This window comes from Aulonocara sp. 'chitande type north' Nkhata Bay, linkage group LG15 (genome assembly GCF_057382095.1).
Source record: "Aulonocara sp. 'chitande type north' Nkhata Bay isolate Kocher_YH1m ecotype deep benthic linkage group LG15, A_spYH_male_GT1.1, whole genome shotgun sequence".
In the NCBI taxonomy this organism is placed as follows: Eukaryota; Metazoa; Chordata; class Actinopteri; order Cichliformes; family Cichlidae; genus Aulonocara; species Aulonocara sp. 'chitande type north' Nkhata Bay.
Genome location: NC_141358.1, coordinates 10381491 through 10432967, shown reverse-complemented (window position 1 = coordinate 10432967; position 51477 = coordinate 10381491). Strand labels below are relative to the sequence as shown.

General features: G+C 38.7%; 1 protein-coding gene across 1 annotated transcript; it reads left to right on the top strand.

The window, feature by feature from the left end:
• The first annotated feature begins 10578 nt into the window (after positions 1–10578).
• Positions 10579–40982, top strand: LOC147312559 (potassium channel subfamily K member 2-like). Its single transcript, XM_086264024.1, has 7 exons — positions 10579–10912; positions 14315–14628; positions 22071–22188; positions 28649–28809; positions 30453–30648; positions 32733–32875; positions 36717–40982. Coding segments are annotated over exons 1-7 (1290 nt in total). The 5' UTR covers positions 10579–10911; the 3' UTR covers positions 37074–40982.
• The last annotated feature ends 10495 nt before the right edge of the window (positions 40983–51477 follow it).

Genomic DNA, 51477 nt, shown 5'->3' with positions numbered 1-51477 from the left:
GGGCGAGTAGTGAATCTGATAAAGGTTAGAATACACCTTAGAAAACAAACATAGGAAGCTGTAATAGAGACTAAAGTCGTGCATCTAAGTGCTTGAAAACCTCCCCGCCAAATAGGTCTTCTCTCCCCGAGGAGAAGTTCCCCTTTTTCGTGACAGAATGCTCCACCAATCCCATAATAATCTTGAATCCTGCAGAAGGAAGAAAAGGCTGACAAGAGAGTCACAGTTAAGTCGAGGACACACCTACGCGGTCTATTATCTATGAGTAATATTGTGAAGGTACCCTTTGTGATATTTCTCTGGAAAAAAGAACATCTAATTCTGCCATGTGCAGTTGTTATGTATGTTTGGCACATCCCATTCTGAACAAGCAGCGTTCAATAGCTTACACAACTTCAGCCCCACCACCTGCAGCTCCCTGTGAGCACCTTTGTGTTTCTTGTTTGTTTCAATCATTTATTTATGAGTTATTTATGATATTTATGAGTTTATTTTTGTTTTTTTCCTATTTTTCAATGGATGTTGGCGTCCCTGTGTATCTAATTGTGGTTTTCACTTCCTGCCTTTGCCCCCCAACATCACCAATGATTCATTTTCTTTAATTTGCATATCTCGCCTTTCTGTCTTTGTTGTATTATATATGCATTTCCCCAGTGTTCTTTGTAGCCCTTTAGTTTTTTTTGTATCAGTGCTTCTTGATCCTATCCTGACAGTTTCACATGGGATTTCTGTTACCAGTAACTTCATTTAAATATCTGTTGTGTTAGTGTATCAAGCCTGACGCCAGTGTCTGCGACTAGGTCCACTTTTTGTCCAAAAAGGAGAAGTGGCTGACAGAGATACAGCCTAATAACTGCCATCTGCATCTCATTAAATATAATATGGCTTTTCCAGCTTTTTATTATTATTACACACCATCTCAGTAAAGACACCAAACAGAGCATCAGAATGGAGAAGAACAGGGATTTAAGTGACTCTGAACATGACATGGTAGTTGCATGACAGGCTGATTTGAGTATTTCAGTAACTGCTGATCTACTGGGATTTTCCCCACACATTCATCTACAGAGAATGGGCCAAAAAAGAGAAAATCTCCAGTGAGGGTAGTACTCTGAGTGAAAGTGCCTTGTTGGTGCCAGAGGTTGGGGGAGAATGGCAAGATTGCTTCAAGCTGATGTGAGGGTAACTGTAACTTGATGGGACAATGGGACAAGCTTGGAGTGATGACTCAATTTCTGAAATATCTGCTATAATCGTAGGGTCGGAATTTGGTGCAAATAACATGAAAACATACATTCTATACTTCTTTGTATCACCAGTTCAGACTGGTGGTGGTGTAATGGTGTGGATAATATTTTCTTGGCACACTTCAGTTCCCTTTGTCCCACGTGAGCATTGTTTAAACACCATAGACTACCTGAATATTGTTGCTGACCACCATGTACCCATCTTCTGATGGCTGATTTTAGCAGGATAACTAAGTAAAACTAAGCTAAGCAAAGTCTCAATTTATTATGAACCATTTTCATATTTTTATTAAATAGAGTTATTGCAGGTTGGGGCATAAATGCGTTCAAGACTGTAGTAAATTAATCGTGCCCTGTGTGAATAATGTGATGGGCGTTAGAAGGCATGATGAATAAAGTGTCAAATCCAAGATTTTCAGAGTTGGCTTTGTATATGGAAGAAGATGTAACAAGGCAGGTATTGTCACACCTGCTGATTTTATATGCAGCGTTCATGATCACAGATGCAAGCTTAGTCAGCGATGCCCTTGTCTGCCACCACATTAATCTGAATTAACTCCCTCTTGCTGAGGTGTACAGGTGTGAAAGAGCAGTGTGGAAAAGATCACACTGAGGGAGGGGGGGTGGGGGGGGACTATAAGATAACAGGAAGGATATGTGAGGGTGAAAAATCTAACGTATGAAGGGATTATCTGACATCCATAACTTTTCCATTACAATGTTTTTTTCATTAAATATTTTAAGGTTTAAACATTTGTGAATAAAATATGAGTTCATGAGTGTTGTGGAAATTTTGACACAAGCAGGTTGTCGTTATTTAGCCCTTTCAAAGGGGGTCAAACAATACAGAGTACAGCAGCAGTCTGCATGTTTCCTGATCCTCCAGTCCTCCTCTCCTCCCCTGTGTCTTTCTGTGTTCGTGCTAATCACACCTTCTGTTACAGCTGTTCCTCCTTCTTTGCTTCCCGCTACAGCATACCTGTGATAATTAACTCACCGGTTGACAATTCTGTGATCAGCTGTTGCTAACTACTTAAGGAGAAGGAAGCCCGTCAGCTAATGCTGAATTGTTAAGCTGGAAACAGTCTGTGTTGCTGGCGCTTCTTACTAGATGCTTTGTGGTATTTTGCTCCTGTTTCTTACCTGTTTTTTTTTCTCGTCTGCACAGGACTCCTGCTTCTCCATCTGACGCGACTTACTGAGAGACAGAGAGAATATTTTCCTGTAGGAATCAACTCTGTGGGTTTACCTGTGGGAGCCAAGAAATCCTCTGACTACTATTGCTTGCCTTTGCATTACTGTTGAACAGCCACTGTAAATAACCGCACTGAACTTATCATCCTGAGTCCGCATCGTGTCCTGCAGAACTCTCGAGTTATGATAGCATGACATTTGACATAGAAGAAAATCAAGCATAGAACCATTGGACAGAGCTGGGGTAATGAGACACCGTTTAACACAATCATTACAATAAAGAGACAACAGACACAAAAAACTGGTACAGGACATAAAAAACAAAGACGACTGGTATAGGCCTGATTACTAATACTTCTCAAGATGTATGAGAAAAGGAAACCCAAAGGAACCAAGAAGTAAACAAAACAATAAAGAAGAAAACAGAAACACAGAGAGACTTTTACTGCTACAATTACTACTATTAATAATAGTAATAGTAAGAATAAGAATAATAGACAATTAACAAAACCGGAGACTAAACAACATTACAAAAGTCAGCCTGAGTATTAGAATCATAAGGGAAACAGGAATTAAAAACTTTAAGTAGTAGAACAATAGAAAAAAATCTAATATACAAATATATTAACTAAAGATTTCTAATTCAAAAACCAGTCCCAGAGACCATACTGAATATAAGTGAGGTCTGTGGCATTGATGATCGGGTAGTTTGTCCTATGTGGGATAGTGCGGATCGATACTGAAATATCGATTCCTCCGATACCAGTCATTTATGTTCTAGAATCGATTCTCACATTAAAATATCGATATTTTAGTAATTTAGGGTAAATTTGTAGTTTATCATTAACAAGAACACAGTGGAAAGAAACTATATCATTCGGATTGTCTACATTGGAAGGAACTACTTCCTCTTCCGCCTTTCATAGTCATGTGCGAAATATGGCTGTATAAATGTGTCGCAGCCCCTTGGCGTGCGCACTCACAACAATGACTGAGCGTAATTGGAGTCATGTGCGGACGTATTTTACATCCACAAACAGTCGAGACGTGGTTTGCAATACATGTGGCAAGAAAGTGAGGTGTTGTGGCAACACCACAAATTTGTCAAACACCTCAGAGTAAATCATATCAGAGAATCGACGAGCGTATATTGAGGCGAACTGAAGAGGAGGAGTGGACATGAACAGGTGCTGCTAGGGCGAGACAGACGTCTCTCACGGAGTCCTTTAGTGCTGCAGGCAGGCAAGGTGTTCAAATAGCGCACAACTTCAGGTTTTTTATTTCTATATAATGAACTCTGCATTATGAAGTGATAAGAACAAGTAATCTGATGTCCTGTAATCATTATGATGCTATAATTTGAGATACAATAAAAGATATTACACTGAAATGCTGCTCTAAACTGCATTGTGTGTTATAAATGATGTTCTTTGTGACTTTGGTCCCCTGTGTAACAAGCTTCTCCCATGTATTTTTTGGAATATCCACCACCTTTCTCATGATGATCATTATCCCATGATTTTCATGGAGCTCCTGGCCATGGGTGATTGATGGTCACCTTATTACAAAGGTTCATGCTGATGATCTTGTAGCCCATGCCAGCACTGTGCAGGTCTACAGTCTTGTCCTGAATGTCCTTTGACAACTCTTTTATCTTGCTCTCAGTGGTGGAGATGTTGGAATAGGACAAAGTGACACTGTGGACATGATAAATTTAAGTTACTTCAATTAAGTTTAATTCAATTTGATTTATATAATGCCAAATCACAACAACAGTTTCCTCTAGGTACTTTATATACTATGTATAAGATAAAGACCCTACAATAATACAGAGAAAACCAAACAATTAAACAACCCCCTTGAGGAAGGACTTTGGTGACAGTGGGAAGGAAAACTCCCTTTTAACAAGAGGGTCTGCTTTTCAGGAGTATCTGTAATTGATTAATCCATTGTTGATTCTTGGTTTTTGTTTGATATCCTGTCTCTCTACATTAAAATTAAACCACAATGAAAATTAGAGACTTTATTTCTTTGTAAGTGAATAAATATACAAATTCAGCAGGGGGTCAAATAAGTATTTCTCCTAATATGGGCGTATTATGTGCATGCATCTGTGTGCACCTGCAGGTGTTTTGCGTGAGCAGGCGCTTTTGGACAAGTTCATTTCGCTCAGTTGTTCATGGTGATTGATTTTTGCAGGGCTCAGTTGACTGAGCAGGAAATGAAAGACTCCAGTCGACGGATAATGCAGCCTTTTTCCTTTTGAGCTTAATTATCCATCAAGAACCAGTGACTAGAACAACTCGACCCTACAATGAACATGAAGCACAGGGTTAACTAGACAGATGCTTGAGAGCAACATCAGTTATAAAGATTGTTTCCACACAAATGCTAATCGTGTGTCAAACTATGCATTATTGGCTATCCCCTGAACACAGTGAGAGTAACTGATACAAAAACAATGTGCAAAAAGGCTGCAATTAACTGGACTTCACTGAATCCCAGAGAGCAAGGCTGTTAAAGCATTGTCCCATGCAAGATGTATAATTCTCCTTTTTATAAGTTGTTTCAAACAGACTTTCTAAAATGTGTGCTGTCTTCATAGTAGGGGAGACCGGGGATAGTTGTAACGTGGGTCAGTTGTAACACTTCCAATTTCTCCAATCAGGGCTAAGTTTCAAATGATGTGACTCATCCTGTGCATGCCCAATTCAGTTCTGCTATCACATGTGAAAAATCAGCACATTTTGTCAAACACAGACAATTTAACACGAAAAAAAGTAATTTGTATGCCAAAAAGTAAGTTTTTCTACTTTATTTCAATTTCTAATAGCATTATCTGCTTTGCAGTTAAACTCATCAAACTTGAATTATGTTATTTGTATGTCTATGGGGATATATTCTGTGTAGGTCTTTAGTGCTAATGTTTTAGCCGTTGGCTGTAATGTAAGCTAGTTCATGGCTATAGGAGTCTGGGTCAGTTGTAACAGCAACAGTCTGGGTTAGTTGTAACAATAATGCAGATGTTACAACTTACCACACTATTACTTTAACTTATATTAAACAAGTTGGGGCAACGACATCAGCAGAGAGAGGTTCACTGGTCACATTTGTATATGCGGTTAATGCCATTGGCAACACAATTCCTCCACTGTTTGTGTTCCCACACATACATTATGCAGACCTCTGTGTCAGAGATGGACCAGTAGGAAGCACTGGTAGTGGAAATAAGTCAGGATGGGTGCAAGAAACAGATTTCCTCATCTTTCTGAAGCACTTTGCAAACCACATCAAGGTAAACCCTGAAAAAAATAATGGAATTGCGATGCTGGTGAACAACTACATTTTTTCAGCTTCATTGTTATGTTTAAAATTGGTGCAAGAGCTGTAGGTTATAATGCCCACTGAGCCAATGAGGCCAAACTCAAGGAAGACCAACCAAAATTAATGAAATATTCATTTGCAGAAAATTCCATAATTTGTCTTTTTTGGGGGGTTGGAATATGCTCAAAAGTTAGATTTCTGCATTCTGTCACACACACACACACAGCTACATAAATGGCTCTAAGTACAGTCATGTGTTGAATAAACAAAGATTACATGTTAATATTTTGTTAGTACCCTTATTTCATTGTGTTACATTTTACCCCAGGATATGTTACAACTAACCCAGACTATGGGGTTAATTGTAACATTTCACTCTTTGTGTTTGAGACCATACCATGCAATGGGTAACTGTGCTGCAGAGAAAATAGCTGCACTATTTAATAGCAGAGACATGTAAATACTTTGCATTACATTTTGAATCCACTACCTTTAAAAGAGCTCCAATTTACAGACAGAAATGTCAAAAATGTTACAACTATCCCTGGTCTCCCCTAATTCGTTTTTAATGATTTTTTTTTTCAATAGATTCAGTTTACTTTCAGAACTTGTTTGTGTTGGGCTTTCATTAAACCTACCTAAAAGAAACATCAGTATTTCATTAATACAAAATGACAATTTCTGTGGATACTGACATTGTTGTATATATTTTGTAAAATAATGAAGATCAGAAAATTGAAGATCGATCTAAATCTGATCTTTCTTGTTTTTTAATTCAAAAGGCTTGTGCTCCTAAAAACTGCTGATAGCTCTCTGCAGGATTTAGAAACTGCAACCTCATTAGAAAAGATTCAGGTGTGTATTCAGCAGGATTGGGGGCAGAGATGCAATTAATTTGTTCAGCACTAAACCCTCTGAGCTTTTACAATGCAAGTTTGCAATGAAGACTATATTATACAGATTTAATCACATGAAAGTATAAGCATTTCTGTTTGCTGATGTTGCTAATTATCTGTTTCCAGAGCTTTTTTTTTTTAAACATTACTGCAGTCACATTTTTGACCAAGGCAATATTTCTGCATGTCCTTGCATCTCTAAGCATGTGGGAATAACAGCGAGAGTTGAAGCATTTAGAAACAGATCCTCAACCATCTGTTCCTAAGATACACTTTTTGCATCTCTACCAAATATGAAAAATATGCCCTCAATAATACACCCCATAATGTTGATGCACAGTACACTCAAATTACCAGATGCAAAACATGCTATCGGGTTCATTATAATATAGGTAATAGAAATACAATGTGCAAAAAATACATTTGAAATGTAAATCTTTAAACCTTTGTGATTAAATTTTAATCAACAGAAATTTTATGTAAGCAACTATTACGTAAGAACCTTTTGTAACGGGTCATGGGTGAACTCTCAAGTGGCTTACTACAACAGCATCATTTCGCTGCACTATTAGGAGAAATTACTGTGGTAATATGGCCCATTAGTGCAACAATGTCACCCATAATAGGATTACTATCCTGATTGCTGTCTGTAACAAAAGCCATATGTTCCAGTTACAGGTGCTGTCCAGCTTGAGCGAAACAGTCTGCAAATTACGATGAATTAGGAACCATGTGCTCATATTTCATGGGGGGACTCATAATGAGATGAAAAAAAAACCTCTTCGTGTCCAGAAATATCTAAACAGCTCTACTTCAAATTCCCAAATGATCCTCCTGACTAAATACCATTACTGCAAAGTTTAAAACTTAGGCAACACTGGTAGTGAACACTCACAGACATTTTATTAGGTATACCTTGCTTGTACCGGGCTGGTCCCCCTTTTGCATTCTTTAATTCAACAAAGTGCTGAAAACCTCAGAGATTTTGCTACTATAGATACTGATACGAAACTATTCCCCGCACTTCCATCAATCGTGAGCTGTTGCTGCAAGGCAGAATGGATCTCTGCTTTTATGTTGTTCGTGGCAAATTCTGAGCATTATCAGAATGTCGCGACAGAAATCAACATTTATTGGACCAGGCGATATTTTTTCAATCTTCTGTTACTCATTTTGGATTAGCCTGTGTGAATTGCAGAAACAGTTTCCTGTTCTTACCTAACAGGAGTGGCATTCATGGTCTTCTGCTTCTGTAGCCAATCTGCTTCGAGGTGGGACATATTTTGCTTTCAGAAATGTTCGTCTACCTTTTCTATAATGAGAGATTTTTCTAGTAACTGTTGCCTTTCTATCAGTTTGAAGCAGTCTGCCCATTCTCCTCTGACCTCTGGCATCAACAAGGCACAGAAAACTGATGCTCACTGGATATTTTCTCATTTTTGGGCTGTCCTCTGTAAACCCTAGAGATTGATGTGTGGGAAAATCCCAGCACATTCTGAAATACTCAGACAAACTCATTTGGCATCAACAACCATCCCACGTTCAAGTCACTTAAATCACCTTTCTTCTCTATTCTGATGCCGAGTTTGAACTTGACCAAGTCTACATGCGATTGGCTCATTTGTATTAATGATAAGTTGAATGGTGTACCTAATAAAGTGTGTTAATGTCACATAAAGCTGAAGCACATCACTACATATGGTCTCTTACCTCATTCATTTAACTTGGACGTAACCTTTAAATTTCTTCAGGTTTGCAAGTAATCAGAATGGCAAAACCATGAAGAAACAAATGTTATGTTTCAGCAGCTTTATACACTAAGCAGTGGTGAGATGGTCAAAAAGGCTTGCTGCTTTTACACTAAGAGCAACAAAAAAGATGACTATAGCCGAGGGTAAAACAGCTTTAAAGCAAAGTCAGAAAGATTTACAGCCACTCATAACCTACAGTGGTTTTGTAGTTTCTGTTGACAGAACATTGCAGCATTAACTGCTGAAAGACTTTGCAGCGGGTGTTATAGCAGCAGAGCGAGCATTATATTATATGCATGTATTCCACTTGAGTGCAAATAAATTCTGCTCTGCTGCTTGTTGAACTGATGTCTGGCTTGGCTGAGGACACAAGCTGAACCAAAAAATTCAGCCTCTGACTGATACCAGCTCACAACAGCATGTTGACAACTAAGAAATAATTTGTACTGACTCATAGTCTCTCATTTATTATGGTTCAGACAATCAATGGCAGTTCTCTTTGGGTAAACTGGAGTTAATATTTGATGAGTAAATGCAATCCCTTGAGCCTTTCAATACACATTGCTGATATGACCGCATGTGAGACACAAAAGCCACAATGTAAGTCTCTCATATTTTATCCAGGAATGGGTTTTTCTTCTGTTGAATGATAAATGAATGGAGAAATTAATGAAAGTGTCACACATGTACAGTACCTCTGCGATTAATGCTCTGAAATGATTAATCGCAGATTACTTGGATCCTGACAGTGTGACCAGCATCCATCATAAACAATGAAACCACGACTTACCTAGAAGTCGTGTCCTGGAGGACCTAAAAAAAAAAAAACCCTCCCAGATTCTCTGAGCATGTGAGTGCAGATTGGATGCTTGAGTGAATTAAAGTAATTTAGAGAAGGAGAAATGAACAGATGGCCAGAAAAAGATTATAATGGAAAAGGAAAGGATGGAACAAATGGTTGAAAATCTATGAAAGAACACGCGGTTATTAAGAGCAATCTAAAGCATTTTTAAAGTGCGGTTACAGACTACATGTTTACAATTCTTTTCATTTAGCGTTTTCCCTTCTTTAAATGAAAATTTTGTCCTCTTTAACCTCAACTACTGTCCCAACAAAACATCAAAAAAAATGCACAAAATAGAAAAAAAGTAGAAATCAATCATGTATGATATCATTATGACTTGTATAATTTATGCATTGGTTAGAAAATGAAATAAACATTTAAAAAAAAAGGAGAAAATCAAATATCTGTTAAAGGGATCACGTTTTTCTTTCAAAGACGCCTTCCTGATTAATGAATCAATCTAATGCCAGCAGTACATCAGTATCAAAGCATGAAAGAAAAACAGAACTACTCCAATTCAATTAGCTGCAGCTGATCATGCATGTAATCAATACTGTGGTCTCATCTGCACACACACAAACACACACACAAGGGCAGGTAAAGGAGCTGATCAGCAACTGACCATCAAATTACTGAGAATCCTTGTCAGTGTTGGTTTTCATGTGGAGGTCACGTCTGCATGCCAAGGTAAAGATAACAAGCAACACAGGGGACATAAACCTTACAGACAGTCTCACAAATTCAAATTAATTTAATTAAAGCCAGGCTTCAAAGCGTGGAGCTGCAACCTGGCTTTTTCCTGGAGGTGAGATATGGCCCGTTGACTGGGATGTTGCCAGTTTAGTCCAGTAAGAAGACAGCTCTATTTATTTATTTATTTATTATTATTATTATTATTATTATTATTATTATTATTATTATTATTATTATTTTAACACCAAAATGGTATTTAAAATGGCCTATTTTGGTAAAATTCATGCTTTTTAAGGTGAGTATTCTGTAGTATTCTATATGCTCTTCAGCTCACCATCTACCAAGACGTGGATGTCAGACAGGTCTGCTTTCTGGTTCTGAAGCTGAATTGTACATTTGGATGATGCTGGAAGGAAGAAACTGGTGATCCTTTATAATATATGAACATATAGAGGGTTTTTTTAATGGAGTGGAGGTTTTAAGGAATCCACATCTCCCTTAGGAGGAAGTTTCTCTCTCTCTCTCTCCATCTCTCTCTCTCTCTCTCAAAAAGAGAGCACACGGTCACTGTGAGCGCAGCCGGAATGCGCCACAGCGCATCCAGCAGTGTCACACTGATGAAGCGCGTCTACTGACCCTGACAGCCCAAACCTTCCCTCCGTAAAAGCACGAAATGCCTGCAAACACCTGGCTGGATTTCGCGGAGGCGGTCTGTTCTCCGTGTTCCTTTTAGGCTCTGTCTCAGCGTTGCTTTTGCTAGGAACGCGACGTCCTGGATGCGTTATCTCCAGTGACGCTGATGTGAAGCGCAGTTCGCTGAAGCCATGTGAAGAGCGGACATGTCTCTTGTCGGGAGCACCGGAGGCAAAACGCGAGTCCAGTAGAGGAACAGTGCTCGCACTTTATTGGAGAGCAAAAAAGATCCATCCATGAGGAGACGAAGAGAGAAGAGATGGTAGAGAAGTAAGTACGCAGACAAGTTGGAAATATAAGCCTAGCAAATGACGATTAGCTGCTTTTATTCTTCGTGACTTATAACCTGTTATCAAGTTTGCACTTTAGAGAAGATGTTAAGGGGGGAAGCAACCGTTCAGTAGGTAATCGGTTCACTGATAATTGATTGAAGGTTAATACCAGGGATATTTGAACTATTCGTATTATTGTTTTGAACTTGATGACACTTTTACTTAATTATAGACAAGAAAGCGACATTTTTAATTAGGTAGACCCATTAAAAATGGACTAATATAATAAAAGTGCTTACCGCAGTTGCGTGTATGTGCAAATAACCATAAAACCTAAAACAGTCCTTTTGGTTTTCACTGGATTGTTTTTGAGCGAGTGATCCTCTCCATGAGTTGTTTACTATAAAATTATGTCCAGGACCTCTCGGGGTGGTTATGTAATTGCATCTACTGTAGCAAGCTGTTTAGGAAACGGGTTTGTGACAAAGAGTTATAAATTTGTAATGAGCGTCCATTCAGTTGCTTTGCACATTTATACTATGGGACAGCAGCCAAAATAAATAAATACATGCATACATACACGTATTTAAAAAATATATAAAGATATAGTATTTTAACTCATGGAGTGCAAAGGGTTGCATTCTTCTTTCTTCATTCTTCTTCACATGTTTTGCATGCACAGATTGATTGATTAACAGATCGATTGAAGTGATATTTGGGAGTTTTATATCAGTCTCACATGTATATTTATTGGACATAATTCGGAAGAGGATCGAGAGATAATGATGCCGGTTGTAAAATTAGGGCTGATGCATTGTGTTTTTTTTTTTTCCTTCAGTGTGAACACAATGTGAATGAAAAGTGTCCAACCTCATGCTGATCGCTGGGGTTGAGGTGGCGCTGTTTCTTAAGAAAAACATTATAAATGTAATTAGACAAACCAAGTAAAAAAAAACATTATTACTTATAACAGCATTAAAAAAAAACTGCCATTCCTACTGGACTTCCATTTTTAAGATTTAATGATCAGCTTTTCTGCCAGGTTACTGACATTTTAAGAAGGTGATGGCATTAAAATACTGCAACAGAAAGTTTCACTATAATATCTAATATTAACGTTTCTGAAATATCTTTTTTCTTTTTTAGCAGCCAAAAAACAAAAAATTGTTAGCTATATGCCACAAAATTCAGAAATTGTCTGCACAGAGGTCATCTTAGGTGATTCCAGTGATTCAATATAAAATACAAAAAAAAAAAAATGCTGTATATACAGTTTTTGTTCTGTTTTACATATATATAGTCAGTCCTCATGTATTTACACTGTGCATATAGTAACTTATTATCCATCCCTTATCTATTCCACTATGTATTACATCTTTGCACCATTGCATCTTAAACATGCTTTAATTGTTTTTGTCTGTCTCATTGTGTCTGTGTCATGCTGATGTCATGTAGTCAGTATTGTCTGTTACATGCAATGAAAGCAAAGAAAAAAACGGAGCCTAATTCCTTGTATGTGTACAAAGCAGATTCTGATTCTTATTATTCACCAGATATAGATATTTGACATTAATCAATCAGTCAATTTAAGATTGTTTTTCAGAACTGTGCAGCTTCCCTGGTAAAGTCTAATCTTTCTCTTTCTTCAGTGTAACCAGTAATTTGAACCTTGTTGTAAAGTTGTTCTATTTCCAATCATGATGTCTCTTCATTGTAAACTTTAAAAGTGATCAGCTATCTCCTCGAGTGTGCTTGACTTGGTTACTTCTGCAGTTCACACCTTTTTGGCTCAGTCAGCCAGTGCATTCATTCTTTTTAAGAATTAACCAAATTGTTGATTCAACTGCTCCTTTGTTTTTTCAGTCTAATGATGTCCTCACTTGCACTGACATCTATTTGGGCATCATATTCAGAATTGAAACGAAGGCTACCAGAGCTTTTATTGGCCTAATTTGTCATGAAACAACTAATTAACAGCCCTCACCTGCTCATGAAACCGTCTGTCAGTCAATTGTCCAATTAATTTTGAGTATCTAGAAATGGAGATCGTGTATAATAACGTCTGATTCCAAAACAAAAAATGTGTAAAAACCTTGAAACAAGGCTGAGCCCAGACTCTGTTTTATTTTAAATCCTTTGTTTATGTGAAGAGGAAAAAATTTAACTGTCAAAAACTTAAGGACCCAACTGTATACATTGAGAGATAAAACATTACAATTCAACCCTGCTCTTTTCTTTAACACATTAGTCCAGATTTTCTTAAATATACATGTGAAAGAACCTTTTTCCACATCTGCTCCATGCTTGCCGGTCTTCTGGACCCGACAGGATCCTGGTAGTTGGTCAGAAACTTTCCATTTCCTTAAGGAAATGAACTCCTCCCTGTGCTTGAGGAATTTAGAGTAATGTAGGGGGAAGGATAATAAAATCCTGGGATGGTTATAAACCACTTCGTGACTGGAAGAGAAGGTGTTGAAATGCCTCTTCGACCCATTACACAATTATAAAGTGTTCTTGAGACTATCTCGCTTGCCCTGACACAAGTTTCTCAGAGAGGTCACAAAGAAATGGTAACTGCCGCTCAGTGTTGTGTAGTATATATCAATTTTGAGTTCAAGACAAGTTAAAAGTTTTATGCCTTTTAGGATATATATTTGATCCACAATAGGCAGTTTAAACAGAGTATGGGTTGTGGTTGAGTTTGAAGTTGAAAGCAGCTCTTTGAAGTAAATTTATGAGTCAGAAATGCCTGTAAACCATTTAAACAACAATGTTTTGAAGTGTCAGGTATTTAAAAATATGAAACTGAAAATCATTTGTACTTGTTTACATTTTAAAGACAGATAATTAACAAAAGCAGTTATAAATAACAGTCTGCAATAGTGTTCCGGGACAGCCAGTCCTGGAACATTTTATGAGTTTAAAGGGTGGTAAGATTTCTAATTATCTCACAAACTTTTTCCTTTATGTGATGAAGAAGCAAACAGTAATTTAAACAGTTAGTTAAATGACAGAATCAATAACTGGCAATTATTTTGTTGACTAAACCATCTTTTTAGGCAGAAATATCACAGCTCCTTTGGTCCAAGCTTCTTCAGTGAGAGCTCCTTTTTTGTTTGACACATTTGTTAAAGGTTTATTATTACATTTAGCCCTGTTTAGTTGGAATGAATAAAACATATTATGATACTGCACTGTCTGGATGGTGACCATGGGAAATAGTTACTCTCAACCCTATTATATTATATTATGCAAATCTCATATGGCGCATATTGTTTCCTGTTTATGTCTGTGATAAAAAATAGCACAACCAAGTCTAATCATAGGAAAGGTGAATGATGTGATAAATGAGGAAACATGTAAAGACACTGATCCACGTAAATCATTTGTGTCCTTGCAGTGGCTGCACCTGACCTTCTTGACCCAAAGGCTGCCGCCCACAACTCCAAGCCTCGCCTGTCGTTTTCAACCAAACCAGTGGTGCTGAACACCCCAGAGGACGAGTGCGACACTCGGACTACGGTCATGAGGTGGAAGACCGTATCAGCTATCTTTTTCCTGGTGGTGTTGTACCTTATCATTGGGGCAACAGTGTTCAGAGCGCTTGAACAGCCTCACGAGAGCTCCCAGAAACTGGCCATTCTTACTCAAAAGCTGGACTTCTTGGTTGCGCATGCATGTGTAAACTCCTCGGAGTTGGAAGAGCTGGTCCGGGTAGGTGGAAGCTTTAGTGCCATAATAATAATCCTAATTTATTCTGTTGTGCAGGTCTTAATGTGTAGCAAAACACAAAATTTGTCTGCAGATTTTTAAAACTCAGGGAGAACACTGAGCACTGTGCAGTTTGTACCTGGCAGCTTAATGTTGTTTAAGCACCCCTGAAACCCTACCCTGCCTCTAACATTATGCCTTGCAGAAAAGTATAATAACTGTAAATAGTTTTTACCCCACAGCTGTAAAAGTCTGATGGAGTATTGTCGTCACCCTGCCGGGGAACGACCAGGGGGTGTCAACACCCAAGTTTGCAAATGTGATAACTCAAGAACAAGGCGACGTAGGATTTTGACATTCATACCATAGTTACAGCTAAGAATCTCAGAAGAGTTTGAATCTCTTGTTATATCCATCACCATCTTTGTTCCAATGCAGGACTCTCTGACTGCCATGTGTCTCTGTCATAATGTCTTTGTTTTAAAGCTAAATAATACCATTCTTTAAAGATAAGCAAATTTGGGGTTCTTTTGTACCTTTTCTTATCCATGAAATGCATTTTTCAACAGTGATTTGTGAGGGTTTTAGAAGCCTTAGACAATTGATACAGGGTTACAAATCATGAAATGCATCTGTTTTGCTAAATGGAACTTTAAAACAAAGTTTCATTCTAGGGAATTCCATATCACAGCATATCTTTACTTACTTTTTATCTGCAGTTTCATTTGAAGCAACAGAATCGAACCATGCAGGGAACTTTTTATTTTCTTGAGCTCACCATATGCCAAGCACCGGAAAATTACTACTTGAGGCTGAGACTAGCGCGGGAGTACCTTAAGAGAGGCACGTTTAAATGTTTTTTGAGCTGTAAACTAAATGACATGGAACCCATCATTGCTGGAGGCTGATGCTAATTTTGACATTTCTATTAAAGCTATTACAAATTAGCATGGGATGAACAAAAGGGCTCAACAGCCCATCTACTGTTTAATCACCCCAAATCTTGAATGCTAGTGCTGATGTAAATCTAACCATTTTGAACTGCTCTGCAAAATAAAATATACAGAAAACGAATATAAACTATGAATTGCAGCAAAATAAAGCACAATACTGCCAAATTACCCATCTGGGTCCTCAGGTTTGTGTTATGTTTGCCCTTTGGGTATTCAATGTTTGCTGAAAAGAAAGTCAAAGATGTAACTACAAATCAAGCCATGAAGTCTCAAGTTGAACTAGTAAATCTCACTAAATGAATCCAATCCGTCAACTTGTAACTGCACATCAGTCACTAAAAATAAAAATGCACTAAAAAAAGATATATTGACGGTGCAGCCGTTTAACTCGTGAAGTCACGACTGTTTCTCTATGGATTAGTTTATCTAGCAGGCAAACTTGTCAGGGTTGATTAAAAGCATTTCCTCTTGGGGAATCTTGTTGGAGCATTGCACTTGTGGATGATGATTACTTTTCTAATGTGCCAAAGCTGAAAGGTCTTAAATCTCAAGGGAAAAATGATTTTCTACCTTTTCTAAATTTGGCCGCTAGCTGCAATTTCTCATTAAGAGTCTGCCACTTGGAGCCAAGAAAAACACCTTCAACTATCAAAATGTGCAAGACCAACGTTATGTAGTAACATGAAAAATTAAAAAGGTAATATATTAAAAACCAATATATGTATTTTTTTTCACATAGTATGGTAGGATGCCCTAAAACATTGCAACAATGACCAAATGCAAACAAGTAATGAGCCAGCAAAGTAATGAAGGTCTACAGAGAACATAAAGCAAGTTTATTATACAATTTCCAATCTATGATTTCTTTTCATAGTATTCATTTTATTTATTTTTTGTCTGTTTGCTTTAACCAAATCATCGTGTCACAAGTCAAATTAAGCTACTGGCATAAACATACAGTTTAATGGCAAGGATGATTTCATTGTGAGTGGAGCAAACATTTTTAAAATTTTGTGGCATTAAAGTAATAAAAGTATTGGCATACGCTGTTTATAGTACATGTGTGCTCTAACATAATTAAAACCAATTTCACGCTGAAAGGATTTATTACTGCCTGTATTGAAAAATGTGTCGTGGCCACAGTTGTAACAGATGGCGGTTATTTATCTTTAAATTGCCGAGTTAATGTTTAATGGTGATGGTGGTGCTTTCAGAGCCGAGATCATCCGTCTTTCACATTGTTAGAGTGAAACCTGAGGCTCTGGACAATGGAAATCATCCTTCCAGCTCTCTCTTTCGGTCCCACTACCTGTTACATGACGTCCAACAATAGGGCTACGACTATACAGTGAAGCTTATTTACGGTTAAGACATACTTAAAAGCACATCATCAGGAAAACATATGGAAAGCCAGCAGTAGCAACAGTTGATTCTGCATCATCGTCATCTAAAAGTAGGAACCCACGTAACAACTTACATGACAAAAAGCAACTTTTTTTGACAATATGCACTGAGATTGGATCAGTCTGTAACAAAGTAGGAGTTTTTTTGACAGATCATCAGCTGTAAAACTGATAAACAGGATGAGGATGTTTTTTGCTATACAAGTATGTCTCTTGTCCTGCGTGTCCCTTTTTCTGCAGACTGTCCTCTGTCTTTAGATGCATCTGAGCTCTATGGGTTTCCTGGACTTCTGGAGCAAATTGGAACTAATTACTTGCTCAAGAACTTAACCTAAAAATCCAGGGCGAGTTGTCTCTGGAAGCATTTAGAATCACTTTAATGTTTGGTATTTTGAGGCTAATTGTAAGGCAGATAGCAGTGTTGATATAAATCTTTTATTGTGTTTTCACGAGACTAGAGTCCAGCCAAACTCTAGTCTCGGGCAGAGGTGGGCAGAGTAGCTGCAGTGAGTACACCAGCCTTTCAAGCAACTATTACTCTTCTGATCATTTATTGATAGGCAGCTTCAACTGAGGTCCCCCCTCCCCCTCCCTCACACACACACACTTTTACTTAATGATGTATACAAACACACACACATGCACACACCTTTGCAGGTTCCTGCTGATAAAACACTACTCAGCAGAGGATTGAGGAGAGATGTGCTCTCAAAGGGAGTAATTAAAAAAAGTGAGTGATGTTAAAAGCTCCAACTCTTTCTCTCCGGTCTATTTGCCTCAGCTTTGAGACGTCCACTGCGGTCTTCATGTCATCCTTTCTTATCTTTTATTAGTTTGCATATAGCTGAGTGCCAAAGCGGTGAATTAATAAGCTCACTTGGCTGGGACACAAAAGGGGGCTGACTGAGCCAGGGCTTTCTGATCTAATGATTTGCTAAATTGTGTTTTTAAAGCCACTGTGAATGTAGTGGAATTAACTTTGACCTCCTCCTCCTCCTTCGGTTTATTTGGGAATTATGAGGTTTAGACAAAAACATGATTAAAAGCTAATCTTGGTACATGTATTAAGTCTCATAATACAGCTGTCCTCCAGTGGGCTCTACCAACTCTATTATAGCAGCTAATGAGTGGAGAAAACTGTAAATCAATTAATTCTATGCTTTTGTGCTTTTCCTAATTGTCGTCATTTGAGCTCGTTCTAGTGACTGATGAGCAACATACGGTGTCTTGTACACTTACTATATTATAGCAACGTAACTCCAAACCTGAGGTCTATTCATATTAAATCCAGCTGATGGAAATAATTAAAAAATTCTAACTCTTTTTGGTTCTCTTTTTGGTTCTTTTTAATTCTTATTCTTATTTTTATATTTTTATGACAGTATGTTTGCACTGAAGCACCGCAGCAATTTCCTAATGTTGTAAACCTGCTCAACATTTGGCAATAAAACCCTTTCTGATTCTGATTCTGATTCAATTCTTACATTTATTAAAAGAAAAGCCACTCAAGAATTAGATCCTTTTTAGATCTTTTTTCTTGGCCTCAAACTGAACAGAATGCATAATCACAGGGGAGTAAAAGCTTTAGTCCAGCGAAGTATTCCTCTGCAAGTTAATGGCATCAGATCTGTAGTAGAGTATCTGCTCCCCTGTCGTTTCAAAGTGTTTCTCTTTCATTTTGTCTCAGTAATAATTCTAGCGAGTCTCTTTAGTTGCCACTTGGGCCAAAAATGCTTTTTTCTTACTGCAGTAAATTAAACTGTTCCCCTGTTGACCTGAGTCTCTCTCTCTCTTTTTTTTTTAAACCTGGTGGGATCAAGTTAATCCAGCATTCAGAGGAAATGACAGTTCACTAGCCTTGATCTTTTATCTTTCTTGTTTTATCTTGATGCTGTAATCCTTGATACCAAACAGCCAATACGATCCTTCCTCTCCATCTCCTAGTAGCAGAGAGAGGCCGGGGTTTGTTTGATTAATTATATTAGCTGAGTCTGCTGTACTCATCGATGTCTTATTTGGCTCAGGTTTACTCAAGCTGGAATCTCTGTCCATGGATCTGAAACATCAGTAATCCAAATGAATGCGTCATGATGAATCTGTGACAGTTTCCATGGTGCTGTATGCGGTAGACTGATTTTTTAATTGTGCCCTTTTTCTCTCTTATTACACCTTAGATCTAAAATCAGAGTTCTCAGAGTGTGTCCTTGGGTAACTTTTTGTGCAGTCCATGAGGAGGAAAAAATTAGTAGACTAAACAAGGAAATTTTCATAATATTCATAACAAGGAATTCAAACATTTTATTCACATACACATTTTTCTCTAGCGACCAGTGGTTACCTGGGCAACTCTCAGCTTTACAGCTTTACCTACATACTGTAATATCTGTGCAGGTTATACACTAGTGATTAGAGATCGATATAGGTTAAGTAGGTCAGTTGAACTAGTCAACTCCCCCAAAAAAGAAAAGAAAAACAGTTAGAAACAGGTAGCAGGAAGAGCAGGAAGATCACAGACACAGACTGTTGTGTGCTATTGTACAGTACTGTTGTAGTATTGTTATTATATTCCATTAACACACTTTAACCTCCTAAGATCCAGAAGACAAAATGTTCTTTTTCAAAATTGTAATTTTTTTACGTTTTATGTTCTGCTTCTGTCCCTTGAAGTGGACATCAGGTCTTGTTTGATCACAGAGTGATATGATGGCTGAGTTGAGCAGAAACATTTATGGATATATAAAGACAGATAGAACTATAGAGGTGGAGTCAGGAGCTGTCAGCTGTCATTTTGGAAGGGGCAAAATGATGACCCCCAAAGTTGATCACGGATAAGACGTATTGCATAAGCAGGGGCTCTGAAGTTTTGGGATGTGGTTTGGAATTATTAGGCTTGTTGCATTCTATTTGGAAGTAAATTTTTAAGTTCAAGTTTTAATGCTTCCTTTGGAAATGACCATTTCCACCTTGTTTGTGTGCTGATTTTTTTCTAAAACCTTATTGTCTGTTTTCTGTTTGATGGAACCAGAGGACCACCCATTTGGTGGTTTTGGGCCGTGTCGTCCTGTTTTCATGTTTCATGCTAAAAACTATTTCAGCATGGTATTTATGCTATTTTCACTTTTGTAAGTGCTGACATTTTTTTCTTCTCAAACCCGGTTGCCTGTTTTCTGTTTGATGTTATCAGAGGACCACCTGTTTGGTGGTTGTGTGCAGCGGCGTCCTATTTTCATGCTTCATCGTGAAAAAATATTTCAGTCCAATTTTAGGATGGTTGAAATTAACCTGATAAAGACAGGAGACGTACAGTTTAATGCACTTAGCATGTATTTTATTAATTACATAAATCAGCAGGATAAAAGGAGAAATCAAACTCTTAGCTGGTGTGTGTCTGTGAATTACACACGTTTATACAAATAGATTTATTTGTTAGGTTTAGGAAAAGATCATTTTATGGCTAAAAATAGATATTTAACATGCTGACAAAGAAGATGAACAAATTTTAACAAGCTGTTTTCATAAACTGTTATAAAACTGGATGTGACATCACACACTGGTCTTAAACTCATTGTCACTGTGGAAATTTGGAGTCCGATATTCCCTTCAGTTTGCAAGCTGCATACGTAGCTAACTGCTGAATCCTAATTAGTGCTTAGTAACAGACTTATAAAATACTGGAATTTCACTCACTAAAACTAAAGAAGAAACTCGTGCTGCGCAGCAAACTATATCATTTGTCAGGTCATTGCAATTAAATGCTCCCAAAGGCAGAGACACTACAAATGGTTGGATCTAGCAGCATGGAGGTAAGGGCCTAGCAGACGTGACTACAGCTTCCTGTTGGGCACATGTCAAAGTAGCAGCACCTATAATTCAGCTGTTAAGAAAATGTATCTCGTCTAGAGTTGTTGTGAAGTGGCGAAACTGTCAATAGAGGGCAAAACCATTTTTGTACCAGTCTGTAAACATTTTACTGCAGTAAAGTCATTTTGTTATAAAAGTAACATATGCAGATTGATTCGCTTATGAAGTTGCCACTGAAAGAAATAACATTTTTGGCACTTTTGGCACTTCATTTTTTTTTTTTAAATACCACTTAAAAGTATTCTTGATGCCAAGCTATGAATAGCCATCAGGAGACCAGTCACTTATTAGGCCGTATTATGGTGTCTTAGGCGGACATCTATCACAGTAGCTGAATTCTGCAATCTCCCTGAATTCAATTTTTCCCTCCTTCTGGAACACATCAGACATTTTAATGCATTAGCTTTCCAAGGCATAATCTATCATAAAGAAAGGCGATAATGCCACAGCTGTCTGCGTCTGGCTATATTTATCCAGTATGCAGTTTGCCAGCAGGGTGAACTCACTGTAATCAAATGCCCAGTGTTAAGTATAGACTGAGCAGACTCTATGCAAATAGGTGAGAAAAGAAGCAAGTCTACATGTTGCATGAGAATTTCAATAAGGAGAGATCATTTAGAAGAACTGAACATGATTTGTTGAGAGAGTAAAATTAAATAATGTATTTGCCGATTAAACTCTGATGACCCTTCATGGCAGAGCAGAATCCCAGCATTGATTTAGGACAGGATCCCTAGATGGTGGTGAAGATGTAGATTGAGGCTTGGTGGATAGAGCTCTGTTGGGTGTGGTGGGGATGGGGAGGAGATGAGCTGCACGAATGAGACTCTGAAAGAGAGAATGACAGAGTACTCAGATTTAACAACACAGAATGGAGGCAGATTGGCTCAAAGGAGGCAGGCAAGAAGATGATAGGACTGTAATGTCAGTCAGTACTGACTCAGACAGCGTGGGAAACTGGTAGTGATGTAAAGAACAGACTAGTAGCCGAACGTCCAGGAAAGAAGGCAGACGATTACATTATTATTCAACTTACACATAAACTTCATTTTGATGTATAGAAAAAAATGTAAAAGCGATTTTTCAAAACATCATGAACTTGTGCGCAGGTCATTCCACATCTTTTGCTTGTGACATGTAAACTTTGGCATGGAAAATAGCGGCACATATTTACTGTATTATTTATTTCATGCTAAGGCTGTTTTTTTTTTTCTTCTTTCTTCTGCAGCAAGTGGTTATAGCAATTCGAGAAGGTGTGAACCCTTCGGGAAATTCATCCAATCAGACGAGCCTCTGGGACATGAGTTCCTCCTTTTTCTTCGCTGGGACTGTTATCACCACCATCGGTAAGCAGAGAAATTTCTCGTTCGGTTGTGAAATAAAATGGAAATGCAAATAAATTGTAAGAACAATGTGGAAGCATTTTGGATACAAGTGGATACACTTCAGTCCCACTACCAAAAAGTGTGAGCCAGTGCCTGAACAGGCCTTAAATAGTTGTTTTAGTTGAATACTTGACCTGATCCAGTTTGGTCTATAGCAGCCTCTCACTTGAGATTATCCCAGTAAATAATTTTGTACCTCATTTGCAAATTGCGCCCTCAATGTTAGCTACTGTGCTCTTTATACATAACAGAACTTAAATGTCCAGCTTAAATATGTAGTAATGTAATTTGGCTTCGTACAAGCAAAAAAACAGCCTGAAACTCAAACACACTTCCCTTTTTTCCATCATTTACACCATTTGCTCTCTCTCTGTCACCTCCAGCTGTAAGAGCTTGCTAATCAGAAAAAAGGAATGGCACGCACACAAACACCCACACAACCGGTTTGACAGCTCATCTGGCTCTTCCAATTGGACCATGACAGTTCGCCGTGTCTGTTCAGTGGGCTGTTGGGCTCCATTTCACATCTGTTGCACCTTTTCGGAGCACACCCTCCTTTAAAAACACCCTAAGTGTGATCTTGATAAATATTTTAGCGTCAGACTTTGTTTGCTAACACTAAGACTTCTCCTGCAACCTCTTTCCAGATTTCTAGATTTTGGTGCACTGCGCCAGGCTTGTGCTTGCAGTTCCGCTCATGAAAAATTCCCCTCCACACACACACACGATGGGTATAACATATCTGTGTGGTGGGCTGTTGAGCTTCATTTCATATTTCCTGGATTCTGTCACAGCTCATCCTTGTGATAAAATGTTGCTAATGCATTGCATTACCATAAATGGATTTTGCCTTCTGGCTTTAAAATATGCTTCCCCTCGAATTTATTGCGAAAAAGCAAAGACTGCACTGTGGGTTTTTCGTCTGCTCACCTGAGACTGAGTATGTTGACTCTCTCTTTTATACTCCTGTGCTCCAGTGATTTACAGATGTCGAGTTTTCTCAGTACAAGCAGGTTTACTAGATGTTCTATGCAATGTGAGTGCAGTAAGTGATGCAGAGAAGTGAAAGAGCTCTGCTTTAGTTTAAAAACTAATTAAAAAAGCATGAAGCATCCAAAACTGTCTGAAATTAAGAATTGAAATCTTTTTTGGTAGTAAACTGTGCTTGAAATTAGATTTTGCCACAGAAGTCTCGATCCCGGGTGGTGATTTTGTTTGTAGTATCTCTGATGGTTGTTCGTGCAAACAACATATAATTGCTGCTCTCTCTGTTGGCAATCATTTTAATTTTGCCTTACTGGAACAAAATGTTCTGTGGCCTTTGTGCTGCTATGCAAAGACATCTTGCTTTAGAGAAGCCATTATGTCATTTCTTGTCAGCGCACAGCCTGTAAAGAATCTATTAAGAGTCCAGACAGGAAAACATTTCTGAAGCCATATCAAACATTACATTTCATACACACATACTCCTTTGTTTATGTGATCTTTAATTGGATGCCCATTATTGAAACATAGCATACCCCCCTTCATCGTTGCCCTTTATCGAGGTAATGAACTGGAATAACTTTGTGGGTTCGGTTGCCTCTCCTGGCTCCTTCCTACCCTCTCCTGGGAGCAAAAGAACAGTAATCATTGATCTCACAGCATTTCTCCCCCATGGGATTTCTTTGTTAAGACTGGTATACTTGGAAATTCACATTTCTACTGTATTTACACCAACAGATCTCAAATGATTCATTATTTATAGACTGTAGAAATTTTTTTTATTATTCTCTCATACAACTTTGCTCCTTTTGGACTCTGTTGGAAGTTTGTTTTTACAAGAACATGTTGCGACACGTTGTGCAATGGTTTTCCATAAAAAGGTATATTTTTTATATATTTTTGATACCACCTCAAACCCACTGTACCAACATCTGATTCAAGGAAAGAGAAAGAGCAACCAAACCCGGAGCCTGTGTCTTTTTGAAGTCACTCTGTTAAATGTTGTGCAGCTGGTTTTCTCTCCCGGTGTCACTTAATGAGTTTAGAAGGAAGTCATTAAGCTTTTACTGTCCACTGCAATTGTCATCGCTCCTACGAGAGATTGAACAAGACCTGACGTGTTACTATATGCAATCATCACATAATCCACTCAACTGTGTCGGGAAAGAGGTGATCCAGGGCTCCTCCTTCTAAAATCTTAAGGTTAATGTACTGTTCATGAGGCAATGCTCTGAAACTAACTCAAGAATACCTTTCATGGTTTTTGAAGTCTGATATATTGCAAGTCCTGTAGGACAACAGCATCTCGGTAGAGCAGAAGGCAGATAATGTATTTTAAATGCATGACTTCTTATGTTTTTAGATATTTTTAAGAAAATATGTGATGGTTTAAAATTGGCTGTGTTTGCCCAGGGCTGTCACACTATCAGACTACCACATCACAGTTACAGTCACACAGTAAATCAGTATATTAACAATGCTGATATCTGCATAAAAGTGTGAAGCCAGTCATTATTTCATTATATTTTGCTTCCAAGGACCCAGACTTAAAAAACATTTCAAAGTGGTCTTGAGTGGTCAATTTCAATCCAGTACTTGTATGCGACAACCACAGAATAGTGATTAGCAAAAAGCAATGAGCTGAACACTTGGTATGTCTCAGCATGGTGTAGCCTTAAATTTTTGAGGTAACCGGATAAGTGGAGGACAGAAGAAGAAGTGCTAGGACTAAAAAAATATCTACAGATGGACAGTATCTGAAAATCATGTCCTTTAAAAATCAGGAAAAATAAAAATCCAACAAGGACCTAGCATAGGACCTGTTCGGGGAAACCTCGTGAGAAATGGTCTCAGTGGAAACAGGTTTGCCAAATTACTAGAGCTAGATTGAAAATAAGTGGCAACGAGTAAAACTTTTGTTTCAAATCATTGTCACTATCCACAGAGGTGGTCAGGAGAGAGGCACACCAATGAGTGTGTGTACAGCCATCTTAAACACATGGTGGAGGTGCTGTCATGGTTTGGAGCTCAGTCAGTGGTTTTGGAGCTCTTGGAGATCAAAACTGATGGAATTAAAAACACTGTCAGATTTTGATCCATATGGAAGTCGCCTGATTAGATTCATCTGAGTTTTTCAGCTTTCCTGCCAGTGCAGTAAAAGCATATCTGGTTAGAAAAACATACAATGGACATGATCAGTCATGGATTGGCCTCCCCAAAGCCCCAAACTCAGCATTACTGAAGTAGTGTGGGATCATCTTGCTAGAGAATGAATCAAAAGGCATCCAAAACTAGCTTTGAATGCTTTTTTTTTAAATAAGAACTATTCCTGAAGATTACTTAAAGAAAAAATGCAAAAGCTTACCTGAGAGAGTTCTAGTTGTGTTGAAGGATAAAGGTGGTCATACCAAATATTGACTCTTAAGGTGTTAGAATTGTATAAGCTCTGTTTTTGCCTCATACTCTATACTTATACTGTGTTTCCATGTATGTTTGCACGTTTCAATGACAAAACTAAAAAGAAACATTTTTTTATTTATATCTGTCATGATTTTAATCAATATGTAGTCATCATGACACTCCTATTAACTATTTATTATTTGATTATTTATGCATAACGAGGTAACAACATCGCTTAATGAATAGACAGATGAATGAATACCACAGATGTCTTCTGCCACATGTGACTAATACCCTTACCGTACTAAGCTTTTATGTCTGCTATTGAAATAAAACAAAAGATGAGCTTAGAATATAAACTAGAATTAATTCAGGAAGAAATGAATTAAGTACAGGTTCAAATTAGAGCGCTCCTGCTTCTCATTTGTTTTGCAATGTCACCCGCAGGTTAAAAAACCTAATCCGACATCCTGTCTCCCATTGTACTGATCTTAAAATTACTGAGCCATGATTGACAATTGTTCTCACATTAGGTGTCACCCTGCTCCAATGTGATCATGGAAAGTTGTTAGAAGACACCCTGCAGCTCCTTTCCTGAGACAGATGACTACATTAATTAAGAAAAGTGGATGTAGTTCATTATGCAGATGCCTTATTAAACGTTAAATAATGAAATTGATATTGCATTTTGATGGGTGTGTGGGGTCAGGAGTACGAGAGGCGCAGATTTTGTTTTTAAACACGATCTTGACTGATTTTCTAGCTGCAGCTAAATATGAGTTTGGGGATTAAAACAAAGGCGTTAAACCTGTAATAGACTCATATTTTTGTTTCTCAGGTTTCAGAGGTACAGCTCAATGTTCATCGCTTCATTTTCCCCCCATTTTTCATTCATGTTAGAGTTGGCTGAGAATAGAGGGTGAGAATAATAAGCTTTTTTCCGAGTCAGAGACGTTACGCAGCTTCTACTGAAATTTCTCACAGCTATTCTTTTGTGCCTCTCAGCAATCATATCATAGCACAGTCAGACTTCGTGAAAATTTTCTTGTCTGGCAGGTTTTGTTTTGTTGCAGCCTGTAATGAATGAAGTTCTGAAATTCTGTTTTTTTTTCACGTGAATATTTTCTCTGCTTATTTATCCATTTCTATTTGTGTTATTTCAGTAATTGCAATATATGTGGTACAGTATAACAATGTCTAAGGCAGGACAGACAGGAAAAAAAGCACAATGTATCGCCAACTATAGCTCTTGTATAAAAAAAGAACAGACATACAGCACGTGCAACACAACAATTATAAAATACACAGATACATAAATCAGCAATCTTCTTGTAGTATGAGTGTGAGACAGAGAGAGCATGCCCAAAGGCAGGCAGAGATGGAACCAGAGTCCCAGAGGACCAAAGACAAAAGGGAATCAACCCTGATAGAGGCCTGTCACTCTGGTACAATTCAAGAATAGGGTCCCAGGTTTCCAGGCACTCAAGAACCTGGTGAGCAAATGCTGCCCCGAACCAGTGGCAAACTGGTACTGCAAAGACCCTCAATGTCTAACTTACAGATAAAATGAGGGTCAGTGAAGGGGTGAATAGGGCCACTGCAGCAGCCCCACGAAACAGCCTCTGGGTACTGCACTGCCCCCCATGGCCTATGTGTGTGGTTATATGTCGTGAACCATAATTATTAGAGTTACTACTCAAAAGGGGGGTTGGGGTGAACTACATCAGCCATCCGCAACCCCCGGGCCACGGACTGGTACGTCGTTTGGTACCAGGCCGCGAGAGTTGAGGCTTGGGTGTGACATTTATGGTTTTCAGGGTTTTATCGGTTTTTATTGTTATTTTTTTGATCGTTTTATTGTTAACTAGGTTTCCATGGGTCTTTTCCCGTTTGTTCTGAATAAATCTTCTTTTTGTGGTACCGTTACTGGTTTTATTTTGTTGTAATTATCAGCGACACCTTAAAGGTCAGTCCGTGGCGCAAAAAGGGTTGGGGACCACTGAACTATATGATTCACCCCTCTCCCCAAGACCCTAAGGGAATGAGTGATGTGATGTATGGAGCTGGGACATGGAAGACCAAGTAAGAAAAGAGAGAACCAGCAAAGACTGGTTCAGTAGGCAGCCCCATTCCCAACACCCTGCCAGAGGGCGGTAAGAAGTCAGACGTCAGGCACACAATGACAATGACAACGGTCCTGAACACCGCCATGTCTAGGGCAGCACCCAGCACCACCACCACAAAGAGTAGACTGGAGTGTGCAGATGAGTCCTGAGGCTTGGAGCTCATCTGCACATTGCGTCACAATAGGGATGAGACAAAATGGTCTGGACAAGCTCCCTGAGACAAGATGCCCTAACCCACCCAATTGGCCTACAGGCACCCACGAGCCCTGGAGGCACAGACCGGACATTCTAACATGGGTCAGCCCACCTTACACATCAAGGTGGCCGGTGGGGGGGGGGAGACCATCCCCACATAAGGAGGAATCCAGCCAGTGACCAGGCAACGATTTGGTTGCGTTGCTTGTCGTGTAGTACTGCTTCTCTGCTCATTTGCTTGCATATTTCTCTGACCCTCAGGGTTTTGGGTTTGGATTTTGGACTTTGCTCATCTTCTGTTTAGGACTTAAATCTGAGTTTTTGATCTAAATAAACAGTGCCTTCTGTTTAATCTAACCAATGTCTGTTTTCTGCATTTGGATCCTTCACTCTTCATGTTCCTTTTCATTACAGAAGAAAAACCAAACACTCGTTCACACGATTTTTCATGATTTAAACTGACAAGCGTGATATAGCAAAAGTAGAGAGCAATACGATTTTTAAAAATGTGCAATTTCATGAATGAAAGCTCAGAGAAAAATAAAACAGATTCAACTATGAATCAACAATCGCCTTTAATTTTTATGTTAGAAAGTATGCAAATTGTACATTAAAACTATGTTCTGCTCCAGAGGATAGAATAATTTGGAAACATAACATCACTGAAACTGTCAAGATCCACTCAACATTCACTGTGTGTGTGTCATTTCTCTCAGGATTTGGGAATATCTCTCCTCACACAGAAGGTGGGCGGATCTTCTGTATAATCTATGCCCTGCTGGGGATTCCCCTATTTGGATTCTTACTGGCTGGTGTCGGGGACCAGTTGGGAACTATTTTTGGGAAGGGCATTGCCAAAGTAGAGAAGATGATCGTGGTAAGATATGTTCTCTATCCATCAGTGACATTATACATGAATAAAGTTGTAAAAAGTGAAATTTATTGCGAATTTAGATTAAAAATGAATACAAATCTGTTGATAAGGTAGATAGGCACTGACTTTTATTACCTTGAAGAGTGTAGCATCTGGTAGATTCCTAGAAGAAAGACAAAAAAAGATGAGGGCCTAATTATCAGATGTTTTTCATTTCCTGATGTACTTTGTTTATCTGTAAAAGTCAGCTGAACTCATACGTCCCCTCAAAAAGTAGTTTAAGAGTCTCCTGTTTCAGTATAAAAGCACTGACAAAAGCATTTTGTCAGGGTACTGATTTTGATGTATAGCTGGCTCTGTCCCTCCCCGGGGAGGAAAAGACAGGTTGGAAGGTCATGGAGACAATGGAAAAAGATGGACTGCCACCTGCTGAACTCACTGCCGTGCAGTGAAGGTGCTGAAAACCATCAGCTTCACTGGTCCCCATGGAAATACAGTGATGCAGTTTTAATTTGTTTCTATAACATTCACTGTAGATTACCTTTCAACTGTGCATTGTTGTACTATGCTTTTTTGAGAGCGATGCGGACATAAGACATCACAGACAGAGTGATCTGAGGGCTGTCTGCTCTTTATACTTTACCTCTGAGGTGCTGTGCTTTGGTCTTACATAACTGCAGAGGAAAAGGGCATGATACCAAGAGACCCAGCTGAAAGCAGTCACCATGAGTGCAAGGGCAGCACAAAAAAGGACGAACTCTGGGGATAATGAAGAAATGAAATGTGCATGCTGTTGTTGAAGCAGTGCAAGTGCTGACTCTAATGTATCAATTAGCATACAGTAGCTGCTACTAAAAATGTAGTAAATCTGTTATTAGAGCATTTCCAAGGGATGTCAAGTCATGGGTGGGCGTTCCATCTGAGAGTGGAAATGATGTCGCATGAACTTCACAGCTTGAGATGTTAGAAAACATACAATTTATTCCTAGGAAGAGGTCAAAGAAAGTGACTCATTACAATATTCAGATCCATCCATCCATCCATCCATTCGCTTCCGCTTATCCTTTTCAGGGTCGCGGGGGGCGCTGGAGCCTATCCCAGCTGTCATAGGGCGAGAGGCGGGGTACACCCTGGACAGGTCGCCAGTCTGTCGCAGGGCCAACACACAGGGACAGACAACCATTCACACTCACATTCACACCTAATGGCAATTTGGATTTTCCAATTAACCTATCCCCACAGATCCAAATAAATAAATAAATAAAAGCATGGGTTGTTGTTGTTGGTGTTTTTTTCTGTTATTACATTATATGTAGTATACATATTGACAATATCTAACGCAGGACAGGCAGGAAAGAAATTGGATCAGAATCGGAATAAAAGGATAGCATACAAATAAAAATTCACGATGTATCGCCAGCGGCCGCACCTGTAAGGAAAAGCAAACATCTTGTTTTATTAGCACATCAGAAACCAAAGCACATGGTAACTATTCATAAAATTCAGCCGCAGTGTTTCCATGTAAAGCTTCTGCGCTGTTTGAATTCTTTCAAGCACTTCCCTTTCGCTCCCACAGATTGAATTTAAAGTTTTAGTCTCCGAAAGTGCACATCATGTATTCTTCATGTGAGCTAATCTCCCTACAGAAGTGGAAAGTCAGCCAGACAAAGATTCGCGTCATCTCCACGCTACTCTTTATCCTGTTCGGGTGCCTCATCTTCGTGGCCCTGCCAGCCGTCATCTTCAAGCACATCGAAGATTGGAGCACTCTCGAGTCCATCTACTTTGTCGTCATCACGCTCACCACCATCGGCTTTGGAGACTTTGTCGCTGGAGAAAAAGGTCACTTGAATTTTTCTTTTGTCTTTCATTTTTATGTAGAATCAGTGTATTTATAGTTGAATGATTTATCGGCCAGCCTGACTCAAAGGATCTGCGCAGCAGTGATAAGCCTCCCAGTGCACTACAATTATATTCTGTGCCTCACTTTAATTTACAAGCACCTTAACAGTAGTTCTTATGAACACCGATAACATATTTAACTGTAAAGACCACCAAGCTCATAGCCACTGATTGTGTGAGTCTCTGGAGCTCTACCAGAACATCACATTAGTCTCCCAAATGTTGTCTTCATTTGGTGCTTTGAAGATGTTGATGGGAATTACTTTATATCCAAGCAAGCATAACAGAGCCACTGGTCAGATTATGTTTCTAAGGAGCCAGACCTTCTAGTAATTTTTTACATTAGTTTTGGACAATAGTTTTCCTTCGGACATTGGCTCATTTCACAATAATTATTCCCATTTTGTTCTACCATATTGTTTCATCTTTGTGAAACAGCAAGCTTGTTTTACAGTTGTTGGGGGGTTTTTTGTGCAGAATAAACAATGTGTCACACTGTGTCTGATGGACCAGTTGGCATTTTGTTATCTTCAGATATACCCTGCTTCCTGCTTATTTTCAAATTTTATACAGCTGCTGGAAGTAGATTCATTCTCCTTCCATAAATAAACCCGAGAAGAGCACTGATCATGACTCACCACAAGAAATGTAATAAGCGTACCGCATTTCTTGAAATGTCACACTATTTCATGACGCAAGTCTGTAAACACCCTAAAAGAATAATTATAAACAATTAACTAAACACACTGTACATAATACAGTATGTCTGTGATAGAAAAAGTAAGAGGGTGTACTGTGCATTTTTCGTAGCTTGTGTGTATTTGTGTAGCAGCTGGTATTAGCTTGATTTGACCTTCTTGGCAGATAACAAGAGAGAGGCAGATGGGACAAATCACAAACACTTAGACTGCTGGATTAAACTTCCCTGAACAGGCCTAATGATTATAGATTAGATTGTGGCACCTGTGCCAACCCCCAGTAGCTACACTAAGCTAATCAATGTGGACTCCCGTTAGTTAAAATGTTGTTGTAATGGGAGATTATCTAACTGCACACTGAGCTGGCTGGCTCTGACTCTTCATCCCTGCTGATATTTTACGGAGTCATTGAAAGGTAAGGACCATAATGGGGGCTGAGGCGGCATTTAAATGGGCTTAAGGTAATATGTTCACAATGACAGAAAACCAGAACCAGCCCATGAACTGATGCAACATGGATCTATTATAGAAAAATCATTATATAAAAGCCCCTATTCCTGGGTCATTCATAGAAATAGATTTGGGTGAAGTCAAGCAGAGCGTTGTGCAAAAGTCTTTAGCTACCACTCATTTCTTCCAAGGAGCCAGACACCTTTTTTTGAAAGTGTTCAAGAGACTTTCTTAAAAGTTTTTCTTTGGTTTTTCACTCATTTTCTGTCCATTCCCTGTACCTGACTGTTTTCAAGGCTGACCTACAAATCATTCAATCGTTCAAAAAAAAGGCCCCTAACTCAAGGGAACAACCAGTTTGGGAAAGAACCTATTTTAAATTTTATCTTTAGGCATTTTGTTATTAGCAGTCTGCTGCAAAAACAGATGTCAAATCTAACACTTTTAAATGCATAAAATAGCATATTTGCACCAACAAGATGATTCCCAAGAATCTATGAGCTAAAAAAAAAAAAGCTTTAAAAGGTTGGGGACCAAAGAAATGTCAGGCCTTAAAAAAATATCTACAGCAGATGAAAAGTATCTAAAAGTCATGTACTTAAGAAATTGAATTCAGGTTTAAAGCTTTTTTCTACCGCCAGCTGTGAAACATGGTGGCAACTCTGATTTGGGGCTGATTTCAGCCAGTGCTGTTGGGGATCTTGTAGTAAATATTGGCACACATATATTTAAATTAATATTTGCAGCTATTTCTCATTTTCCAAGCAAAATGTAAATGAGAAATGACAGGCGGCTCGAGACTTTTGCACAGCACTGTAAGTATCCCAGAACGATGTGACCGACTTTTATAACACAGTTTTGTTTGTTGTTCTTCAGGTGGGTTCGAGAAACCAGAATACCTTGATTACTATAAACCCGTGGTGCTCTTCTGGATTTTGGTGGGCTTGGCATACTTTGCTGCAGTGCTAAGTATGATCGGAGACTGGTTTCGGGTTATCTCCAAGAAAACTAAAGAAGAGGCAAGTAGTGCTGTTAAGTTGGCTCTTTTGTTGGTTTTACTGACAACATAAAGCATGCAGATATGCAGAATCTGAACTGAAGTTGAAGAAAGAACTCTGTCAGCCCCTCGAATCCCAAAATTTATCTTAGAGTCTTATGCTAATAGCATCCCATGCTTGAGGAACCAAGCTCGTGGTTGGCACTTACTGAGAGGTCTATTAGCATTTTTCATTTTCACGTTTTGTTTTTTGTTTTTTTTTTATTGCTGTTTGGCCTTTATTTCACACAAAGTATCCAACAAGTTTGGAACATTTTCCAAAGCCATCCAGCAGGCTGGATTAGAGTCTTTGCTGGGTAAATTCTGGCCCCCAGGCCTTATGTTTGACACCCCTGCTCTACAAAGTATATTGAGAAGTTAGTATTCAGTGAATTTTCACTCTTTAAGTAGCAAAACCAACAAATTTGTAGTTAATGCATTTTTTTCCAATGACAGAAAGGTTCAGGTTACTTTTTTTGTACCTGTGAGTACAAACATTTGGTCTGCAGTAAGTTAATAGTCCTGCACACTTTTAAAACAAACACAAGCCTAATCCAACCTAATGAATTGAATAAATAATCATAAAAGAATTTCCACATCATGAAGCATAAATAATCAATATAAGCAAAACTATGATCTGTTCATCTGAAAGATGGCAGCTGGAAAAAAAGCTGTTTTTAAGCCTTGTTGTTTTACACTTCACCCAGACGGAAGAAACTAAAAATCGCTGTGCAAAGGGTGGAAGGCGTCAAGTAAAACTGAAGCAATGAGTTGTTGTAACTGTCTAATATAGAAGGACACTGAGTTCAGCTGTGGCTCACCAATCAGCCTTTTAGATCAAGCGCTTTGTCTCAGAAAATTCTCAATCATTTCTTTCAAATTACAACCAAACAACTGTACATGTGTTAAAGTGTTTCACAATGATGCTACAGATTAACTATCCACAAATATAACTTTGTCAATGGAGGGGTTTCTTTACAGTTACTGAATATGATCCTATTTGTCTCGACTTTTTTAGTTTTTTCCTCACACACAGTTGAAAGTGAAATGCTCAATCTCCATCCTGGCCCCACCCTGTTATGTAAAAATGCCATTTTGTGCAGGACTTGGTCAAAATCTTTGGTGTGTTTGCAGTGGCTGGTGCTGATAAATATGATACTGTGCTGCTGTGGCAGGTTCATTATTTATATGTAGAAAGAATGGGAAAAGCCACACATTCATGCACACATTGAAGGGCATATAGCACTCTATAGTGGGAAATCCTTTCACAGCCATAATTAGGAGTACAGCTGTGTAGGCTGTGAGCTCCGCAGGGAATTGCATTACTGACAGACAAAGTGGGAGACTGAGGGAATGGATTAGGGGAAGGGAAGAGAAAGTGAAAAGACAGCAGGGAAAGCGTGCAGTGTTTGTGCTCCAATGTGCACCATCATTTTCAATTCAAGTGTACCTTAGAGCCTAATAAATAAACAAAACAGCCGGGAGAAACGGGTCTAATTCATAATGAAGGTGGGATCAATGATGTGTTGGCCTAACTCCCTCTTCCCTGTCACTATTCAGGAACCATAAATAAGCATACTGTGCAAAGCACATACAGTATATATCCGCCAGAGGCCTGTTCAGTAGGTCACACACAGCTCAATGACAAAAACTCATTTTTAATTCATTGCTTTAGGCTCCTGCATTAATATTCTTTGGGAAAAAAATCTCAACAGGCCAGTGATGAATGGTTGGGAAAATGTCTGCAACCTCTAATGTGTGTACAACATCTTGTGCCAAATGCAGCAAAAAAAAAAAAAAAAACTCGCAACACAGACCCATTTCTAAAAATCACATTGAATTCGGAAACATTTTCCTGCTTTTAAGTCCTTTTAAGTCCGCTAACCTCAGGTTAATGATAGCACAAGAGAATGAGACTAAATGTACTAATGCTTTAAAGGTTTTTATTCTCATTCATTTCCCACTTCTCATAAAGTTCCACATCTGCTGTTGGCCTTTATGGTAGCTAACTTTTATTGCAAATAATGAATGAATGTTAAAAAGGTCTGTCGTGCTCATTTGTTAATTGGAGTGCTGGTATATTTTGTGGAAGAATGCTCTGGATAAGAGCTATTAAACAGGGGTTTGCACTGATTAACAGAAATGACATTTTATAAACCATGTTCATGTAACACATCCAAGTTTTTTTGTTTTTCCTGGATTTAGTGCTTCAACTCCATGTTCTACATTAGAGTTATAAAAAATTACTTTGTCTCTTCACATGAATTAAATTTTAATCTGACTGTGTGACAGAGGATGGCAGTAAAAGTGTCTCTAGTGTAGATGCTTAGAACTGTGCCAGAAATAGAGAAGCCTTGGGGTTGCCATGTCGGTGTCTCAAAACCACCCTTACAACCAGCAATAAGAAGACCAAAACCAGCCTAATATGCTGCAATGGGATCCCCATATTAGTACGGCAGTGTATGTACATGATGAGTAATGTTGGTAGGTTACTGAAGTTAACAAATTTAATATGAATTTTTATTTGTAGATATTTGATTTATTTATTTATGACCAAATTTGGCACATGGGCACATTTGGGACCCTAAAAAGTCTTATCCATATCGGATATTATGATCTCATCCGGTTGTCTAGCAACCTCCTGTCAGTTAAATTTACACATTTTAGCTTTTATGAATCTTTAACAGCCATTTTAACTTCAAGACAACAATAAATTTATGTCAACAGAATTTGAATACTTGGATATTGAACAATATGCTATTCTCATGGTCCTGTGTTTTGGAACCCTAAGTTTTGGAAAGTTTTTGTATTTTGGAACTTTGTATTCTTGGTTATTAAGTGTCCTATTTCAGTTGTGACTGGTTGTTTAGGGTTCTTAGTTTTTTATTGTTTTATTATACTGCTGCTGTGTTTGGTCTTGACAACCTTGGTAGTCTGTTTTTTTTAGTGTTTAGAGTATATTTTTGAATGCTTTACATAGTCTAGCCTCCCCAGTGTCCTTAACTACTTGTTTCTGCTCCCCTTTAGTTATTTTCTGTTTTATTTTGGTAGCTGATTGTTTCTTGTTTTTAGTTTTTCTTCCTTGCCCTGTTTTTAAATTAGGTTCAGCTGTGTCTCGTCACCCTCCTGTATCCACTTCCCTTGATAAACTCAGTGTACATATTTAAGCCCAGTCTTTCCCTTCAGTTGTTGGCAGAGCATCTTATGCCATTCCTGTGTTTGCTGCCTGTTTCTGAGTTGAGCGGATTTAACCTTCTTTCACCCCAACCAGTCGTGGCACATGGCCACCCTTCCCTGAGCCTGGTTCTGTCGGAGGTTTCTTCCTGTTAAAAGGGACTTTTTCCTTCCCCATGTTGCCAAAGTGCTTGCTCGTGGGGGTAACTGTTGCTGGGATTTGGCGCTTTATAAATAAAATTGAATTTAACTAAACTACCTTTCATTTTTTCATTGGCCTTCAGATTCTGGATTCTACAATCACCCCGAATAAACGTTCACCTTGTGTTTAATTTTGTCAACTTTTAATGCTATGTTAAAAGTAGCCCAAATCTGTGGGAAACCCACAAATCTGGCAACCCTGAAGACAGCTTCAGCTCTTTGTCCAAAACGTGCACACAAATTACCAACAAGTGCAACTGCACAATCTATCATAATAATTTTATCACTGTAAAATACCAGCAATGATATAATTCACACATGTTACCCAAACACAAGTAAACAGAGACATTTAGTGCAACTAGACTTTTCTAACACCAGGTGTAGATAGAGAAACTTAGAATCACGTGTTTGATCGCCTTCAAACATCAATCTTCATTCTTTTTCTGCAGGTTGGGGAGTTTCGTGCACATGCAGCAGAATGGACTGCAAATGTGTCAGCAGAGTTCAAAGAGACCCGCAGGCGACTCAGTGTTGACATTTATGACAAGTTTCAGCGTGCTGCATCCATCAAGCGCAAGCTGTCATCTGAGCTGGGTATTAATGCGTCCATCAACCAGGAAATGACCCCTGGCAAGAGGACGCTGTCAGCTAACTTTTGTGAGGACAGAGAGGGTTATCCCACAGTGAATCTTTCCCTCAGTCCTGTCCCGGGGGCCCTGGCGAGGAACGGCAGCCTTTATCTAAACGGCCTCAGTCCAGAATACGCCGACCGACAGGAGATCGCCATCATCGAAAACCTCAAATGAGGAGCAGCGTGAATAATAAGATTTGGGGAGCTGTGTAAAATACATCTAGCCACTGACAGAGATTACAGATACAAACATGCTTTTGTGTTCATTCACAGAGCATCGCTGATGACATACCCAAACACATTTGTTAAGTAGACTGTGTTCCAACCATCGCATAAATCAGTCATGAAGCCATGTACCTTCATGTGTGTGAGCCTCACACATAAAAACACACAGTTTGGATTTAGTCTGTGAAAGAAGTCTGAAGTCTTTATGTCATCAACGTGACTGACTGACTGCTGTGCTAGTGACTGAGCCAAATAAAAATAAAAAATAAAAAAAATTGTTCCAGACTGGAGCAAATGATTGTATTGGAGGCATGAGCTTGAAGAAAAAAAGAAAACTCCTCCTGAGCAGAGGAAGGAAATGAAAACCCTGTACCGAGGTAGCAACACACTGGGCATCCTGTCCTCCTACCCCCTTCAAACAAAGACCAATAAATTCATCAAACTTCGGAAGCAATAGACGTGTCTGTGCAAAGCTCCTGCTGAATTTTTCAGAGGCCCTGAAATCTGCATCAGATCGAGAGGATCCTCACTGATAAAAACACTGCATCATCAACAATGAACACGTTCTCTACAAGGCAGCAGCTCTGTGCTAACACAAAGGAATGTCCCTCTTTCTTTTGCATTACGCTTGTTACAGCATGAATTTATATGCCTTGCATCTGCCGGTCAGTCTGCCCTCGCTATAGAGATGAATGTTGACGTATTAGTTCCTTTGTGACTGACATTCAGTTTCTCATTATGAGGAATATTCCACTTGTGCCTTACTAAAAAGTATACTGAACCTTTGAGGATGACGGTGTGTGAGAGACTGAGCAGCGCTGGTGCGAGCTCTCATACTACTTATTTTTGAGAACAGCAGTGATAATCATGTGTTTGGGATGTGTCTTGGAAAATAAGTGGACTTTTTTTTTCTTTGACTTGAGGGAGTTTGCATGACAAGGGAGGAGAAAGCATTTTGAGATATATTTGATTACTTGAGGTAACATTTGAGAAAAGGTCACCGCTTTATCAACTGTCTTAGTTTTTTTTTCTTTAACCATCTTAATGTGCCGACAGTTACATTAACCACAGTGCCAGGCTTTCTGATCAAACCCTCTAACTCGAGTATACCAAAGCTATGATCCTGCTTTCCTGACAGAAGAATAAGATATTTCTAAAATCTAGCATTTCAGGGTTTTGAAAACTGAATTTAAATGAACTTCTGGCATTTGAGGTACTGTAGTAGTAAAATATCCGAAGCTGTGAGGCACATCTCCACCTTACCGCTCTCTGTGATTGAGCTGGTTGGGGAATAGTTCCTCTATTCGTAAAGATAAGGTCTGTTATGTATTGTTGTTAGTGAATGTATACAATCAGAAATCCTTATTTACTGTGTGTCACATTAGTGACCCGATTAAGGCTTTACAGATATACTAGGGGCATCATATAGAAGAAGAAATTATTTAAATAAATGCTGCTCACTTACAGGTTTGGGGATGATGAAAATTTATACTAATGGCAGGAATGTTATTCAGGCACTGCCTATATCTCACTTCCACTTATAATTACTCTATGAATCTATGAATATGAATCTACTTCTTCTTTTAAATTATTAAAATATAAAAGTTAATCAATTTTTAAGGGATATTTTCCATTTTTGTCTCTCCTAGTGTATAGTGCATCTTGCTTGTCTGATTTTGTTCAGTGCATTTAAACAGCAACAGCTGGCACTGTCCCATTCATTTAATAGTGCCATTTACAGTTTTGCAGTTTGTCTTATAAGATGATTTGTTATGCCATATCAACCTTCCTCCATTCTGCTGCCATTAAATACTGCTAATTTGTCAAAGCTGTTGGCATCTTAGAGGTACCCAAAGTGTCCTTTGTCTTGACACTCCAGTTGTGGCAGTAGTGAGGCCAGTCAACCCTTTAGTTCAAGCACACCAGTTACCCTTGAATGCCATTTAACATGCAGGGGTAATGTAAATGAGGATGTTTTAGCAAAAACCACAATCTGGAAATTGAATGCTAAGCTAAACTGAGAGCACAAAGGCCCCAAATGGGACACAAATGAAGTTTCATGGTTGATAGGTTTGTGATTTATAGCACCTCCCCCTGCATCCTTATATGGTCTTTGTTGTTCTTTCACACTTTACAGTTTGGCTTCATCTAATATTCCCATAGCTGCTTTGCCAAGACACAGACAGTGATGAAATTCAGGGAAAAGTAAATTAAAACAGCTTGAACCAACCAAACAAGGTCTTATATAAGGATTAGTTGTCAAATATGTATGTCCATGAACTACCAATTGTAACGTTTAACTAACTTAACTCCAGCTTATATTAGCTTGATATTTCATTACTCATTTAGACGACTTTGGGGGAAAAAAGTAGTTTGTGATATGGTCAGCAAAAGTGACCTTTTAATCTGACCTCAGGATTATGCCAGTACAGTTTTTCTATGTATCTAATATGTTCCAGTTCATTTAAATAAATAAAAATGCAGAAATATGTTTCATTTTTGTATGTATAGAAATCAAATCTGAAGTAATTCTGCTCTTACAAAAAGAAATCATAACTATTGCTGCATATCATCCCATCTCCTAAAGGTGTAAGAAATAGTTTTAATATGTTTTTATTTTTGTTTGTTTGATTTTTGCCTTTCTAAGATCTTTACAGGCTAAGACATTACTTCAATTTTACTTCCCAAGTGACATTAATCCCCAAGTGTGACTCAGTTTAGCGGGCACAACATAATCCCTGACATGTTTTCTTGGTTTGAGCAGAGTCTGGTCGTGTGTGTTCGTGTATAAAAGCCATTCGCTATTATGTGTAATAAAATCAAAGGGGCATCACTGAGGAAAATAGAAAGGAACTTTAACAAATAATACTGTTACTTCTCTTTATGTTTCTAAAAAGCAATCAATATCATGTAAACACTTACCTGTACCATGTGCTGAACTGCAATACACTGGGAGAAAGACTATTAGTACATAATTGCTGAGTAGTCTGAGGAAAGCCATCCCAGCTTTAGTGTAGCTTCTCAAAGCAAAGACTGTGCTGCTGCTTCCCTTGTCAGATACGTGATTAACAGCCTGTGAGTGCTGCAGAAAGTCAAGGAGGACCGTCAATGAAGTATTATATAACATGTCAGGACACGTAAGGCCACATGCACATGGTGGTTTGTATGACCATTAACGACTGCACGACTGAGCGTGTGCGTTCGGGTTTGAAGAAGCTCATTAAGTTTCCGCCCACACACATTACGTTTCCTTCTCTTTTCCCGAGGTGACAGTTTTTAATTAGGTCTGTAGCTCACATCAGAATCCTGATTCGAGCATGGTGAATGTATCCACCCATCGTTGACAGCTGAGAGGAGCCTCATTATAGACGTTAGCACATGCATCATTTAACGCAGCGATAAATGCTTGCAAAGGTGTTCCAATAGCTCATGTGGGTATGCTGTGAAAGGCCTTTTAAAGCTCCAGCCCTCATTAATTCAGAATCAGAATGTCGTAAACAAGAATCATGTATCAATCATAGTCATAATAACAACTTGGGTTTGGAAGATGCATGAGAATTTTACAATTTGTGATGGAAGGACAACACAAATAATTTTCACTGTATTTTTTTTTATATATTTCTATTTGTTGAATATATGTGAAGGCTTCATGGACACGTGATCTTTTTTTTTTTTTTTTGAAACATGACATCATCAAGTGTTGCATGCTATTTTAAATGTTGTTTATTGATCATGAATTTCCTATCCGGGGCTTTGTTTGGTTTTTAAAAACAATATAGCATTGTATGTTTCCAGTGTGTTAATGTATGGTATGTCACATTAAACCATGACCACTTTTTTGAATATTTAGAATAAAAGGTTTTATATGAAAAAGGTCATTTTGTTTTTGTTCTAAAACATGATTTTTTTTAAAGCACAATTTTTTTTTATTGTAACATTTTACAAATCCAATGATAAGACAAAAAAAGACTGTCTCTCTGTATATCAGCGATTTCTACTAAAGATGTAGAACTTTTTAAAAAAATGAATTATATGGTTTTAGCTTAATATGATTAACCAAATAGCTGAGCACTGTAAATTTCACCAGATTAACACGGTAACAGTAAATATTGTATTTGTTAGTGATGCATGGGGCACATTTAGTGTCATTATTCCATTATTCCTGCAGCAAAACAAATATTGCTGTTAAATTACAGTAAAGTGCCTGAAGCTAGATTTCTTTCTGGTAACAGTATTTTAAATAAATCCTGCAGCAGACTGATAAAACGGGACTAATGAGCTCTGAACTTTGCTGAAACCTTCTGTTAATGTTTTTGGGAAGTCCAGCAAAAAGAGCACTGCAGTAATCCAGTCTACTGAAAATGAATACATGAGTGATGGAGGCTCATGTCTTGGTTATATTCCTAAAATGGAAGAAGGCTGTCTTTATGATAAAAATCAATGTGAAGTTTAAGCTCAAATCAGAATCTAAAATAAGACTTTTACTGTGAGCTAATGTAACTAACGTATTAATTAACATATCATGTCTGATTTTAGGCCCAATTAAAAGAACTCACATTTTGTCTTTTGTCCTTGTTAAGTTTTAAGAGGTTTGTGGTGATCTATTTGTTGCTGTCAGTCAAATACAGTGTTAGAGAGTTCGTCATCTATCTCAGATAGGTATAGCTATGTATCATCTGCACAACTATGGTAACACATTATGCTGTGTGAACAGGTTGCCAAGTTGTAGCCCATATAAGGGCAAAAGTAATAAACCAATACAACTGCCATGTGGAACACCACAGGAAAAGTCATGAGTGGCTGATACCCAATCTTTCCTGTCAGTGATATATGATCTAAACCAGGGATGTCAAACTCATTTTACATGGTGGACCACATACAGCCCGCTATGATCTTAAGCGGGCCAGAAGAGTGAAGAAAGTCCCTTTCTCTAAGTGTAAAGAAGTTTAACTACACATTTACTTCCTGAGATATTGGGCAATTTCAACAGTAGGTTTCAGTTTTTCTACATGATAAAGAAATTTAAGAAATTTAAGAATTTAAGAAATTTAAGAAATTTAAGAAATTTAAGAAATGCTGCTGTGGTACAGCAGCATTTCTTAAATTGGGCTTAAATTGTAAGAGGCAAATGTGTAGACTTATAAAAGAGGTTCTAGCAGCTCATTGCCCAGACTCTCCTGTAAGTATAAAGCAGGAGGTTTCTCTTCACTTACAGGAAATGCCCCTTTTTTTCTTAGAATGGTAATTCTATAGTAGATTATCTAATTGGCTATTCAATTATCTATTGCTTAGCTATTTTGGTGTAGTATGAATGGCAGTGAGGGAGGTCTTAATTCGTAAGATGAGCTCTAAAATAAAAAATACAGTTAAAAGACCAACATTTACGGCCTCATTCACATTTTCTGAAGATGTCCAGTAGTACATCTTTAGCACGAAAAGGGAAGGTTTAATCTGTAATGAGTTTGAAGGTTTTGGTCTGTAATTAGTTAGTATACTAGTATCAAAGTTTGATTGCTTTAGTGGTTTAACTGTGGTTGTTTTAAAAGTGGAAGTAAAAACTCCAACCTCAAGTGATGTGTTAAGATCAATGCAACAGACTCAGAGATTCAGCAAAAAATGTGTTCCAGAGAAGGAGTGAGGACTGGATCTAGTTGTGAGGTGGAGGACTTGCAAGGCCATACAAAAGGTATATTGCTTTACATCAGCAGAAACACCATCTTGAATAACTGCCAACTTGTCCAGAATGAACTCTGCTGCATTTCTTCTTGATAAACAACGTGTGTTTTCTGTGCACCTCAACAATAAAGGACACAGTAGTGCGATAATCACGTAAGTAATGACGCACACCGTCTGATAATGGACAAGTGCTGACAAACTGATCTGAGTCACAAGCTGCAAAATGCTCGTCATGGTTCACAAGCACAGCATGGACCGAGAAGCCTACTCATGAGTGACTGCACTGACACCTTCACTTACCTCGAACGTTTTGTATTGAGAACTGTTTGTGCAATAATGTACAATTCTTCTCTAGGTCGTCCTCGACTTTCTTCTGTGCTAAATACAGAAATACCGGTACATAAAGCAATTTGCAACAAAAGCACTGACGTCTCTCCGTAGCCTACTACAGTTTCCCTTAATGAAAACTGACAGGTTACTTAATGACTTTCAAGATGGAGAGTGACATTGCACATCACCTTCCAGCCTCTGAGCTGTCAACAGACAGACAGGACTATAAGCACATTCTCGAATGCTGCATTTCACCAAGAGGACACAGCTTCTGACTCTGCTCTTTTAAGAAAGGCTATGATTCACTGCTCCTTGCCTTGCTTTTTATTTTGTAGACTGATAACAAAGTAAGTATTTAAACAATCATAATCCACAGGTTTTATAACTTATTTAACAAACAGGTTGTGTATACAGGAAAACTGCTTTAGCTAGAATTCTGTGAAACCCTTTTTTCAAAGCCCTCTGATCTTGCAGCTGGCGGAAGACTTTAACTGTATATAGCTGTTGTGGACCTTTGTAGTCACTCCACTCTGAAAAGGCTGCTTGTGATGTACTTAATAGCAAAGAGGTAGACTACGGCATCCTGAAAAATGCAGCCACAGAGCCAACTTGGTTGGAAATTCGTTCATTAGTGATTCTGTCTGCAGTGACATCAGAGACAAGCTGTGACTCAGCCACCAACCACAGTCGTCTGTAGTTGAAGAGGTACATGTTGAGGTTACCTCACACACTGAAAGCGAGCTGGAACTGTGTGTGGGTGCGTGGGTTGTGTGTGGAAAGACTTTGACAGGTCCTTTGTAGACTTTCAGTTCTACAGTTTTTTAGATTATAATTGGCCTCATGATGACTTTTTCTTAGATATTTCTGTTTCTTCGCACTCATTAAGCGCCGCTGAGTTGTGCAGCTGTGACAGCAAAATAAAATAGAAGGTGGAAAATTGTTTTTAAGATACACAATGTAACACACATTTACTTTTGTTGTTCCACTGTTGCGTTGAACACTGGAATACTCACCTTTTCATTTGGCCTTTAGTCTGTCAATGCTCAATATTCCCAATGCACAATATCTGTAATAGCAACGCTGTAAAGCCTTTTAAGAGCATGCAACATGTTGCATTCAAGACTTTGTTTTTTCCTCCTTTGTCATTCTTTCCATTGTGCATTACACATTGTGAAATGATCAGGACCCACACAGTGTTCAATTGTCACACTGAGCGCCTTTATTTTTTAAATACAGCGTTCCCACTGCTTCAGCGCTCGGAAGCCAGCTTTTCAGCTCCTTCCCACACCCCACGCCACTCCTTCCTGAGTCCAGGCACTAAAAAGGGGCAGATTTCATTAGTTCTAATTCCTCTCACCTGTCACCTTGGTCCTCCCGGCACAGCCCCTTGAGCTTACTGTACCACCCCTCCATTGCAGCAGAGCCAGAGACCACACCCCTGCCACAGACATCCTTTCCCCACTAAATTAAAATGCACTTTGCAGCTTTAAGAAGCTAAAGTGCAGACAACAGTAGTATTCTACTAGTAAAAGTAAAGTTTGTGAACTGTATGCAGTGTGATTCCTGTGGAAATTTAGCCCAGAATTGAGAGACAATTTTCAGAAATATTTTCAAAATTAATTCTCAAAAATACTTTAATGGGTGAGCAACAATGCAGTACTCTGATATTGAATCAGTTTGAATGTTTGTTTGTATTTTATCATATTAATGTATTGCTGCTACTTAACACAACAAATGTAGCACGGTTGTATTGTACTAGCTGACTTTTCAAAAGAGTGACCTAACAAGCAGTTAACTAGTTAGCAGTAGGTGCTGCTAGCATCTGACAGAGCCATGCTAGCTATTTCCTCATCCACCTTCTCAATACACTATTGCAAGCAGCAGGAGGAAGACGGCACCCCCGTGCATTTTTCAACAGGTTGCTCTGTGCTGATTATGAAATGTAATTACATTTTACCAGATACTGGGGAAACTGACAAGGTGAGCTATTAAAAAACAAACAAAAATGTCCAGTCATAAGGTATTTAAATGAGATTACGAAGCCAATTATAAAAGTCAAGCAGGAAACAAAGAGCAGCTCTTTAAAGCCAGATTAACAATATTTAAACTCTGACCTTTCTATTTGAATCTCATTTTCCTATCATGTGCTGGCTGTTGCAGAAAGGATATCCTCCCATGCTGGGAAGATGAATAACATCCTGACCTTTACTTCAATACTTGCTGAAGAACACAAATAGATATCATTTAAAGAAGGTGTCCCTGATAAATAGAAATGACAATTATAAAGCTTTTAAAATATCTTTAAAAATTATTCTACAGTGAGCTGATACATTCTAGGATACGACAATTATTCAGTCCAAAAATAGTAAACTTCATAATTTGGATCATGAATAGCCATCAACCCACATAGCAAAATTGGTATGGCCCCGATCTGGCCCACACAATGTGCTTACACGTAGCCCACATACCGCAAAGAATGACGGCCCTTTGGTGGCCCAGATCTGGTTTGCCAGAGGTGGCCCACACATGGGCCAGCACAAGGCCAGTTGCAGACATACTGGTGGTCTTGTGCTGGCCCATGTGTGGATTACCTCTGGCAAACCTTATCTGAGCCACCAAACGGCCATCATTCTTTGCGGTATGTGGGCCATGTGTAAATTGTGTGCAGCCACGGGCCATTTGCAGACACACTGCTGGCCCTGTGCTGGCCCAGAACAGTTTCAGCTCTGGCCCCAGATGTCAGCCTAATGTGTACCTTAATTAATCCATGTAATAACAACGTGCCGGAACATAATAGTGCAAAAGCAACATGACGGAACTCTGTTCAGACATTGAATGGACTGAGTGCTCTACAGCACTTTTCTACTGTCTCAGATTGCTCAAAGTGCTCTATACAACATGCCATAATTACCCAATCACACACACTTTCGTTAAACTGAGTGCTTCCTAACGACATTTATACACATTCAAGCTCTTGAGATGCAAACTTGAGGAGCCAGGGATCGAACCAATCACCTTGCAATCAGTAGGTGACCTGCTCTACCTCCTGAGCTACAGCCACCTGCTGGCACAGATGAGTAAACCGTCACTAGGTTTTGGATAAAGTGTACACTCACAAACCTGTCAAATCTGCATTTGAAACGTTGGCTACTATAGCAGTATAGTATTGCAACGTGGCATTTGGATCTTCTAACTAAAATAGGAAAATAGGAACATAAATAGTGCCATCATTGCCAGACCTGGCCCACATCTGGTTGACATACACCCTGCCATGACACCGGTCAGTCAGAAGTGCCAGCTTGATGCCAGATCCGGGCCAGACCTGTTTGTTATGGGCCTGGGCCACATAAACCAAACCACAATCGAGCCAGATATGGCATGTCATCACATAGACAGTACCAGCTATGCCAGGCCTGGCCCATATCTGGATGACATACGTCTTATCATGCCAGAAGTCAACCAGCAGAGCCGGCTTGATACCAGATCTGGGCCAGATCTGCTTGCTATGTGGGAAGGAAGCCAGGGCTTACTTTGCATTCTGTTGCAGCCTTAAAGTTACGCCTGTTTATGAGAATTTCATCATTTCTCTTCAAACTCCTACAGATGTTACTGAGAGGTTAACATACTTCTGAAAGCTCTGCAGCAGGAAGTCTTTGCCCTAGGCATTAAAACAAGATTTCACAAGGTCTGCAAAGATTTTCACTCCATTAGACAGGTTTATGATTTGATACCACAGCATAGTCAAGGAGCCTCAGTGACCTTGAAGGTTTTTGTAAACCTGTGTGAATAATCAGTGTTTTTGTAAACACTGATTATGCTACCAGCCAAAAAAAAGAGGAAACATTGTAGCAAACATTGTTGAACACAGAAAATGTTCTTGCACAAAACATCTGAACTATTGAATGGATAAAAAAAAGTAGTTATTCTGTACCATATTTTTATGATGAAGTGTGTGTGTGTGTGTGTGTGTGTGTGTGTGTCAGAGAGCTGTCAAGGCTGATGTGGAAGTCAGGTGTGGAGTCATAACAGTTGTCACGGTTCATATTTTTCAATGCTTTGTACCACCTTCCACACCAGCTAAGCTCTGCACGTTGAATGGATGGCCTTCAAAAGGTGAAAAGTGCAGTATCAATGGCTGCCTCCATCTGAGCTCCAACAGCTCTTCATGTCTATTTCTGCTCAGCAGAAAATTTCCAGCTAATGAGAAATGTATTCAATTTACATGGAAATGTCACATGATAGCTGGAACTGTGAATAATAATATGAACTATCTTTCAGAAAAAGAAAAAGAAACTACTCAAAAGAGAGCAAAAGACTGATAATATTCTCATTATATTCTATACATTGTTATAGCAACTGTTATAGTATAAGAATGAATTTCCTCTGAAATGAACCTATTTCTCTACACATAGAGCAGTCCAGTTTCAGTTCTCTGTTAAAGCCAAAAATATGGATACTAAAAATTCTCCACAGGTGTATGTTGGCTACAGTAGGCTCCAGCTCCCATTAACGTTTCTTAATTCCAAACTGGACAGCCAAAGAAAGAGTAAACTGAAGCGGATTTTTGAATTTGTGCCATGATGAGTTCTTAACAACCTCACAACAATGACAAATCTAGAGATCACTGTTCCTATCTGTTTGCCAACAAATTGTTACAATATGTAATTAAACAAATGGGATTCAACTTGTTAATTATACTGTATCTGTGGAGATAATTACAGATGTAACTGTGGGTATATGTTTCAAAAATTATCACAGTCAGGTTAAAAGACTTTCCTGGGTTTCCATTGGCTATATTCAGCAAACCTAAGCACTCCATGCACACACACATTCTTATATTTGCTGAACAGTGAGGACTTGGTAAAAATACCTACAAAGTGGGGTCACATTTAGGGTATAAGACATTCCTGCTCTTGTACCCAAGTTTTTCTAGGATTGTGGGAGTGGCATGTACAAGATCATTCGTTTCTGTAATGCTGGAAGTGAGGATGATGAGTAGAGTAGGATCCCTTCTGATAAAACTCTTTTAGCCACAGTTTTCATCCTTAGCTCAGTAGATGCACGTGTCATAGCAAGTGGCTGGGCATCATCTAGTTCCTAAGGCCATTCTCTTCTACCAAGGTCAGCTCATTATGTCCATAATCTTCTCATAAGATTGTCACCTTTTTGAAATACATTAGGGCTTTTCACAGAAGATGTCTTTCCTTGCCAGAGCAGGTTACCTGTTTTTAATAATGTCCAGTACCATGTGATGACTAAAAAAAGTCCTTTATATTCTGCTTTTTGAACCGCTCTCTATCCCACCAAACACTTATGCACATACGCATGTACCACATTTACACCTACTCAGCTCCTGTATTTATAACTATAATTGGAGTGTGCTGAAGAACTGAAATGAGACATTGTAGGTACCTATAAGTACAGCTGTTTCCAAGGGCCTGAAGGGCATTCATGCATAAGAGCAACTCATCGCTGAGGCCAAATTAGGAAGGAGCGTTAAATCCATCTGCATACAGAATTCATGCACGACCACACTCAAACTGTAACTTTGATTGCTGTTTTAAAGCACTTGTCACCTGGGAAATTTAAAATAGCTCTTAAGGACAGGAACACATGAAATGTTGGCTTTACTCTGTACATATACAATAAAAAAGGCAACGCTGAAGTTTTAAATGTGCAGATACTGAGTCAGTGCACACTGTTTAGCTACTGGCAGTATACTGTATTTTCAGGTAAATTTCCCAGTCATTTAGAAAACAGGAGATAAGGGGTAAACGGATATGAAGAAAGTTGTGATATAACCTATTACACAAATTATGGTCATTACTACTCTCATTGTGAATAATCAGCATTTTCATCAGAGATAAGGACCTACCTCATAATAGCAGAGCAGGTCAAGAAATACTCAAAGAAAGGTGACTCAGTTATCGTGCTCAGTGTCTGAGGAGCAATAATTTCTTCAAAAGTCAAATAAAATCATGGACAAGACAATAACTCATACATTGACTTCCTCAATTTAAATGTTATATAACTACAGTTATATAATGGTTGCTGGCAGGAAATAAGTGCATGCTGTGGGTTTAAAATACACACAGTATGCTTCTGCATATACCATTATTTTCTGCATACACAAGCAGCTACATTTGGTAAATTAGAGCCAGTCATCACAGACAGACATTATCAGGATATAATTAAAACCATATACTCAGTCAGGAAGCAGCTGAACTATTAAAGGTGAATAACAGCAGTTAATTTAGCAGGATTTTAAAAGTTATACAACAGCAGAGCTTCGCTATTTCTGGCCTGCTGCAACAGGTGTGGAAGAGTCTGATAAACAATAGTTTTTAGCACATGTCATGTAAAAATAAAAAAGAAGGGGGCAAAAGGGAAATCTCAAAGGTAATCTCACACATGAGTTAACATGAGATGAGTCCTGCCTCTAAACAGGAAACACAGGAGAAAGGTGGACACTGAGGAAGAGCTTTCATAGTCCATCACATCAAATGTTAGCTTTCAAGTTCTATTTTTGTTTGATTTTTTTTCCTGCACACACCTACTGGCTGTACCCAGACACATGCAATCTTGTCAGAGAAGTGGAATTTCTGAGTTATTTTTTCTCTGCTTAGTGCAGCTGTACATTTATTTTTATACTGGCAGCAGATCAAGAGTAGTTGTAAACTAGAGTTACAATAGGGAAAATGAAAGAATAACCAACGGACTTAAGTTCCTAATTTTAATTTTAGCTAACTATTTAAAGGTCGTGTTTACGGTTGGTGTTTGTCCCAGCTGTCACAGGGTACATCCTGAACATGTCACCTATCTGTCACAGGGCTAACAATGAGACAGACAACCATTCATCCATCCATCCGTTTTCCTCCCTTTATTCCATTCAGGTTTGGGGGGGGAGGCTATCCCAATTGTCATAGAGCGAGAGGCAAGATTCACCCTGGTCACGTCGCCAGTTTATCACAGAGAGACAACCCTTCGCATTCCCAAGTTCACCAATTAGCCAAAAATGTGTGTGTTTTGGACTGTGAGAGGGAGCCAGATTATCCAGAACTCTGTACAGAAATATCCCAAGCTGGCAGGTGAATTAGCCCTAGGACCTTCTTGCTATGAGGCAACACTGCTCTCCACCACATCATCGTGTGGAGAAATGGATGGATGGATATAGCTTGAAGCTTAGTATGCGGGTTTCCATTAGGAAAGCTACTACAAACCCATTTTACCTGCATTACATTGCATGCTCAACACTAAAATAAAATGAAAAATGCCCTTAGTTTTAGTCATTTCCTGAAGAAGCTGTGGGTGCATATGTATTCATTGAGACTTGTCTATATATGAGAGTTGACCATGTTCACAAATTGTTGCATGTGTACTGTTTTACCTGTTCAGAACTTCTTAAACCAGCCATACAAATATCAAAAACTAAACTAAACTAAAAATGAGGTTGAAAAAAAAATACATAATGGAAATAATAATAAAAAAGAATTAAAATTAACAAAATTTGCGGGACCTTTCATTCAAGCATGAATGCAATGATGCAATCATTGTCCAGAATATGACTAGCCAAAGCTGTGCAACAATCATTTCAAATATTTTCCAGTTCTCAACTGGGTACAATCAATCAGAGTACATAATGTTTTACATGTTCTGGGTTTTGATGGTTCATTGGGGTATAGGAAAAAACACACACACACTAAAATCTCCAGACTGGAGTGCTTTTAATAGAGCATCAAGTAGTGGCTCCTTTATGATCCCGTTATGGGAAATATAATACCTGCATGGAGAAGTCAGATCGAGAGTGCTGATTGAAGTGGTTACATGTTTCCTGCACTTTTGTATTCTTTCTCAGGGCAGCCAATCACTCATCAGGGCTGCCTTACGCAGAAACAGATGCCCACTCAGACCTCTCAAACATAAGTGACCAAACAAAGCAGCCAGCAAAGAGAGGGGCTTAAGTAGACTCAGCACAGGTGCAAACAATAATTAATCAGCACAGGTGTTAGCACTGAGCCTAATTAACTCAAGACTGCTCAGTGGAGAAAACACAACCGGGAAGGACATTTAGTGAAAGAACACAGCGAGGCGCAAATGTTTGCTTTTCCCTGGTGTTTCTTTTTTCTTCTTTAGTGTTTCAGGTTAAACTTCAGGCTGCATGAGACAATCCTCTCACATGGAGCTCAGTCAATATTCCTCACTTGAAGACAGAGACACTCACAGACAGGAGTCAGGATAAGACCACATCAATCAACTGTGTAAATGTTCGTTTGAGTCTATCAGCCTCAATCCCCTTTCTGCTCAATCTATCGTTTATAATGAGTCTGGAGATGCATTCAGTGCAGCTG

Coding starts and splice junctions, on each gene's coding strand:
- LOC147312559 (XM_086264024.1), top strand. Junction 22,189..28,648: donor GACTGTTATCACCACCATCG/GTAAGCAGAGAA, acceptor CATTTCTCTCAG/GATTTGGGAATATCTCTCCT. Junction 32,876..36,716: donor CCAAGAAAACTAAAGAAGAG/GCAAGTAGTGCT, acceptor CTTTTTCTGCAG/GTTGGGGAGTTTCGTGCACA.